This window comes from Mytilus galloprovincialis, chromosome 12 (assembly GCF_965363235.1).
Source record: "Mytilus galloprovincialis chromosome 12, xbMytGall1.hap1.1, whole genome shotgun sequence".
Lineage (NCBI taxonomy): Eukaryota > Metazoa > Mollusca > Bivalvia > Mytilida > Mytilidae > Mytilus > Mytilus galloprovincialis.
In genome coordinates this window covers 75,936,663-76,008,751 of record NC_134849.1, presented here as the reverse complement: position 1 = coordinate 76,008,751, position 72,089 = coordinate 75,936,663, and the positions used below count along the sequence as shown (strand labels likewise).

Below are 72,089 nucleotides of genomic sequence, written 5' to 3'. Positions count from 1 at the left end.
TTAATTGCTTGATAAACGAATTAGGTATAGACAATTCACTTGGAAACTCAACATATACCCTCACGACACTTACCAAAGAGGAAATCCTGGATAATCATAGGTCTGTTCTTTGTTCCTTTGGTATTTCAACCAAAGATGAAGAACTGGATCTTCCATCACTGTATTGGATACCTAAACTACATAAGTGTCCTTACAAACAGCGGTATATTGCTGGGTCTTCCAAATGCTCCACAAAACCTCTTTCTAAATTATTAACATCCATTTTATCAGCAATCAAAGACGGGCTTCAAAGTTATTGTGAAACTGCCTATTCTAGAGGTGGCGTGAATCAGATGTGGATACTTAAAAATTCCAAAGATCTTTTAGAGTACATACAATCTAACTCTCTTTCATCTTGTAACAGTATTAAAACATTTGACTTCTCTACTCTTTACACAAGTATTCCACATTCCAAACTTAAAGACAAATTAAAAGAGTTGGTATTACTTTGCTTCATAAAAAAGAATGGCCAACGTAGATACAAGTATCTTGTCTTAGGGAGGGATAAATCCTACTTTGTAAAGAATCACTCTGATTCAAACAAAAAATTCTCTGAAATCGATATTATCAAGATGCTTGATTTCTTGATTGACAACATATTTGTTACGTTCGGAGGACGTGTTTTTCAACAGACTGTCGGCATACCAATGGGAACAAACTGTGCCCCTCTACTTGCTGACTTGTTTCTTTATTATTATGAGGCTGACTTCATGCAGGAACTTCTTAGGAAGAAAGATAAGAAGTTAGCAATATCCTTTAACTCTACTTTCCGCTATATAGATGACGTTCTTTCACTAAACAATTCAAAATTTGGTGACTATGTGGAACGCATCTATCCCATCGAATTGGAGATAAAGGATACTACAGATACAGTTAAGTCAGCTTCATATCTTGACTTACATCTAGAAATTGACAATGAGGGTCGGTTGAAGACAAAACTTTACGACAAAAGAGATGATTTCAGCTTTCCAATTGTGAACTTTCCATTTCTAAGTAGCAACATTCCAGCAGCACCTGCATACGGGGTATATATCTCTCAATTGATACGATATTCCCGTGCTTGCATTTCCTATCATGATTTTCTTGATAGAGGGTTACTTCTCACAAGGAAGCTATTAAATCAAGAGTTCCAAATGGTGAAGTTGAAATCATCCCTTCGTAAATTTTACGGACGCCATCACGAGTTGGTTGACCGTTATGGAATAACCATTTCACAAATGATATCGGATATGTTCCTCACGTCGTAACTACAATCCCCTTCCCTTTCATGAATTTGACCTACCTAATTAGACTATTTACCGGATTTGTAATCACATAAGCAACACGACGGGTGCCGCATGTGGAGCAGGATCTGCTTACCCTTCCGGAGCACCTGAGATCACCCCTAGTTTTTGGTGGGGTTCGTGTTGTTTATTCTTTAGTTTTCTATGTTGTGTCATGTGTACTATTGTTTTTCTGTTTGTCTTTTTCATTTTTAGCAATGGCGTTGTCAGTTTGTTTTAGATTTATGAGTTTGACTGTCCCTTTGGTATCTTTCGTCCCTCTTTTACAATTATTTGACCAAAACATTACGTCTGCTCTACGACGAAAATTATTTTGTTAACTGTTAAATTACAGAATCAAAAACAAAATGCAAATTAACCAGATGAATAGTGTAGAGTACCTTAATATACATATAGGTCTGTTCGATGAAAAGTTCTGAATCAAGCTGTTTAAAAAGGTAATAATTGGAAGAGTTAACTTTCTGTTTTCTAAAGTCTGGTCTTTATGAATCTACTTCATGATTACTGACAGAATAAAAACATCAAAAATATATAACAAGAAGTTGTTGTTGAGACTATTCAGTTGTAAATAAAGTCTGTATATGTATAGGGTTTTGATTAGAAATCGTTTTTTAAAAAGATTCATTCAAAAATATAAATTTACCCCTTAATTTTGTAAAACTATCATTTGATGTTATTTTTTTATGCTAAACGAATTATTACAAATACATTATTAAATGATGTACTGTCATTTAATCGGTCCGTTTCTATTACAACCTTGAAACTTTTAATTTTTATATCAGTCTAAATACTGTTTGACCATGTTGACTGTCATTCAATTTGTACTTGTCTAATTTAGTGGAATAAGGTTTCTGCAAATGCTTTTTGTGTACTTTTCTCAAGTTTTTGGTGGTTTGTAAGTCAGTAAAAGTTCAATAATTAAGTTAATACTGATATTAAATAATCTCCTGATATCCTGTTTTGATGGAGGTCTTTTACTATTAATAGTAAATATTAAAATCACAAAAGTACTGAACTCCGAGAAAATATACAAAACGAAAAGTCTCTAATCAAATGGCAAAATCAAAAGATAAAACAAATCAAACGAATGGACAACAACAGCGCTTGACCTCTCACTTCTACGACAGCCGCATAAAATTCCATAATATTGACAATCATGCATGAAAAAATGTCACAAATAAATGTACAGAAACAACACGGACCTCACCAAAAAGTAGGGATGATTCTTGGTGTTCCGGAAGGGGAAGAAGATCCTGCTTCACAAGAGGCACTCGTCGTGTTAACAATAAAGTTAAACTAAATGTTAAAGTTCAGATTAATTTTACTGTTTGTTAGTAATTTTATGGACAAAACAATTACTCTAAATATACAACGAGCTAATTTTGTCGTCCTATTTTTTTTTATTCACAAGCGTATTCTTTGTTATTATTTTAAATTTGGTACTATAAATTTTGCAAGAGTGCCAAAAACAAAACAACCTCCATGCGAGTTTCATGACAATAAACGTATCATCAACTTAAAATTGAGAATGGAAATGGGGTATGTGTCAAAGAGACAACAACCCGATCATATAACAGACAACGGAAGAAGGTCACCAATAGGTCTTCAATGTAGCGAGAAATTCCCGCACCCGGAGGCGTCCTTCAGCTGGCCACAAATAAATATATATTCTAGGTTAGTGATAATGAACGCCATACTCAACAACTCCAAATTATACACAAGAAACTAAAGTTAAAAATAATACAAGACGAACAAAGGTCAAAAACTCCTGACTTGGAGCAGACACAAAAATGCCGCGGGATTAAACATGTTTATAAGATCCTAACCCTCTCCCTAAACCTCTAGCCAATTTAGATGAGTTAGTCTTCTCTCTCTCTCTATTGGTTAAAAGTCACAATTTTTAATAAACAACATTATTGGATTGTCCACTAATTTTATGGTTTATTTTTTTGAAACATCCCAAGCTGAAGTATATTAGACACATTGACATATATATATATATATTATTAGTTACATGGTGTGTTGGTGACCTAATACGATATATATTGGGTCAGTAAATGACAAATGGGTGAGAGCGAATATTGTTTTTTTTTTGTATAAATATTGATTCTTTAATCAGTAAACTAGTATGTTTTATACATATATACATTCATGGATCTATAATCTGTCGATACCTTTATCTTGCCATTGCACAAGGTCATGTTTTTCTCTGAATATTTATGACGTCTTTACACTATATCCATTGGGTGTTGGATGTGTACGCATTGTTAATTTAGTCTCAGATGCATGATTTTTTGTTAGTTGTTAGTGGCTTTAAACTAGCTGTCAATTAATTGGCAGTACTCTCAGATCTGTACCTAGTGTCTTGTTTGTTGTTGGGATGTACAAGTAACTGTCCACACCCACTTGTATTTTTGTTCATCTTATGAGTTAAGCTTTTTCAACTGATTTTTTATAGCTCTTACTTATGTTGTACTGTTATAACATTGTCCAAGGTTAGGGGATGGGATCCCGCGTCGTCTTTAACCCTTCCACATTATGTATGTTTGTTCCTGTCCCAAGTCAGGACTCTGTCATTTAGTAGTTGTCGATTGTTTATGTGTTACATATATGTTTTTTATTCATTTTTAGTACACAAATAAGGCCGCTAGTTCTCTAATTTGAATTTGTGTTCATTATCGGGCCTTTGATAGCTGACTATGCGATATGAACTTTGTTCATTGTTGAAGACCGTACGGTGATTTTCAAAATGTATATTTGCTAATTTCTGTGTCACTTTGGTCTCTTGTTGAGAGTTTTCTCATTGGCAATCATATGACATCTTCTTTTTAAAAGATCTTCTAAATAACTTAGAAAATTGATGTGGAAAGACATTACATATTTCTCTGAACAATGGCATTTTAATTGTTTATTATTTACCTGAATTACTATCCAACGGTATCAACTCATAACAATTTATGCAATATATTCATCATGTTTATAACTGCATCTTATATATCTTGAAATTGATATACATGTACTAGTCAACAGAAGAAACGATACATAAGTTTGAACTACATGTAATGAATAGAAAACGAAAAACAAAGCAAAGTGATATCATTAAAAGAATCTGACAAAATAGGAAAATATCGAGTAAAAATTAAAAACACAAAAATACTGAACTCCGAGGAAAATTCAAAAGGAAAATCCAAAATCAAATCTCCAAACACATCAAACGAATGGATAACAACTGTCATATTCCTGACTTGGTACATCCCGCGTCGTGTTTAACTGTATAACTGTGCTTTAATTAACATGTTTAATTGTGCAAAAGTGTCAAATTTATTGTGTGGAAAATAATGATCAACGTCGGCACTTAATTTCGGAGATTAGAATTACACATTCAAATATCGACCAAGGCATTTCAAATTTTAAGCAGACCAGAATTAAGTTTAACAGTGTTTTTGGGTGAAAAAAACGATTTTTGAAATCACAAAAAATTCCTAAAATTTTATTAACCTTTTTACCTTTAATCAATGGTTTTGATAAGAATAAACACTCTGTAAAGATAAGACCAATAGTGCAATAATTTGATTCGGTACAATGTATCCAATTTTAGTATATTATATGGAAAATACATTGCCTTGTATCGTTTATGTGTTGACTAGTATATTAGATCTACACATTTCGTGAATATATAGTAAATTATTAAAACAATTGTAACAAATGGTGATAGCACTAAAACTATTAAAATAGATGCTGCAACTTTTGATTTCTCTCTTTGTTTGTCGATTAATTTTATCAGGTCATAAGAATTCCTTCCCAGCATAATAATATTTATAATTATATCCAAGCAACCCAGTACAGTTGTAGCAATTGTAAACTCTGTCATCTCCCAGTTTGATAAAACCAGACTATAGAAATACACCAACACATCAAACTGTACTTCATATATTCTGTAGATTAACATACAATATATAATTTGATCATAGATAGTGCTGGCATCAACATAAATACATGCTGCTATATATATAACAGTATATGATATCACAGTAAACGATACAATAGTTATAAATAATCCCAGAGCAGCTTTTCCTTCTATAAATAGTTCTCCACACCACACATACAGTTTTAAAAACAGCAATATTGAATAGTAATCCCAATGTAATTCGAATAATTAAAATCTGTCTTTTCCATTTGATTTTATTTTCCTTCTTTTTGATAATCACTGAGGTGGGGATCGACGGAGTATTTACTTCTACCACAACAAGACACGTGTTCAAAAACTTTTAACAGAAATGAACATCCAAGGTCTAAGTAAAAGACAATAGTCATTTCATTTTCGTATTATTTTGAAACAGATAATTGTTATAACATCCCGTATCTGTGCGGTATACAAACTTGTCAACAAATTTGATAAACGAAAGAGGAATTTCCGGAGCTGGATATGAGTAGAGTCTAGCAATATATTTTCTAAACTGCCTATATATATATACATATATTCAAAAGAAGATTTACACATTGAATTTGTCTATTTATATCTTTATGACAAATTGGTATTTTTAAACGAAGATCATATACTTACCGTTTAGAATATTGTATTAGGTTATGTGATAAAAAAAAGTTCTCTAAATTTATCAGAAAATGATTTGCTAATATAAATCAGCAGAGATATCAGGAAGTCTTGCATGTCCTCTTAAAGTTACATTATATGATTATAAGGAAATAAGTTCATCCTACTTTTGCATTCAAATTCAATACCAGAACTTACTAGAAAAAAAGAAATTATCATTTAGGTATCTATATCACTAGGCTCAAGTGAGCAGCCACTCAAAAGCGGACAGAATTTAGATTTATATGACTTTAACCGACAATGGTTCATACCATTTAAACTTACTTAAGGTATGATAGGAGTCTAAATTAAAACTGATATAATTTGTTCATACTTTGCCAAAACGTATTATATATTGATATATTATGTTAAAAAAATGTAATAAAATGATAGGACACCTCGCATTTTTGCAAACTTCAGGTTGTGACAAAATGACAAAGAGGGATTTGACAATTTTAGAAATGCTGCACTTATTTTTTTGTAGATGTCTAACAAATAAACCCTTGTCGGACAATACACACCGATTATAATGGATATACATGCCTTTGGGGTTAAAGATCTACCATGTTTTTGGTTGAAATTATTTTAAATAACAACTGCATTCATTCCAGATGACGTTTGTCATTTAACGGAATGAAATATAATTCCAAAAATACACTACTGTCCTACCTTTTATTGTGTTTGCATTGCACAATCCTGACCTCCACATAATCCAAGATTATTTTGAATGTTGGTATCTGATCTTGTTATTACCGGAAGTGTTGCTGTGGATTTCAACGTGCTGTCTGTGTTCTCGTGTCTCTCTGAACTTTTCGTTATCTTTTTACAAAATACGCTGGGAAATTGTATAGTCGAGCTTTCGTCAAAAAAATGGAGGCTCGACAAAAACCATGGTACCTATCAATAGCTATTCGAAGAAATAACAATAGAATTGTACAGTGATTAATTATTTTACATTTGACACTAGTGTTCAATATGTAAAAGACAGGTCAATGACAATGATATTACCTGAGAGTAACGAATATTATGTTTTTACCACATTTAAAGTGTGTAAGATCTTGTCACAATTTCTTTCAGATGTGCTCAAACATCTTTGTCTACGAAAATCTGTGGGTTTTGTTTCTTATTAAAATTAATAATTATTTTCTGTCTGAACTAAAATTTATAAAAACAAGAGTACACACACTGAAATGTCTCACGCCTTCTTTACTTATCATTGATATTATCTTGATAGTCCTAAGTATGAAGCTTTATTAAAAACTGTCACATAAACTTAACATTAACCAAGATAACTAAACAAAGACTAATGAACCATGAAAATGAGGTCAAGGTCAGATGAACCATGCCAAGCAGACATGTACAGCTTACAATACTTCTAAATATAGTTGACCTATTACTTATAGTTTAAGAAAAAATAGACAAAAGCCGAAAAATTTAACACTGAGCAATGAACCGTGAAAATGAGGTTGAGGTCAAATAAAACCTGTGCGACTGACATATAGATCATAAAATATTTCCATACACCAAATATAGTTGACCTATAGCATATAGTATTAGATAAAAAGACCAAAACTCAAAAACTTAACTTTGACCATTCAACCATGAAAATCCGGTCAAGGTCAGATGACATCTGCCCGCTAGATATGTACATCTTACAATCATTCCATAAAACAAATATAGTAGATCTATCGCATAAAGTATGAAAACAACAGACCAAAACACAAAAACTTAACTATAACCACTGAACCATGAAAATGAAGTCAAGATCAGATGACATCTGCCAGTTGGACATGTACATCTTACTGTCCTTCCATACACCGAATATACTAGCCCTATTGTTTATAGTATCTGAGATATGGACCTACATTGTGTAACCACCAAAACTTAACCTTGTTCACTGAACCATAAAAATGAGGTCAAGGACATTTGACATGTAACTGACGGAAACTTCGAAACATGAGGCATCTATATACAAAGTATGAAGCATCCAGGTCTTCCAACTTCTAAAATATAAAGCTTTTAAAAAGTAGCCGCCGCCGCCGGATCACTATCCCTATGTCGATCTTTCGGCAAAAAAAAATGGAGGCTGGACAAAAAACATGGTACCTATCAATAGCTATTCAAAGAAATAACAATAGAATTGTACAGTGATTATTTTTTTTACACTTGACACTAGTGTTCTTTATTTGAGTTGCACAACAAAATTCACCAAGTTATGTAAAAGATAGGTCAATAATTTTTTTTCTGTTGCAGATGCTGTTGTTACAATGTTCGAATGTACAATGGAGACCACAATATGGAACAACTGTTCAAGCTGCCTAGAATATGCCCCCGAAAAATCTTGGAATGTAGAAAAAAATTAAGTATTCATATTGTGTTTGTTTGAAACTTTGAGATACATATGTGGGCAACTTGCAAATTTACACATAAACAGACTACCTGGGAAAAACGCCACCTATATAATTTAAACATACTCTGACCACAGTTCATCCAACATTCGACACGTAATCAGCATGCACTGACCAAAATTCGACATGTTATCAACATACACCGACCACAGTTCAACCAAAATAGAACATGCTATCAACATGCACTGAGCACAGTTCAACCAAAAGTAGACAAGCTATCAGCATGCACTGACCACAGTTCAACCAAAATTAGACAAACTATCAGCATGCACTGACCACAGTTCAATAAGAATTCGGCATGTTATCAGCATGCACTGACCACAGTTCAATAAACATTCGACATGTTATCAGCAAGCACTGACCAAAGTTCAACCAACATTCGACATGTTATTAGCAAACACTGACACAGTTCAATAAGCATTCGACATGTTGTCAGTATGCACTGACCACAGTTCAATAAGCATTCGGCATGTTATCAGCAAGCACTGACCACAGTTCAGTAAACATTCGACATGTTATCAGCAAGCACTGACCAAAGTTCAACCAACATTCGACATGTTATCAGCAAACACTGACACAGTTCAATAAGCATTCGACATGTTGTCAGTATGCACTGACCAAAGTTCAATAAGCATTCATCATGTTATCAGCATGCACTGACCATAGTTCAATCAGAATTCGACATGATATCAGCATGCACTGACCATAGTTCAACCAACATTCGACATGTTATCAGCAAGCACTGACCAAAGTTCAACCAACATTCGACATGTTATCAGCATATACTGACTATAGTTGAACCACAATTTGACATGTTATCAGCATGCACTGATCATAGTTGAACCAACATTCGACATGTTATCATAATTCACTGACCACAGTTCAATCAGCATTCGACCTGATTTTAACATGCAACAACCACAAGTCAACCAACATTCGACTCGTTTTCAACTTGCATTCACTACAATTCAATCAGTAATCCACTTGTTTTCAACATACATCGACCAAATCCGAAATCAAGACCGAAACTCAACCTTTTTTCAATTTTAGAAGCTGACGTTATGTTTCAACGTCATATCAATTTTCAATCCAACACTCCTCTTTAACATTGATTATATGTTGGAATCTGACGTGTATTCAATGTTGATTCAACGTTGTTGTGCCTGCTGGGACTTTTCATGAAAGTATTGTATTATTCATTGTATGAATAATGATAGTTCAAATACTTGATATGAAAGACATATGTGATGATACACTATAAGCAAGAAACAATAAATCATTAGGGATATACTTCAGACGTCAAAAGTGAAATAAAAATAGAACCGTAAAATACAATATGGCTTCTGAGTCGTTATTTTCCAATATGTTTAAACACATATCAAAGAGAATAACACAGTTATCAATTTATTGCGTTCGAAAAATCAACACTTCAATTACCTATACTTGACCTTAACATTTTCTAAAAATAAAATATCTTTCTGAAAATTTCCAACTTGATAAAGTCAGTTTACCTTTAATAAGTTCAAGAACATGACATTACGTGGAACGCATGCAATTATTCTGTTATATCTATGCACTAGTAATATATCATGATGGGAGTAAATTTCGATTGCTACTTAGTGTTGCAGATATCTTTGCAATCAGAACAATAGGATTGTTTGTTTAATTGTAGGAAATGTTAAGGTTAATTAAATTTTTGCAATGCATATTTATCATCTTTTTTTAAAAATATGATTATTGCAACGATACACAAACGTTAACTTTATTTTAGTGACCAGTTTATTTTATATACGCATTAGGTTGTTTAATGTTTTTATTTATGTTATTATTTAGAAGCCAAAAAACAACCAAAACCACCAAAACGAAAGTAGAATATTTCCTTGATTCAGTGTGTTCTAAATATACCTTGTTACGTTCAACATTATCAATACGTATCTTTAAATGGAATATTAACAATACCACAATACAATTATATGCTCCTAAAATAGTGTATTCACGTTTTGATAACTATACATTGATATTTATAGAATATATGAAGCTAACGTAAATATTTAAATGCGTTATACATTTGTAATTACAACAAAAAAGCTAGCAGTCTGGATCGTTTCTTCGTCCAAGATGCTGTACATACTCAGTGAGAGTATGCAATTATGTTAAACATATTAACCCTTCATAGTTACAAGGAAATGTTATATATATTTGCGGCAGACGCGCGTTTCGTCTACAAAAGACTCATCAGTATGGCTCGAATAAAGAAATGTTTAAAATGTTAAATATTTTCGAAGTTGAAGAGCATTGAGGATCCAAAATTCCTAAACGTTTTGCCAAAGACAGCTAACGTAATCTATTTCTTAGGTAAACTAGTTCTAGTATTTTTTTTAAATCGAAGTTGTGTGAAAAGTTAATCTATAATTATGAACATTTCAAACATAACTCAAGTCAACACAAAGTGCTGACTACTTGGCTGACGATACCCCCGGGGAAATAAAACTCCAGCGACAGTCGCTTCGACTCAGTGGTTGTAAATAAACTCAACATATAGATACCAGGACTGATATTTTACATTTGAACAATAATTGTGTTTTGTCTGAAAAAAGTCTGACGCTCGAATCAAAATAAGTAACTATAATTTTTTAAGATATAATTAAACAATTTTCTAAATCTGTAGAGTAGCTTTATTTGTGACATCAAGAAGATTGTTTTCTGGATCCATTTGTGAAAATTTCTATTGTCACTTGAAGGAAAATTGATTACATATTATTTATTTATTTGAGTAATATAAACATTATTGAACAACCATGTTTCAAATGGTATGAAATATTTCAGAATAAATGAAAACAAAAATAGATGTTATATATTTTTTTCTTTTGTTTGGTCCGTGTCAAGTTTGATTTTCTCTCATCTCTCAACAGAGTCAGTTCCCAAATGACTTAAATATGCCAATCTCAAACAGAAAATTACATGTTAAGAAAAAAAAACACCAGATTTTTAGAAATAGAAAAGAACAAAAAGCCAGTGTAAAAATCGTACCTCAAAATGCAGAGAGGGAGAAAAGACAAAAACATTAACAAGTTAAGATTCTCCTTTATTTAAACCATTTCATTATAGCCACAAGTGCAAAGTAATTAAGAAACACTCAATAATTGTGTACTTCTTCTCCGTTGTAAAATTTTGATAAACTAGTATACATTATTGTTGTGTCGTCACAATTTCAAAAGTTTTGCAGCCTTTGGTCTCACATTTCGAAATGCGACAGTGTTGTCCTGAGTCATCAATATCCAAAATGTCTTTAAGGAGAACTGAACATGGCTGTATATGTGTAATATTGCCATTTTCACTAGTACGATGATCTAAATTAGTCATGATTGAGATATGTATCATGCCTGGTGATGAAGGGACACCTGCCATATCAGTCGACACCGTGTCCATGGTGACGTCTGTTTCGGACCTTTTTATACTGGGCGACGTCCGAGTCAGTTTCCTGTTGGATCTTCGTAAGTTCATGCAATGTAAGGGAGTTTGCTTCTCAGTAATTGACTTTTCGAAACACTAGATTATATTGGCAGTGGATTTATAAAGGAATTCAAAGAGCCAAAACAATATATAGGTCACCGTGCTCGTTTTCGATATATTAGCCATTGAAATTTTAGCGGGAAAATGTTCTCTCTTGACTTTTCATAGCATTATCATTGAAAAGTTAAAGTCCTCAAAAACTATTAAAAAGTAATTAAAATTTCAAAAGACTTTAACAGACAGCATATCATTATACTTGTGAAAGAATTATAAAAAGAAAAATGGGGGTCACCCGGCAAAATTTGTTAATGCATTCTTATAGATAAAGCCAAAGGATTCCGACAATCTTATGAAAATTCCAAAACATGACAAGCCAGCTTTCTTAAGTTTGAAAGATGGACAAACATACCAGAGTGCCAGTCTAATTGTATTGTTTAGGGATTTTTTTTACATCATAAGCTTTCGATGTAGTAGCTATCTTTTGAAAATTAGCATTCGAATCATAGCTTCTTTGTGGTAGCGGTTGCATTTAGGTATATATAGTTTCGTTTTGTTGTCTGTCAATTGTTTCTCTAAGTGCATTTACTGTCAATTGGAGCCGATCTATTATCATTCTTACCTTTGATGATATAAAGATGGTGTTCAAATTTCAGCTTGAAAGTCGTTCTGAGTTTCACTGAGTTTGAATTGAATATTTTGATTATCTTGGCTGAGATAAGCTATTTCAGATTTTGACATTTCTGACGACTTCGTCGTCTGATCTTAAATGTTGTATGCTGTTGTTCAAGGTTTCTATCTTGAATTTTGAAGCATCAATCCTACTTTTCAGTTTACCATTTTTTCTTTTCAATTTTTTTTTTACCTTTTTGTCTTATGTAACATTAACCTTTTTGTTTTCAATTTGAGTCAAAAATTGTTTAAGCATGATAGTTTGATCTTCTAATGCTGTTGTGTGAGTTTTTATAACTTCAGAAAGGATTCATTTACATTCTTTATAAATACTGTTTCAATTTTGATTTTTTTTTATTAACGCAAGACGTGCGTTTGTCTTCAAAAGACTCATCAGTAACGTTTGAATGACAAATGCTTAACAAACAAATAAAGTACAGAAAGAAGTGTTTCAATGAAAGTTTTCGAGTTTTTCTAGGCAGAAATGACATGGTACCGGTTTAAAAGAGCTCAAATGATTTTCTGACAGTGGTCACTTCATTAGATATTTCACTGTTTCATGTCGTGAAATTAATGCAGGTTCAATTCATAAAAATGCACAAAACCGGTTCAACAACTTTTGCAAGGCGAAAAAGAAAGTCGAATCGTGAAGCCAGTAAACAATATTTTTTTAATCTGAGCATGCAAATGGAAGATCACTTTATATATTTTACATTTAATATATTTGCAGAATAAAAACATTGGTAATGAGGGTCCCAGACAATAAATTAGTTGACTGTTGTCCCACTTATTCCACGTGTTTTAAGTAATAGTTTACTCGTAGTGGCCCACAATGCATTGTTGTTCATTGAGTCGATTGGTCAGTTTTTCAAGGCCATATTGGCCTTGTGTCTTGGAAATTACTATGCAAATATATTCTGACATCAGACCTGTTAAATGAAGAACAATAGGTGTAATTCATCTATTAGATGCAAAGTAAACATTCTCATCGCGGTATTGTAAGCTCTTGTATTTTGCATCTGATTTTAAAACGCTGCGACGAAACAGACCATTAATAAGAGTTTTATTTCTTGGTGTTGTGTACACCCTTAAAAATAATTATACAGAACAAGTTTAAAAAAAAAACTGAAGAAAGCTTCCGAAAACGTGACATGAGAAACGCAGACAATGACAGGATAAAATGAAATTGGTTTTTATTTCTCAAAGTGTCTTTCAGATTTGAAATATATTATGATTATATCATTATAAGATAACAGCTGCCATATTTCTGACTTGGTAAAATATACAGGACACCTAATGAAACCTTGGTGGGTTGAACCTGGTTATTTAACATGCAGTATACATCGTATAAATTGTTTTAAGATCTTTTCATACAATATCATTTTAGGTAAGTCTTTTGTAGACGAAGCAGAAGTCTGGCGAAATTAGAAAAATCAATCCTGGTATCTATTATGAGTTATTTACAACCACAGGGTCAATGCCACTTCGGGATGAGTTTTAATTTCCAGAGGGTCCCCCCCCCAGCCCAGTAGTCAGCACTTTTGTGATGACTTGAGTTGTCATTGAATAATTTAAAATTGACTTAACAAAACTTTGAATCTTTGAAATACTATGACTTTTATACCACAGGAAATAATACCATAGCTATATGGGCAAAATTCTTAGAATTATTTAGCCCTCAATGTTCTTCAACTTACTTTATTTGTTTGTTAAGCATTTGTCATTCAAACGTTACTGATGAGTCTTTTGAAGACGAAACGCACGTCTTGCGTTAATAAAAAAAATCAATACCGGTATCTATAATTATTTCATTTACGCTTGTATCTGGAATGAACCCAAGAGATATGGTAGATCAAGCATATACTGTTTCTCGTATAGTTACCGGCATTGTTGTGATCCAAAATACAAATTTCAGTGGTAGGAAGCAACTAAAAAATTTATAATCTTTCAGTAAAATAGTTTCCTTTGCTTATGCATAACAGTGCATCCATGATAGTTCGTTGAAAAAATAACTGCTACCACTGGAACATGTTGAATATGTTATCTTAATGAACCATTTTTATTTGTAAATGGGTCAAATACACACGAAATTCTGACATTGTTATCGAGTCAATGTATGGCTTATTAATTAATGCAGACTTTTGTAATTTGAGTATACGTTTAATTAAGTATTTTATAAATCAAATAATAGAATTCGATTTAAATCATTGAACAAGAATTTGACAGGTTAGTGCTCCTTTGAAAAAAGATTTATGAACTTTTTCAAAAAAGCAATTGTTATTAAGGTATGGTAAGTAATTCAATACTTTAAAATCTTAAGTCATGAAGATATATTTGACTACAAGAAAAAACAAAATCGTCAAGCTCAAATAAATAAGAAAATTTCCACTTCCATTCTTATTACGTTGGAATTACGAGTATCATAACATGTATGTGCTTCATAATTTAATTTGAAAATGACTATTGACTTTTACTTAGACCTTGGATGTTCATTTCTGTTAAAATTTTTTGAACATGTGTCTTTGTGTGGTAAAAGTAAATACTCCGTCGACCCCGACCCCAGTGATGATGAAAAAGAGAAAAATGAAATGAAATGGAAAAGACGGATTTTAATAATTCGTATTACATTGGGATCATTGTTTAACATTGCTGCTTTTATAACTGTGTGTGTTGTCAACAAAGACATATTTATAGACGGATATGATCCTCTTGCATTGTTTATAGCTATCGTTTGGTTAACTTTGGTAGGAAACATTGCTATTGCAGCAGCATCGTGTTATCGTATTACATATCTAGGCAAGTTAAATAATTACATTCATCTGGTGTACTGTATGACAATATACAGACTATTTGAAATAGTATTTGATATATACGTGTTGATCTACAGTATGGTTTTATCAAACTGGGAAATGACAGAGTTTACGACAGCTACAACTGTAGTTGCTTGTTTAGATATATTTCTAAATCTCATTTTTTTTGGAAGGAATTGTTATGAATTGACTCCCTGTAGTATTTAATGTTTGTGTCATTTTGGTCTTTTGTGGATAGTTGTCTCATTGGCAATCATACCACATCTTCTTTTTTATATTAGTTTGAAGACGATCCAGAGATAACTTTTTCTATTGCATTTCTTGTTATATACGGTTTCTTGCTATCACCAGTTATAGCAACTCCTTTAATGATTGATGATCGTGTTTATCAACGAATCAAATAGTGAATTATAGCAATATCTTTCAAATAAGTTTTGACGTGAATATATATATCAATGTGTTTATAACATATTATTTTTGTATTGCCATAGTCGACCTGTAATGGCATTGCATATCGATATGCTGTGATTTTCTACTTATTGTGTGTATTGAAGTAAGTTATAAATATATTGATCGTACCACGGCTAAATTATCACGCTGTGATTGGTTCAACGCCGTCACGTGGTGACCCCCTAAGGTTCCGTGTACTTACACCTGTATGTATTTCGAATAGAAAAAGCTGGCTCATTATGATAAAAAAAGAACAAAATATAAAAGAGAAAGGGTCAAACTCATAGAACTAAAATAAACTGAAAACGCCATGGCTAAAAAAAAAAGGCAAACAGACAATTAATAATACAGAAGACAAAACATACAAACTAAAGACTAAGCAACACGAACCCCCTCAAAAACTGGAGGGGATCGCAAGTGCTACGGAAGGGTAAGCAAATCATGCTGCACATGTGGCATCTGTCGTGTCGCTTATGTTATTATATTCCGTTGAATAGTCTTATTATGTAGTTCACATTCGCGAAAAGGGAAGGGCATTGTAGTTACAACTAAATCAACATATTCGATATCAACAATAGAATAAAAGGTTACGTAAGTGCGTGCATGATAATTCAGGGTATTCATAAGGGTGGAGACCACCTAACAAGTTAAACGTATTTGTGAATAGGAAGATTAGTCCTCAGTATAACAATTCGTGAAATATATATGTAGTGTTCATATTTAAATTATGCGCTCCTTTTTGTTTATTGTATGTTATTTGAAAGAGCTGATGCCTTTTGTGATGCATACTATTCAGAACATTTGTCTAGTTGCGTTTTATATATGCATCATGAATTTTGAAGATGATCACCGCACCTAGCAGTCTATATAATGGTGTTTATCTTAATCATGTTTCTTGTACATAAATGATTTATTCATTTTAGACACTCGTATGTACTATTAATAGTTGGTATTAGAGTTCAATAAGTAAATTGAAAGTCAAGAGTACATAGATAATTCATTTTCGGTTTAACAGAGATAATTAAAAAAAAAATGTTAACATTTGAACGTTTGCACATACTAACTATGGACAAGGACCCATTATGTTTTGTTTATTTTATAGCTAAGCGGAGATTTATTTCAACTTGTGTGAATCGGATTTAAAGTTCATAATTTAAAGTTTACTTTCAGTTGTTAGATTAACACAGTTATTGTCAAGGTAATGTTTTACCTTCCTAATCCTCTGCATATCTGTTATTTTGTCAACTTGTAAATATTAAGAAATTTGTCTCATTATGAAAATGTTATTAATAATTTTGTACATAGTATGATAAGGTGATTTTCATTGCAATGTATCATATTCTGTAAATATATCATATTACGTTTTGGTATATATGAACTGTATATTTATATGTGATATTCAGTCACTGACCGTATATCACCTTGTTTATGACGTTATGAAACATCAGACAAAATTTGCCAGGTTTTGGTCAAATCAAAAGCACATTGTCAGTTTAAGATTTACTTTACACAGCTAAACTTAAAGTTATCAATAGTAAATTATATCTTAAAATGACAATGTGCTTTTGATTTGACCAAAACCTGGCAAATTTTGTCTGTATGTGTTGTTTGCATTATTAATTATTAAACTACATAAATGCTATGCTGTTATCAGAGTTACTTGATTATATCTTTTACGCACAATTCGATCTTCCAGTAACTTTTGCACAAATGATTAAATCTACTTAAATCTCTGGCACGCATAATTCAACCTGCCAAAATCTCCTGGACACATAATTCAATCTGCTGGAATCTTTGATCATTTTCGAAAAAATATATAATATAATGCATACCGTTATATTTCATTATAAAGAAAACGTGTTATTAAAGTTGAGTTTCATGACGAGTTATCAATAAAAGCTTTGAATGCATTGAAGGGAATCAGTTATAAATAATCAGACATTTAAAAAAACGCATTTATCGACTGAGCAAATAATGACCTCCCGTTACTGCCAATGATGAATAACACAGTGTTTGATATTTGTTCAAAACATTATCAGCAACACCTACATAGCTCCATAAAACTTTGATTTTTCAACGGTTTACCTAGATATCATTCACAACTTTTACAACCTTTACAACAAACATCCCATGTAGAGAATTTTTTCTTTAATTTAATGGAAGCTATCAAGATATGTTTGACCGATATAGGACGTTTGACAGATGATAACGTATAACACCACGATGAGAATACCTGAGATACCCCCATTTTGTGTAAGGTTAGTGTTATCCAGTCTTGTCTTTACCTTGTTATGTGTGCAAACACCTTTTACCTTATGCGAAAACACATATGACGTTTTATGCAAATGCCTTTAATATTATCTGGAAACACCTTTTACGTTATGCGAAAACACATTTGACGTTATATGCAAGTGCCTATTACATTGTGTACAAACACCTTTTACGTTATGCGAAAACACTGATTACATTAATGACACATGTTAATTTTATTAGATGCAAACACCTATTAGAGATTTCCAATAAAATGACTTTACTCAACATATCCGACCTAACTCAACGTATTTCGTCCTATTGCATTGAAGCATGATGGAGGGGAGCATGCATGTTTTGCTCCTTGAACACGCATTGTTTGCTAGAAAATACCTTCAGTAAAAATCGACCCCTATTATTTTATTATTCTTTAAATATTTTGTCATTAATCTTTGAATGATGTTTTTGACAAAAATAATATAATGGAACAAGTAAATTATCAATTTGTAATCAAACACATCCATCATTTCTTGTCATCTCACTTGACCCATAATTTAATTCTTCTCAAATTATGAATTTTAAAAACTACTAAGACAAAATTTAGCATGCAAATATTAAAATAATGAATTCTGAAGCGGGAAGGTTGCCTTTTGGTTGTTTTTAAAAGATTTAACGTTTGCAGAAGTTTCCAACACACCCGAATGTAAATGAGCACTCGACTTTAAAACAAAATAATTTTTTTTCTATAATTTAATTGAAGATAATTTGATGTGGGCAGAAATTCATATAATTGATATATTTTTCAAAGGTACGTTTTCGTCGTTACCTATACAAAATTTTAGGGCGAGGTATTTGTTCATGTATACCTCAACGTGCATTGGAGGATACAGGAGTAGAGGGCGTACTTCCCCCTTTCGATCGCTAGATAATTTTTAAAATCTCATGTTTTCCACAATATCATTTTAGCGTATAATTGTAAAATTATTATTTGCATAGCTCCGTTCTTAAATGATTTTCGTTTGACTTTGATAAATACTTTTTAAAAACAACAATATCTGAACAAAAAGCATCTCGGATGAGATTTAAAAGTTTAAGACTACATACTGAATTATTTTTTTCCCGTGATGTAGAAGCTCACTGAACACAGAAATGTTATTCTGTCACGTAATCTAATGAACACATGGGCACTACTTATAATCTGCTATACAGCTTTGACCACTAGTGGTGGTACATACACTTTGTCCTTAAAGTATGATGTAATCCCAGTTATCAACTTTAACAGAGACACGTTCTGATTAACATTTTAATTCATTTTTTTTCCGAAATTACGAAAAAAATCATATAAATTAATACCCACGGAAATTAAATATTATAAAACATTAAAAATCGAAAAGAAAAATCTATCTGACAACGACAAACACAATCAATTCAAATATCAAATAATTAAAGGCTCATTAAAAGTATATCGGGAAATCAAAGTCATTGCCAAAACCATGAAAGACAACTCAAATGAATCGTATGATAGTTAGGTAAAGATAAGCATATATACTTGGTCTTATGACAGTGAAGTTTAGGCGGGAATCTTGATAATCAAGTGATAATATCAAAATCATGATTTCTTTTGTTTCACATCATCTTAGAAATATTTGATATTGATCAAATTTATTATGAATAGGTTTCATAGTTTAGGAATACTTAAAACTTGAGTAACGCATTTATCAAAATTAATTGGCAAGCAACAACCGGTACCGTTACGTGCGTACGTCGAGTTAGGTACGTATGTCATTTTATTGGAAATCTCTATTTAAGAAATAATTCCTTCATGTCATGCTCTATGCTCATTTTAACATGGGTAGGCATTATATTTGTCAATATTTTACACTGAGCGTTAGCGAGGAATAAAATGTGGTCAAATATAATGCCTACCCATGTTAAAATGAGCATAGAGCATGACATGAAGGAATTATTTCGATTCTAATAGGACAAATATAGTATTTTTGTAGATCGAAGCGTACGAAATTAACGTAAAAATGTTTTGCTGTTCCCGTTTTCTCCTCGAGAAATCTGTTCATTGCATTTCATAATTGATAAGTTTAAAAACTACTAGCAGGATAAATATATGTTTTTTCATAAAAGTTCATAATAAAGTTTTATGTTAGCTGCCTTAATGTATATATTTTAAAGGATAACGAGGGAAATAACGTTAATATAAACAGTAAGTCCTTGCGCAAGTGTCAAGCATATTTTTTGTGCTCATTAGAACACGGCTTTGTTTACAAAGCGTAATAAGGACGTCATATTAGAATAGAGCTTCTTTACATTTAAATGAAAGGTACGATCGAACGCAAAGATAGCACTTATCATGTTACCACAACATCAGTTACGAGTCTTTGTTTTATCCGGTAAAACGGCATTCTTTTCAAAATCAAATTTATCTTTTCAAAAATTTAATATTTGAATGGCATTATTGAAGTACGTTAATTGTTGAACGACAAGGTTCACACTTTTTATTCTATAATTACTGTTTTAGCTAAATTTCAAAATGGATTATCGAGATTTGCAAAACAAGGATGCTATAATTTATATGTAAATATACAGCTGATTTTTACACTTTGTCTTTCATATAATACAGTTTCTACAGGACACTATCATTGTCTGTACATCTTCGTCTGCACAAGGGTAAACGAATTTAGATTTTCTCAGAAACAATGTACCATCCCTGACCTGGTGTCCAATATCATCATGCAAACAGTGCAAGACGATATCAGTGAGTACTGGGGTTAAACCAAGTTTCATTTCCTACCTTTTCAATGTAAAAATTGGTGTCGACATACTATTCAGGAGCCTCAGTAGTTGTCGTTTGTTTATGTGTTACATATTTGTTTTTCGTTCATTTTTTTTTACATAAATAAGGCCGTTAGTTATCTCGTTTGAATTGTTTTACATTGTCTTATCGGGGCCTTTTATAGCTGACAATATGCGATATGGGCTTTGCTCATTGTTGAAGGCCGTACGGTGACCTATAATTGTTAATGTTTGTGTCATTTTGGTCTTTTGTGGATAGTTGTGTCATTGGCAATCATACCACATCTTTTATAAATTCGGCCCTTCGATATAAGCTTATCCCAGTAAAATACTTACAAACAACCTCATATCTTAGTACTATATTTCCTTATGGGGTTTAATGTTTGCACTGTTAGATCTGTTTACGAACCAAATCAACAACTTTACAAACACCAGTTGAAAGACTTTATATACACCTTATCCTGCTTATGTAAATGCTCAGCATCGGCATTCTGAGTTAATAAAATGATCTCGATAAATCGGCTGATTGAAAAAAAAAACAAGACGTGCATTCCACTTTTATATCACTGTTAAATTATCTTTTTAGTCGCTGGCTATATCATAGATAGCGCATGCATAGCGCATTGCCGTCTGCATTGGACTTACCGGTTCTTCTCGTCAATTTGAAGTCATATTTAAAAAATAGAGAGAACCATATATGTCCAAAGGCTCCTATCTAACCTCAAACAAACACAGAAGTTAACGGAATAGTATTCGTTTTGACTTTAAATTTACTCAAATACAAATACTCGTGACATTACACTACAAACTGCTCAGAGTCTGAATTGACCAGTTTTTGTGCTCGACCAGTAAAATCGAGCACACATTTTACTCGACTAGTCTCTACATTGTCTCGACTGGACTTAACTGTACTTAAGTGTACTCGACTAGGTCTCGACTTTACTTAATTAGTCTGAAATGGTCTTGACCAAGGCTCGACCTGTCTCGACCTGTCTTGACTAGTCTCGACTCAGTCTGAACCAGTCTCGACCTGTCTTGACTAGTCTCGACTCAGTCTGAACCAGTCTCGACCTGTCTCGACTAGTCTTGACCTTCAAATTTAGTTTTGACTGGTATAAAGAAGCCCATCTAACTAAATTAAATATTGATCTTACAAAATTCAAGCTTATTAGGTAGTTTGATTACTGGCTGTGAAATAAAAAAAAAAATTTTTTACAATAGGTAAAACTAAAAATTATTATTTAAATTCAGATAGGCATCTTTAAATTTTCTAATAACTTTTTCAAATCAACTTGGATTTTCATCAAACTATGCACCCATCTAAAATATATATCAAGCTTATTGAATCCCATTTCATTTACTTTTTTGTTGTATAGCTATGAAATTTAAGAATTAAAGTCATCTCGGTAAAAAATGCTAGGATTTGCAATTTGGACAAAATAGAGATAGGCATCTTTAATTTTTTTAATAACTTTTTCAAAATCACTTGGATTTTCATCAAACTATGTAGCTTTCTTAGATATATATCAAGCTTTCTGAATCCCATTTCATTTACTTTTTTGTTGTATTGCTGTAAAATTTAAGAATTAAAGTCGTCTCGGTAAAAAAAGCTAGGATTTGCAATTTGGACAAAATAGAGATAGGCATCTTTAATTTTTTTAATATCTTTTTCAAATCAACTTGGATTTTCATCAAACTATGTAGCTATCTTAGATATATATCAAGCTTTCTGAATCCCATTTCATTTACTTTTTTGTTGTATTGCTGTAAAGTCATCTCAGTAAAAAAAGCTAGGATTTGCAATTTGGACAAAATAGAGATAGGCATCTTTAATTTTTTTAATAACTTTTTCAAATCAACTTGGATTGTCTTCAAACTATGCAGCTATCTTAGATATATATCAAGCTTACTGAATCCCATTTCATTTACTTTTTTATTGTATTGCTGTAAAATTTAATAATTAAAGAAATGTTGGTAAAAAAAGCTAGGATTTGCAATTTCAGACAAAATAGAGATAGTACACTTTAAATTTTCTAATAACTTTTTCAAAATCACTTGGATTGTCATCAAACTATGCAGCTATCTTAGATATATATCAAGCTTATAGCATCCCATTTCATTTACTTTTTTGTTGTATTGCTGTAAAATTTAAGAATTAAAGTCATCTCGGTAAAAAAAGCTAGGATTTGCAATTCAGACAAAATAGAGATAGGCATCTTTAATTTTTTTAATAACTTTTTCAAATCAACTTGGATTGTCATCAAACTATGCAGCTATCTTAGATATATATCAAGCTTACTGAATCCCATTTCATTTACTTTTGTTTTGTATAGCTGTAAAATTTAAGAATTAAAGTCATCTCAGTAAAAAAAGCTAGGATTTGCAATTTGGACAAAATAGAGATAGGCATCTTTAATTTTTTTAATAACTTTTTCAAATCAACTTGGATTTTGATCAAACTGGGCAGCTATCTTAGATACATATCAAGCTTCTTGAATCCCAGGTTATTTAGATTTTAGTTGTATTGCTGTAAAATTTAAGAATCAACGTATTCTAGGTAAAAAAAGCTAGGATTTGCAGTTTTGACAAAATAGAGATAGTACACTTTAATTTTTTCATAACTTTTTGAAATCAACTTAGATTTTCATCAAACTCTATAACTATCTTTGCAATATTCTTGCTTAATATCTTACTAAACCATAAGTTGTTATTTAGTTTGGTGTATTTCTGTCAAATTTAATAATTTAATTAATCTACATGTAGGTCAAAAAGCTTTGATATTAGAAATATATCTTTCTTTAAATAAAAATATTAAATTTTTGTTTTAACAAAAAAAAGGTGTCTTTTTAAGATTTCATATCTTTTTCAAATCAGCTTAAACAAAATAAATCCCTTTTTTTGTAGTAAAACAAAAAATTAATAGCATGAACTTTCATAACAATCCTTGAAAACCTTTTAAAAAAAGAAATGTGTTCCAAAGTTACAGTAAAAATTTATTTTAATTAAATCTTAAAATATTTTTTTGTCAAATTTAATGACATGGCACTATACATGGTTTAATTACATCAGTACACCTGAGTTTTACAGGTAAAAAGAAAGCCCTACTTTTCTTAAACTCGTGTATTACTTATCAAGAGAATTAAAAAAAGCCTTGCGATTTAGATTTAACAGGATGTTGCAACTTTGAATAAATGTTATTTATATTTAAAACTCTCTGGTAGATGTGATCTTTTTAATAAGTTTGCCCCAAGCAGAAGGTCAGTCAGAGCTCAGACATAAATAAGTCTGAATCTGCTTTAACTCATAGAGGTCTAAATTTGTAAGTTTTAGGATTTTTCTCCCTTAAATGCAAGACAAAATACGACTTTAATAAGTCAAATATTGTTGAGCAAGAAATAATTGACCAGAATCAAAAAGTTGCAAATATCGACTCCTACAAGTCGATAAGTTATCAAAATTGGTTAACTTCAAGACCCACGCATATTTATAAAAAGGTCATGCATCTAAATCAAATAATGACAACATTGAAAGACAATGCTTTGTCTTCTAAGGAAAAATATAAATGAGAGTCTAAAAAATCGGAGATAATGTTAATTAACTTTACAATGCAACCACCTGGAACCACACTTAATGAGGTAAAACATCTGTGTTTAGTAAGGATGTTCAATTAGATAATTAAATATAGATGGCTCAAGTCCTTGTGAACTCTCAAACAGGTGTTTGCTGTCATAGGTGGTGTACTTTGGCCACCAAGTAAAATTTAGTTTTTTCATCAAGATAAATAGACCTAAACAAGTCTGTCATTTTCTGACTTAGATAAGTCTAAAATTGAAAACACATTTTTATAATAAATACATGTTTTGACTTCTTTAAGTCAAAAACAAAAATCGACTTGTTTATGTCTGAGCTCTGACTGAAGGTATTGCCTTATAAATCACCACAAATCAGAAGAACTATTTGAATAATTTCTTTAATTTTTCTTTGCTTTTTGATATATTTATAGGATATATATATCAAAAGGAATAAAACATTAAAGGAATTATATAACTAATTTATATATACTTTTCCCAAAATTATGAGGAAAGATATTGATCTAATATTGTAGCTTTTTTACCTACATGTAGACTAATTAAATTCTTAAATTTGACAGAAATACACCAAACTAAATAACAACCTATGTTTCAGTAAGACTGATACATCACCAATGTAGCTATATAGTTTGAATAAAATCCAAGTTGATTTGAATTAGTTATTAACAAGTTTAAAGTGTACAATCTCTATTTTGTCAAAACTGCAAATCCTAGTTTTTTTTACCCAGATTAAATTAATTCTTAAATTTGACAGCAATACACCAAACTAAATAACAACCTGGGATTCAGTAAGATTAATACATCAACAAGGTAGCTCTATAGTTTGAATAAATCCAAGTTGACTTGAAAAAAATATTAAAAAAATTAAAGTGTACTATATATCTTTATTTTGTTTGAACTGCAAATTCTAGCTTTCTTGACCTAGATTAATTAAATTCTTAAATTTGACAGCAATTCAACAAAAACAAAATAACCTGGGATTCAGTAAGCTTGGTATAAATCTAAGAGAGCTGCCTAGTTTGATGAAAATCCAAGTTGATTTGAAAAAAGTTATTAGAAAATTTAAAGTGTACTATCTCTATTTTGTCCGAATTGCAAATCCTAGCTTTTTTTTACCAACATTTCTTTAATTCTTAAATTTTACAGCAATACAATAAAAAGTAAATGAAATTGGATTCAGTAAGCTTGATATATATCTAAGATAGCTGCATAGTTTGATGACAATCCAAGTTGATTTGAAAAAGTTATTAAAAAAATTAAAGATGCCTATCTCTATTTTGTCCGAATTGCAAATCCTAGCTTTTTTTACCGAGATGACTTTAATTCTTAAATTTTACAGCAATACAACAAAAAAGTAAATGAAATGGGATTCTATAAGCTTGATATATATCTAAGATAGCTGCATAGTTTGATGACAATCGAAGTGATTTTGAAAAAGTTATTAGAAAATTTAAAGTGTACTATCTCTATTTTGTCTGAAATTGCAAATCCTAGCTTTTTTTACCAACATTTCTTTAATTCTTAAATTTTACAGCAATACAATAAAAAAGTAAATGAAATGGGATTCAGTAAGCTTGATATATATCTAAGATAGCTGCATAGTTTGAAGACAATCCAAGTTGATTTGAAAAAGTTATTAAAAAAATTAAAGATGCCTATCTCTATTTTGTCCAAATTGCAAATCCTAGCTTTTTTTACTGAGATGACTTTACAGCAATACAACAAAAAAGTAAATGAAATGGGATTCAGAAAGCTTGATATATATCTAAGATAGCTACATAGTTTGATGAAAATCCAAGTTGATTTGAAAAAGATATAAAAAAATTTAAGATGCCTATCTCTATTTTGTCCAAATTGCAAATCCTAGCTTTTTTTACCGAGATGACTTTAATTCTTAAATTTTACAGCAATACAATAAAAAAGTAAATGAAATGGGATTCAGTAAGCTTGATATATATCTAAGATAGCTGCATAGTTTGAAGACAATCCAAGTTGATTTGAAAAAGTTATTAAAAAAATTAAAGATGCCTATCTCTATTTTGTCCAAATTGCAAATCCTAGCTTTTTTTACTGAGATGACTTTACAGCAATACAACAAAAAAGTAAATGAAATGGGATTCAGAAAGCTTGATATATATCTAAGATAGCTACATAGTTTGATGAAAATCCAAGTTGATTTGAAAAAGATATAAAAAAATTTAAGATGCCTATCTCTATTTTGTCCAAATTGCAAATCCTAGCTTTTTTTACCGAGATGACTTTAATTCTTAAATTTTACAGCAATACAACAAAAAAGTAAATGAAATGGGATTCAGAAAGCTTAAAATGTATCTAAGATAGCTACATAGTTTGATGAAAATCCAAGTGATTTTGAAAAAGTTATTAAAAAAATTAAAGATGCCTATCTCTATTTTGTCCAAATTGCAAATCCTAGCATTTTTTACCGAGATGACTTTAATTCTTAAATTTCATAGCTATACAACAAAAAAGTAAATGAAATGGGATTCAATAAGCTTGATATATATTTTAGATGGGTGCATAGTTTGATGAAAATCCAAGTTGATTTGAAAAAGTTATTAGAAAATTTAAAGATGCCTATCTGAATTTATATAATAATTTTTATTTTTACCTATTGTAAAAAACTTTTTTTTATTTCACAGCCAGTAATCAAACTACCTAATAAGCTTGAATTTTGTAAGATCAATATTTAATTTAGTTAGATGGGCTTCTTTATACCAGTCAAAACTAAATTTGAAGGTCAAGACTAGTCGAGACAGGTCGAGACTGGTTCAGACTGAGTCGAGACTAGTCAAGACAGGTCGAGACTGGTTCAGACTGAGTCGAGACTAGTCAAGACAGGTCGAGACAGGTCGAGCCTTGGTCAAGACCATTTCAGACTAATTAAGTAAAGTCGAGACCTAGTCGAGTACACTTAAGTACCGTTAAGTCCAGTCGAGACAATGTCGAGACTAGTCGAGTAAAATGTGTGCTCGATTTTACTGGTCGAGCACAAAAACTGGTCAATTCAGACTCTGAGCAGTTTGTAGTGTTAGTTTGTCACCGCCCATCTAAGAGCTAAAAAAAATCTTTGACAGTCTTTCCGATCCTTTTAATCTACGGCTTAGATGGACGATGATTGTTATTATGCACTCCAATCAACTTGAACTAAGTTTAAATGTTACCTATGGTGTGACCGGTCTTATCTCAATGCCAAATTAGAGATTTCTCCCATTTTTTAGGGTCCACTTAACATTGGAAATTATAGTGCGGATTGGCATCAGTGTACTGGGGATACATTGTTGTTTTTGTGCGGATCAGTATGAGCAAAATATGTTTCCTCATTAGTGAACAATCTGTTCTCGGAAAACGATTGATTGAAATTTAACTGTGACATTCAATTTTCTTGTTTGCATATGCATTTTCTTATTGTGACGTCACGATAAAAGGCGACCATGCCTCATGACAACACACAAAAGTAAACAATTTTTTTTCAAATCTTTGAAAAGGAAGGATTAAAATCATTAGAGAAACAGATTCCACATTTCAAACTAAAAGACAAATTAAAAGAGTTTGTATTACTTTGCTTCATAAAAAAGAATGGCCGACGAAGATACAAGTATCTTGTCTTAGGGAGGGATAAATCCTACTTTGTAAAGAATCACTCTGATTCAAACAACAAATTCTCTGAAACCGATATTATCAAGATGCTTGATTTCTTGATTGACAACATATTTGTTACGTTCGGAGGACGTGTTTTTCAACAGACTGTCGGCATCCCAATGGGAACAAACTATGCCCTTCTACTTGCTGACTTGTTTCTTTATTATTATGAGGCTGACTTCATGCAGGAACTTCTTAGGAAAAAAGATAAGAAGTTAGCAAATCGAAGAGTCGATGAAACGGAATTTAAATGTTTTTGTGTAATTTCGGTAACCAGTACATGGTAGGGGCTTTCAAATGTTCGGGAGATGCTTTAAGCTGGGTAGTGGCAGTGGTATGCTAGTTAACGATTTGACTCTCTGTGGTGCGCACTGACCTGAATGTAGAGGAATTGATAGTTTCGTTTTGAAGAACTTCTGTGTAGTATATGCGTCACACCATTACATTATTGGCTGCCTTGTCTGCCGGTACGAACACAAACCGCTCTGCGAGTAGCTTGAGTTTGTTTTTTTATTCTAGAAATGAGAATATCATGGTTCCTATTTTTAATTTCAGAATTGTTTTCTAAATGAGATATTCGAATATTATTTCCGAATCCTATTATTATTGTGTGTTTTGTATGGGGTAGTTTCTCCATAAGCATGATAAGCGGTAATGGTATTGTTTTTTGTCTGTAGCTCAGCCCATATCGTAAACTTGTAATTGTAGTATGGCTTGTTTCGAAGCTGAGACATTTTCAAATATGTGGTAAAATTTTCGGGGTACCAAGTGTGATTCATTTTTCCGTAAATTGGCATACCCCGAAAATCCTTTCGTGATGCAGCTCTTCAAGGTAAAAAGTCCCTTTTTTCACACAAACATTTCTTTGAAAATTTAATGCTTTGAATTCATGTAATAGCTACATATTTTTTACACGTTTATTCTAAGGTTCTCTACTTTCCAGATCAACACAAAAAGATAAGCTCAAACACTTGTTTAAATTTAAACATGTTCAATATCACTACACAGATATGTTTTGTTAACACACAACTTTTGTGTTCCTCAATCAGAGGCGCATTAGGGATACTGTCCCATATATCTGTATTGATGATGAATAAATATGTTTAAACTAAAGTGACATGTAGTATGTAAGAGGGACGAAAGATACCAGAGGAACAGTCAAACGCATAAATAGAAAATAAACTGACAACGCCATGGCTAAAAATGAAAAGGACAAACAGACAAACAATAGTACACATGACAAAACATAGAAAACTAAAGAATAAACAACACGTTTCTCACCAAAAACTAGGGGTCATCTCAGGTGCTCCGGAAGAGTAAGCAGATCCGGCTCCACATGTGGCACCCGTAATGCGTATTTAAAATGAAATACACAATCAAGGCATCGTATAATTAACTGAAAAACGAAACATCAAGAAATTAAAAATGACTAAATACATTTCTACGGAGAAGGAACTCGCCTTTTTATCACTACATTTAAGGAATCCTGCTTTCCAAAACTGATTGTTTTCTATGTTTCTATTTTTAAAAATATTTACAATACATAATCTACGTTCTTTTTTTAAAAAGAGATCAACAAAACAGTTAATTATAAATTCATTGAGTTTATCAATTACATATCCTTATACTGTACTATGGTTTGCATCTTTATTTTTTCTAAACAAAGCATCTGTATTAAAAAGAAGATGTGTTATGATAACCAATGAGACAATTCTGGTTGGTTACATGTTCTGAACTTACTCAGAATTTCCCGGATTATTAAACTAACTATATCATTAAAAGAACCACACTATATCCTATGTCGAATACCTAAAACTTCGGAAAGAATATGAATAGTGAACAGTGACAGTTTGTAACACAGCCCCATTTACTAAAAAAAGTCGAGCAATATCTTTAATATGTAATTTGGTAACTTGTGTAGTTAAGTACGGTTTCATTTCATGTACAACGATTTTCAAGTCCATTAAGTAAAAGAAAAGGCTAGATGAGCAACTTGGGCAAAAAAGGCAGGATGACGATTTATGTAAAACACAATTCAAAATAAACCAATAAAAAAGGCAGGGCTGAATAGACGGAAATTCAAAAAGACGCGATAGAGATTACAACAACAAAAAACGGTTTCATCGTAGTCCCCCCCCCCAACGAAAAAAAGATAAAATGGTAGCTCCTTTAAGGACGACGGGCGACATCAAAAGATCGATGTAGAAAAAAACAAATGTACCCATATTTTGACTATTTTATTTATTGTGTCTGTTTAGTTAACGCATCAATGTAAATATAACGGAATTGGATGAGACCGTCATCAAAGTGAGAGGGTTAGCGCTATAAAACCAGGTTTAATCCACCGTTTTCTACATTTGAAAATGCCTGTACCAAGTCAGGAATATGACAGTTCTTGCCCATTCGTTTTTGATGCGTTTTGATGTATGCCTTTTTGTGATTCTTCGTTACATTTGTTGTTTTTAGAGTGATATTAAGATGATAACACAATATTGACTGCTGTACCCCTATTTTTGACATTTTTACTCTTTGAGTATGTTTGTTTTGTTCATACATCGTTGACAATGTATTGGAATTTGATGCGACTGTCATACAAGTGAGAGGTTTAGCTAGCTATAAAACCAGGTTCAATCCACCATTTTCTACATTAGAAAATGCCTGTACCAAGTCAGGAATATGACAGTTGTTATCCATTCGTTTGATGTGTTTGGACTTTTGATTTTGCCTTTTGATTTTTGATTTTCCTTTTTGAATTTTCCTCGGAGTTCGGTATTTTTGTGTTTTTACTTTTTGTTATTTGATTTTGCCATGTGATTATGGACTTTCCAAATTAATTTTCCTCTAAGTTCAGTACTTTTGTGATTTTACTTTTTATAAAACTTATTCAAATAGTTTGGGGATGGGGTAAAAATTGCTACATTTTTTGTTTATTTCGCATCGATTTTATATATATATCCATATTGGTCAATCAATTGTTCAAAAATTAATTAAAGAGGAAGTCTTTGAAAACAACTAAGGTTGCAGCTCCCGGGGGAGTTGGATTTCAATGAATTTGGTTATTATTTTAAGCACCATTTGGTCGCAAAGTTAGGGTCCTATGCATCATATGGTTTCAAACAATTGAGTTTAAGTTTCCTGATGAAGACAGATTTTGGACGCAGCAAACTTTTAAATTGCTGCTTTCATTTCTCTAAAATTGGTTCGATGCCGTTCTAGTTGACAGATATTTCATGACAGTGTCATCAAACACTATACAAAAAAAAAACATAAAACTGATTGTGTGATAATAAACTTACATTTTTTTGTTTTTCTTTCGTCTAATGTTTCTCTACTGTCTATTACTGTTTTTGTCTCACGTTCGATTTCAAATACCCATTCCACTATATAAACTAAATACACCGTGTACGGCATATTCGTTTTTATATTTTCGAAACGTGATTTTTCTTCTTCATCTTTTGAATGTGGCCAATAGTTATTATGTAATTTAAAGATCCATTTATTGTATTCATAGCTCCGTTAATTGTATATTATTTATGACTTTTTCTCTGTGACATATCTACGGAGAAACGGAGTTGTTTTGTGTATACAATGAATATATTTGTAATTTGAAAGTTAGAGTAAAACAAAATGTATACAGTTGACCGTTGGTGTTCCCGTTTGAATGGTTTTACACCAGTAATTTTGGGCCCTTTATAGCTTGTTGTTCGGTGGGAACCAAGGCTCCGTGTTGAAGGCCGTACGTTGACCTATAATAGTTTACTTTTTTAAATTGTTCTATTTGTTGACTAGACAGCGCAGCAATTCAACAAACGCATGAATGGTCTTCGGAGCGACTACATTTGCAAGCCCGATCTACCCGTAAGTTGCGATATTATACACATGGAAAAAAGTTTGAAAACTTGAAAAATCAGCCTCTTTTTTTTTATGAAATATAATACAATATGTGTATAATATTATTGAAACATAGTGTATGATTACATTGGCATTGAAACGAACAAAAAATGTTTAAATGATTTATAAAACCACAATTTTAATACCAAAATGGAGTGTTTTTTGTACAAAAAAATGCATTTTACAACTTTTACTGTAGTCGAACTTTACAATGTCAGACATTTCAAAATTAATCCTTTGATGATTGTTCATATCATGGTTGATCGTTATACGCCAAGGAATTAGTACTTTGTGCGCAGCCTCCTTTCAAACGGATAACCACACCTAAACGTCTTCTTATTTCTGCCATAAAAACTAATTTGTTGCTAAGGTAGCAGCAACCATTCTGGTGAAGGGCATTGTTTATTTCATGATGTGTTTGAACTGGGGTGTCCTTTCGCACACTTTCCGCCCAATAGTGTCCGAAATATGCTCGATATGGTTGAAATCCGGGCTACGATCGTGCCAAGGAAGATGAACCAAATTCCATTTGAACATTGGATCTTTCTCCGCGATGCTAATTTCCATCATTGGCGAACTCTGCACTACATTGTATACGGAAAACTGTGTGTCTTTTCGTTAGCAAAGGTCTCCGAAATGGTCTTATCGCACCATAACCAGTAGCGATGAGTCGATCTCGAACAGTTCTTGTTAAAAGACTCCTGTATGGCCACCACTCTCATTTTAGGATTGTCTTTATGCAATGGGTTTCGTTCTGACCAACCTTCATTATGTTTGATTTTGCTTAGCAAATGGTATAGTTGGTCTTCATTATCTCGGAAATTCTTTAATAGTGTTTATTGACTGATTTATTCTCAAAACGACTGATAGTAAAATGGTGATGGCCAACACTACGTGCAGTTTTTACAGCGACATCACTGCTTCCCTTATGCTGATAATCTGCCATCTTGCTGCAGTTAAGAGTTGTCAATGACCCATTATAAGGTGTCAATCACATACCTTTAAAAAGTTGGTTATTTAAAGGGTTGAAAACAATGAGGATAAAAACAACTGTTTTGCTGTTTACGGGTACAGTAGCTGCATGTGCAGATAAAAAATTATCGAGTCGATATTTATTGATTAAACTCAGATGATACTTAAATAATATTAAACTAGTTCTATTTTACCAAATTATATCCCAAAAAATGAAGAGTGTACGATTTCAATTTAGTGTTGCAATACTTTTTCCATGTGTATAGATCTACTTGGCACGCCCAAGCTGATCTCAAAAACCTTAGTATCACAATCATAGACCACAACGAGGGTTGGTCAAAGGTCGACAGAGTCGCTCGGGAAATATTTTGGATAAGAAATTTTCCCAAGAGGGCATAAGTGAAAAAACATAGAATGAGTCACTCATTTTCCTGTCATCACTTGTTTCCATTAACTCTGGCTTCCGTACTGGCTTTACAGTTTGAAGATTTTTTTTAAAATACCATTTTTGATTACAGGGCTCCATTCATTTTAGAGGGATCTTCCATCACGTAGCAACGTTCAATTATTTTACCTTATTAAATAAAACTTATTGTTCTAATCATTATTAAACTGCTATTCGTTTGGGAGGCTTAAATATGTAGTTTTTTTGCAATTGCCCTACCGTCAAATTTGAAATATTATACCAACTTGGATCGGTTAGGGCATTTTTGATTTTTGTATTTGGGACTGCTCTCCATGCAGTTATAACATCTCAACTGTCACAACCTTTGGAAATTAAGAGTTGTGCCAGTTCATATCGCCAATAACTATTTTATTTGGCATATCTTTGTAATCTTTGCGCCGTGTTTGGAAATTTTAAAATTGTATCAGCGTCTGTGATGTCACTGAAAATGTATAAAATTTCAAGATTTTGATAGTGTCTCATTTTGAATAATGTGACATGATTCATTTGACATCGTGCTATCACTAAAAGTTATTTAATGGTGATGTTGTACCCTTTTTGACTTGTTATTTATTATATTTGTAAGTGTACACAATTATATAACATGATCCATCGCCAAGTAAGATTAATCGTTGACTATTTATTCAGTCATTTTATATATATATAAATGTCTAAGAATATAACTAAAACACACTAATTGATACATAAAAAAGTTCTATTAGATGTTAAATAGAAATACGCAATATTTCGCTAAACAAATTAGCTTCATCAGGCGTGTGCATCTCTCAAGGTGAAATCGGATGCATGACAGAAAAATATTTTTGTAGCTTAATCTATACAAGATTTGAGGGATGGGTGTAACATATTAATTCGGTCATAAAATATGTTTGTAGCTACAACTACATGAAGTTGGAATAAAAGTTTAACACATTTATAGATGTAATTGGGATACACAAGGAAGACAAAAAAGAGAGAGATTTTGGATGCACCAGTTACGAACTCTTGAACCTGATGGACTCAATGAGAGAGACGAAAAAAGATTTCAAAGCAAATCAAAACCATAGTTATCTTGAAATCATACAAATTAATTTATAAAAATTCATACAATTAATTGAACATCTATAAATGTGTTAAACTTTTATTCCAACTTCATGTAGTTGTAGCTACAAACATATTTTATGACCGAATTAATATGTTACACCCATCCCTCAAATCTTGTATAGATTAAGCTACAAAAATATTTTTCTGTCATGCATCCGATTTCACCTTGAGAGATGCACACGCCTGATGAAGCTAATTTGTTTAGCGAAATATTGCGTATTTCTATTTAACATCTAATAGAACTTTTTTATGTATCAATTAGTGTGTTTTAGTTATATTCTTAGACATTTATATAATTTTAATTCAGTAACTGTATCAGTTTATTTTCACAAACTGATCCACGCTTAATTAGATTGAATGTTGATTGTTGCTATTTTTAGACATTATATATATATATATATATATATATATATATATAACTGTGCAAAGATTTATTGAAAATAGACTTTATATGTTTCTTAATTATATTTTCAGAATGGAGTTACAATTACATGTGTGTGACAATGAATATAAAAATTTTCATAATGATCAGTTATGGCCGGCTGTTGGGGCGTAATGTGGACGAATGTGGGAAACCACCATTTTTTCCGGTCATTTAACAAATACAATTCGCAGTTTGGGAGTATATAAAGAGAAAAACTGACCTTATATACCTGTGATATATGTGACTTGTCTAGAAGAAAATTACAGACACTGAAGAACATTCTTGTACAGGACCAAAATTGCTCTCAAGATCGAAATAGGTGCATGGAGATCTAGGTAACAAATCAAAATTTCGTCGATCCGAAGGATCTTTTGCAATATAGAGTCGGAGATGTAAATGAAAGAAAAGAAGCTCAACAAACGTGGGAAAAAGTTGATGAAAGAAAAAAAGCTAAGGAAGATGCTCTGGAAACGCGAAGACGATATCTGGAGTCGGGAAAGAAACCAAAAGTAGAGGACAAGTACTATAATTCTAGGGACGAAGGTTTAATGTTTAATTTTGACAATTATACTTTAAAAAGCACCGTTTTGAAAGCAAAGAAACATTGACATTTAGGGACTATTTTTTGTTTACATTCCTGATAAACATTTCTGCAATATTTTGATACATATTTTTCTAATATTTTGATACATATTTATTGAATATTTTGATACATATTTATTGAATATTTTGATACATATTTATTGAATATTTTGATACATATTTATTGAAAATTTTGATATATTTGTTATATACATGTACTATTATGTTTACAGACTTCTTCATTATTTTTGTTAGATAAAATGATGACATATGATCTTTATGTGGGGTGAAATATGGCAATATTGGAATTAAGAGTTATTTTGTTAACTCCCTTGTGAGCTTGAGCATATTTACATTTTTATATAATTAAAATTGTTTACATGAAAACTTTCACCTGTGTTTATGTACAAAACAAATTGACTCCTTTTCTAAACCAGTTATTTATATTTAATGGTAAGACGGTGTTGGAAATTAGTTTAATTGCAAATTTTATTTCAAGAAAGTACCATTTATTAAGCCATTTAGTTATTAATTACATACTGTATTCACATTTTATACATTGTTCAGAATTCATATTTTCATCGAAAGAAACTATTAGTATGCATTACAGCCATGCTGTTTACTATTAATGTTTTGGACTAATTCTTCTCTAAAATGTTTTGGCATTATTTAGGGTTCAAACACTAGGACTTGAGAATAAAATGGTTTAGATAATACAGTTTAAAAGCCCCTACTTACAGTAAGACATTTCCCCACTTTATTTTACTTCTGTATTTTTGTACAACGTACTGTCATAATATTATAATATTTATTGTGTATTTTGGTATGAAATAAATATGATAATTTAGATATTATTTCTTTAGGACTTCCCTTCCTAGAATGCTGGCTTATATTTTTCCAAATCATTGTCCGGTCAAGTATTAGCTTTGTCCTCCCAGAGACATGTCCGTTATGTCGGTTGTTGTAGACACTTGTCTCCTTGTGCGACAATGTGTGCAGGGCAGAACTGGTCGTCATAGTTTATGTTAAGAACCTGGGTTAATTTGGTTATTTCGTGGCTGCGCTAGCATTAAGTAAAAAGGTATCCGGAAAACCTTTCTTTTACTTGAATGTTAGATCCGTCCGCTCCAATTATTAACATAAGATATGAAGTTGTTTTAGATGTACATGTAGTGAAAACAACGGAAAATAAAAAATATACAAATACTTAGTAGAAAACATTTCTTATCAAGATTGTGTTAGGTACTTCTTGATACATTGCTTAAAAGTAAAAGTGTTTTGAGCTTTACGATTTTTTTGATTGCAGTTTATTCCATTACATTGATCCAGAATAAAACAAAGGATTTCTTAAATACACACGTAGCTCAGTTTTTGGCTTTTGAACTAATAGATTACATTGAGTGACACCTCTGAAGAATTACGGATTATTATCTGATTTCAGTTTAAACTTTTTGAACTAGGTACATTGGTGCTTTCATACACTGCATTTATATATATAGTAAATATTTGTGGTATCTTGTTCTTTTGTAAACTGTCATCCACCCATTTTTTTTTAATAAGGGGACTGAGGGGGATAAAGAATCATCATCTAGAATTGATCTTACTGCCCTTTTTTGAGTTTTAAAATTATTGTAATCCCTTCATTTTTACATTTACCCGAAATAGCATAGCGGTAGTCAATTAAAGGCAAAACATACCCATCGTAATATGCTTTCCTTGCATAAATATTTTTTAAAATCTTTATTTTAGAAAGAAGGTATATTCTGGATTTAGATTTCTAATAAAATTGCTATATTTCCATCTTTCATTTCTTGCAACCATTTGTCAATGATATTGATAAATGCAGTTTGACAAGAATGCCAGAAACCAGAGTGCGTAGTTTGTAAAAGTTTAAGTTTAGATAAATATTTGTACATTTTATTAGAAACGTGTCTTTCTATTAATTTTGATAGAGTTGGAGGAACCGATATAGGTCTGTACTTTGTTGGTTAAAGCTTGTCTCCATCCTTGAAACTGGTGTAACGTTAGCATTCGTCAGTAATGAAGGATATATACCAGTAAATATCATTCTGTAAAATACATAATATGTGATAGGTGATAGGTGATGCAACAAAAAGGGCACTTTATATTAGAATTTTTGGTCCAATACTATCCATACCAGATGCTTTGTTTATATGAAGTTTTATTAACTCATTAAATAGCTCATTCATGATCTGGTTGGGTAGACAACGGAGCTTTCATCTTAAAAGTTATAATTTTAAATTATAATTGTGTTAATTATAACCATGAATTATAACTCAATTAAATCAATCATATGATAGGTAAGGGATACGTTGTACATACGTGATGTAATGTCAGTTAAAATAAGGGCGGAAAACTGGATAATTACACACTCATGATATCTATCATTTTTCATCATTTCAAACCTATTTCATATTAACGGAAATTCCAGTTGATAGTCGGTTGAAGACAAAACTTTACGACAAAAGAGATGATTTCAGCTTTCCAATCGTGAACTTTCCATTTCTAAGTAGCAACATTCCAGCAGCACCTGCATATATCTCCCAATTGATACGATATTCCTGTGCTCGCATTTCCTATCATGATTTTCTTGATAGAGGGTTACTGCTCACAAGGAAGCTATTAAACCAAGAGTTCCAAATGGTGAAGTTGAAATCATCCCTTCGTAAATTTTACGGACGCCATCACGAGTTGGTTGACCGTTATGGAATAACCGTTTCACAAATGATATCGGATATGTTCCTTAAGTCGTAACTACAATCCCCTTCCCTTTCATGAATTTGACCTACCGAATTAGACTATTTACCAGATTTGTAATCACATAAGCAACACGACGGGTGCCGCATGTGGAGCAGGATCTGCTAACCCTTCCGGAGCACTTGAGATCACCCCTAGTTTTTGGTGGGGTTCCTGTTGTTTATTCTTTAGTTTTCTATGTTGTGTCATGTGTACTATTGTTTTTCTGTTTGTCTTTTTCATTTTTAGCCATGGCGTTGTCAGTTTGTTTTAGATTTACGAGTTTGACTGTCCCTTTGGTATCTTTCGTCCCTCTTTTAAACAGTCTTGGAATACTCTGTTTTAACTTGAGCTACGCATTTATAAAGATCTATCTTGTCATCACAAAAATTGTTTTTAAAGCAGCAATGTTAATTTGTAGACTAAATGTAATACGACTCATTAAAATCCATTGTTATTTTTATTATAACAGGACACAAAAAATTGTAATAGAAACGAACACTCAATGTCTAGATAAAGGTCATTTTTAGATTTATTTACAATATTATCTTAATATTTCTAAATAACGTTGACGTTCCGGACAGAATGTGACTTGCAGCGAATGAATAATTAACACCCTACAAAAATAATGAAATTTTCTACAGCACATGACGAAGAAGAAAGAAATCTTTGTAACGCTCAATCAATTCCTTTAGTATACAGTTTATTCGAAAAAGTAATATTAGCCAAGGAGTTGTCACTCAATGATATCTAATTAAAAAACAAGTCATTCCAGTTTGAAATCCTTTATTGAAAATTTGTAATATATAAGACAGAAACAAAAACATTCAACCTTTTTCAATGCAGAGCTTTGAAGGGTGACATTTTGTTAAATTGCAAACCACAATCGATTGTAATTTGGTATAAAATGAAAGCATAAGTGACGGTGACCAAGTTTTGTGAAATATCTTTTTTTACATAACTTAAATCCGATTCTAATGTGACGTGCTTCTTTCGCTTTGTGAATAAACCCATGCTGTAAATCAAATAAAATGTGTTTGCGCCTGCGTATATTTACTACTGCAGAATACTGAATCTTATCAAATTGGCATGCATTTAATATATACTGGTCAACAAAAGAAACGATACAAGACTTTTTTTCAAATTAAAGATAAAATTTTCCATTCAATGGACCAATATTGAAGGTAGTAATACTTAATCATTATGGAAATATAAATCCGTTAAAAAAAATCCTTTCGTGACGTTTTTTTCGCGATTTTTTGTTTTTTTACAAAATTTACATAAAACGACAATTTAAAAAAAAGAAGTTCCAAATAATGATGCCAACCTCTTATTTAAAGGTAAAGACAGTGTTTGCCATCAAGTTGATTTAAAAATCATACAGTTTCTTCGTGTATTTGTTAAACATAGTTTGTCCCCACGAGAAATCGTTAAAATGTACTGATTTACCATAGACAGTATGTGTAAAGGGATATTCAAAAAGCGGTAACAGTCTTAAAACTGATCCGAAAGGTTCCAAATTTACTGTGTGTTGTTTTCATATCTAAAGCATTGATTTGAGACGAAAGTAAAAAAAATATTTTTGCATTTTTTAAGATTTCAAAAAAACATTTTTTTTCACAAAAATTTGAAAAAACAATATTTCAACCCATTACTTACAACATGAACATTACTTGATTAGCATATTGAATATTTTTAAACAAATTTGAAATTTTATTCAGAACTTAGAAAATTATGTGTCGATTTTTTATTCAACTTTCCGCAAAACTAATTTGCAACCTACAATCGTTTACACTGAATTTAGATGCTTTCCGACAAGTTTTGATTTTCAATATCATTTTAATACATTGCAAATGAAAGCTTTTTAAAATAGTGTATCTTATTTTTTTTTTTAAATTTAATACTTTTTGATAAATTCTATTTCAAAGTCGTGTATCGTTTCTTTTGTTGACTAGTTTATTTCATTAACTGTAAACACTTCCACAAAAAGTATTTCATATCCCAAACTAAGAGACGAATTGAAAGAGTTGATATTTCTTTGTTCCATAAAAGAGTTATCAACGTAGATGCAATTATCTTGTCTTAGGGAGGGATACATCCATTTGGTAAAGGATCCAACTGATTCAAACAAAAACTTCTCTGAACTGACAATATGAGGATGCTTGATTTTTTTATTGACAACATCTTTGTTAGGTTCAGAGGACGTGTTTTTCAACATACTGTCAGCATTCAAATTGGAACCAATTGTGCCCCTCTTCTTGCCAAATTGTTTCTTTATTATTATGAGACTGACTTCATTAAGGAACTTCTTAGGAAGAAAGATAAGAAGTTAGCAATATCCTTTAACTCTACTTTCCGTTATAAAGATGACGTTCTTTCACTAACTAATTCAAAATTTGGTGACTATGTTGAACGCATCTATACAATCATACTAGAGATAAAGGATGCAACGGATTCAGTTCAGTCGGCCTCATATCTTGACTTACATCTATAAATTGACAATGGCATGTTCAAATGAGGTTCAGTTGAAAATAAAACTTTTACGATAAAAGAGATGATTTTAGATTTCCAATTTTGAACTTTCCATTTCTAAGAAGTAATATTCCAGCAGCACTTGCATACGGGGTATATATCTCCAAATTGATACGATATTTTCGTGCTTGTATTTCCTATCATGATTTTTTTTGATAGAAGGTTGTGGCTCACACAGGAGTTCCAAATGGTGAAGTTGAAATCAAGTTTTATTTTCAACTGAACCTTTTTTTTTTCTGTTTGTCTTTTTCATTTTTAGCCATGGCGTTGTCAGTTTGGTTTGGATTTATGAGTTTGACTGTCCCTTTGGTATCTTTCGTCCTTCTTTAATTTGAAAATCTATATACCCGCATAATAAATCAGCCATATTCTTTATGTGAGGATTCAATGTATAACAAAATGGACAGATATATTGCAATTCAATAACAACGAATTTTTGTTCGCATAAATTTAGGGCTGTAGGCTGCCAGCATGTCCTCCTTTCATTCAAAATATTGATACGTAACAAAATATCTGTAGTTTTGAAACCTTTAATTTGTAAATCCATATACCCGCATAGTAAATCAGCCATATTTTCGTATGACAGGATTCAATGTATAATACAATGGACAGCATTATTACAATACAATAATAACACATTTGTGTTCGCCTAATTTAGGGTGCGAGCGTCCTTTTATTCAAGATATCGATATGTAACAAAATTTCAGTAGTTTATATACGTTAGGCTGACTCTTTTAAAAACAGCATTTTACCGTATCGATCAACACTGACCATACTTGCACTTTAGTATGTAATTCTATATGGCAGCATTATAAAGCAGAGTTTTTTGTTAAATGTTGCGATGGATTGTACCTGGCGCTTTTGTGTCTTCTCCTGGCGCTCCTGTGCACATTTTAGAAAGACCGCAAATGTAAGCAATAATATTGGAAAACAATTAACATGATTAATGCAAACAGATTTTTCACATAAATTGAGAGTGTCAGCATTTCATCTTTGTATTCTTAATATTGAACAGTCACTACAGAAAGTATTTCAGGATGGTGTGTATAACAAAATTATTAGGCCGTATCATCCAAGTACAATCACTGACAATCTGAATTCATTTGTATTTGTTAATAAAAAAGTATATGAGGTTCTCTTCTGGGAATATTATACTGCTAATCTATAATGTCGGTTGATTTATTTTGTTTGCAGCTAAACGTCAAGTGACAACTATTTCATTAAAGAACACACTGAGTATAATTTTGGGACGTCCCATACATCCGTTTCTCCGAAAAGACAAATCACTCGACAAATCTGACGAATTTGACGAGATTGTTGATAGTTTTACCACATCGTATGTATCCGGAAACTGTACAAGTTTCGTTAGAATATTCTGCGGAATAGAGAATAATAAATCCAATGCAAACAAGTAGAAAATCAAAGATACATCTATACATGTATAAATGCATAAAGTAAAATTTACGAAGAGACGGTGAAAAAACGGGGAAGGAAGCAACATCGACAATGTTGTTGATATCCCTTGATACAAGAATATTGTTCCAATGCGTTGGATAACCTTTCTATCCGCCTTCTAACAACAAAAGAACTATCATTACCTTTATGATAGCTCTATGTTATAGTATACATTTTAGCTATTGTTTTAAATATATAAAAGGAATTTTGTTGATAAGTAAAATATCTAGTAGAGTCTAGCGAGTAAAAAACTGCGATCTGGTGAAAAACAACGCAGATGTTGTTTACATATTTTAATTAAAGGTCAATTCTGATGTGAAAACTCTTAAACACTATAATCTGTTATAAGTAGACCTGTTCTTATGTCTTGTCAATAGCAGGCTTTTCCACATGTCTGGTCAGAAGCAGACCTTTCCACGAGTCTGGTCAGGAGCAGACCTCTCCACAGGTCTTGTCTGGAACAGACCTGTCCTCAGGACCGGTCAAAAATAGACTTTTCCACCGGTCTGGTCAAGAACAGACCTGTACTTAGGACTGGCCAAAAGCAGACTTTTTCACAGGTCTGGCCTGGAGCAGACCTATCGATAGGTCTTCAGCAGTCCCCAAAAAAGCAGACCGTATTTCTTGTCCTCCAACAACGAAGTTAACTTTTGTCAAGGTTAGGACCGCATCCATCTGTAATACTTTTAACAAAAAAAAAGTAAATCGTTTATTGGCATTAGCATTGACAACATAATGTTTTCATTTTAAACTTATATAAATTGACCTTATAATATGATCGAAAATAAGAAAAGTCATATTTTTTTTTCCTCGAAGAACAACTTCTAGATGTTTGCACTAGAATTTATAATAACGTTTTCAATTTATCTTTGTTATTGTAAATATGATAAACTGCTTGTTCTTATACATTACAAGTGAATTCACAAAAAGGGCTAGGGTCAAAGGATAATTCATCACAAGCATGCAATGACACATTTTATGAATATGGGACAACAAGCATGACATTATTAAACATGAATTGCATATAATTTAGTTGAAGTTTAGAATGCTACTACAGTACTATACATTTGTATTCAAAAATACATGAACGAATAATAAAATGTAGAAACGAAAGTCATATTTGTTATAAGTATACAAGTTATTATGATAATGAGTTGTTTTCTTTTCAACTTCGTTGGAGACAATAGTGGTTATACCCCATGTTTATTTTGACACGAAGCGTCTAAGAGAGACAACTTGATTTTGATCCAATATATTAATCAAGTTATAAAATGTGCTTATATTCTGGTATGTCCTATTTACCTCGACTTATTCACTCTGAATAGTCGGAAAAAAAACCTCATATTGGCATTACAAAAACCAAAATGATAAATTATGCACAATATAAAAAAAATCAACAAAGAACTGAACATTCAACACAAACTTATCCAAAACCGTGGTATGATCCTTATACAAAAACAGCTCTAACAACAGACTAATGGGGAAGACATTCAAGTTCATAATCATTAAATTGCAATTTTCCAAATATGAATAGACCAGTGACATGAGGTATTTATATACTATTCAAAAACGTTTGCATGCTATTATTGATGAATCATATCAGATGTATAACAGTTTGAAGTTCATCACAATTACTGTTTTATTGGCTGTTATGTTAGTAGAGATTTGTCAAAATTTTCGATTAAAATATACTGATAAATCATTAATAACACCCAGAGGGTTGACTGGGTTTAGGACATATGGTAGTCTCTTGACAAAAAATATCCCTTGCTAATTACTGTTCGATCATGATGTTAGTAGAGATTTATCAAATAGATAAATATTCATTAATTATTAATAACACCCAGAGGGTTGACTGGATTTAAGACATATGGTAGTCTCTTCAAAAAAACCTTTCTAAAGGATAAGCCAAATGTGATGCAGAATAAATAAATACGCAGATACGTTCAGTCGAAATAGGAAAATTCAATATAATGTCTCTTGTCAAGAGACTTACACATTATTTTTACATTCAGTTACACGTGAAACAACTCTTTTAGGAGTCCGTAGGTAGTATGACGACATCCTTATCCAGTGGCAATCACAATTTTCATAATCATCTCAGTCGTCTTCCACCTCGCAGTATCTATCTTTTGTAATAATTGTTGATTTGACTTTATCCTAAACATGCATGACATATTTCCACTGGACGTTTAGCTAACAAATAACTATCAATCAACCAATCAATCTTTTAGAACTCCTAGACCAATCGCATTAGTGACAATTCAAACCTCTTGCACGAACTTATTAGGCCCACTCCTTTTGATATTCACTTTTGTGTACGTGAAAGCTCATGGCTCTTAGTAAATTATTGTTTCAGTATTTTTTATTTGGCTGTCATCTGTTATTGAAAGTAAATAGTTATCAAAGTTACCAGGATTATAATTAAGTACGCCAGACGCACGTTTCGTCTACATAAGACTCATCAGTGACGCTCATATCAAAATATTTATAAAGCCACACAAGTAGAAAGTTGAAGAGCATTGAGGATCCAAAATTCCAAAAAGTTGTGCCAAATACGGCTAAGGTAATCGATGCCTGGGATAAGAAAATCCTTAGTGTTTCGAAAAATTCAAAGTTAAAGTGCACATTTTAGTGATTTGCGTTGATATTAAGAAAAATGAAATATTTCAAAAATTAATCTTTAAATAAGGCACTGATAGAAATGACTACAAAGGGTTGGAATTTTAACAATAATATAAGTATGTATTTATTTCACGGGTTATAAACTGTTGCATTGTTCTACTCATATTTTGAAAACAAACATCACATTTTTTTATGTAAACTTAACGCACGTCTGGCGTCTTAAATTATAATCCTGGTACCTTTGATATAAACTATTTTTGTCAACAGATTTTTGGTCAATATACTGTATTTTTAGATAACCATGTAGATAATAAGGAATTTCCACATGAATTACCTGGCATTATACCTGTCATACCATAACGCTGATTGAGTGTTTTGTTATTAAAAATTGAGAATGGAAATGGGGAATGTGCCAAAGAGACAACAACCCGACCATAGAAAAAAAAACAACAGCAGAAGGTCACCAACAGGTCTTCAATGTAGCGAGAAATTCCCGCACCCGGAGGCGTCTTCAACTGGCCCCTAAACAAATATATACTAGTTCAGTGATAATGAACGCCATACTAATTTCCAAATTGTACACAAGAAACTAAAATTAAAATAATACAAGACTAACAAAGGCCAGAGGCTCCTGACTTGGGACAGGCGCAAAAATGCGGCGGGGTTAAACATGTTTGTGAGATCTCAACCCTCCCCCTATATCTTTAGCCAATGTAGAAAAGTAAACGCATAACAATACGCACATTAAAATTCAGTTCAAGAGAAGTCCGAGTCTGATGTCAGAAGATGTAACCAAAGAAAATAAACAAAATGACAATAATACATAAATAACAACAGACTACTAGCAGTTAACTGACATGCCAGCTCCAGACTTCAATTAAACTGACTGAAAGATTATGATTTCATCATATGAACATCAGACACAATCCTTCACGTTAGGGGTTTAGTATCATACCATCATAACATATATGAGAAGAACATAACCCGTGTCATGCCTCATTAGATATGTAGAGTACGTTTTCTCTTGATTTCCACATATGACTTCATTGTACCGTAGCTCGCTTTTAAATGCTTTGTTAGTTTACAAAAACATCTTTGCACACTTCAGACGATTTGAAATTAAAGCATAACATTTATTCAAAGAACTCAGAAATCACTTTAAGTTTGTTTTTTATAATAATTTGATTAATGTTTTATCGCCAACACTCAGTCTATGGAAGAAGCGAATCGATAAAAACTTTTCTTATATCACATAGCGATATTGTCTAATATTAATTGTAAATATGCAGACATTCCATGCGGGAAATGTTGTTTTCGGTAACGAAAAAGAAAGAAAATACTAACTTTAAAACGTGTTAATCAAATATAAACAACAATTGAGTCTAAATATACATTCAGAAGTTAGTTAGAAGCAAACGTTAATGCCCGTGTAAAATTTGAAGTGCTGTGTTTTTCTTATATACATATATATACAAATGCTATTTTTTCTAATAGCAATGCGATACTTTTAAAATATCATAGCGGTGTTTTTCTTATATCAATATTAGTACTTATTAGTACTAATATTTGACTGCTGTACCAATATTTTGACAATTTTACCTAGTACGTCTGTTTTGTTCACGCATCGTTGTAAATATGACAGAATTTGATGAGACTGCCATAAACGTGAGTGGTTTAGCACTATAAAACCAGGTTCAATCTACCATTTTCAAAATTTGAAAATGCCAGTACCAAAGGGGTTTAATAAACAATATCGTAATCAAATAGCTAAGTATCACATATATAACATTTAGCAAATTTTATAATGAACGCACCAAAATAATACATATTTGATATGCTCGCAACGCACGCATGGAAGACTTTCTTTATTGATAACAATGAAACTAACTTGTGACAAAGATGAATCATACCGTCCTCGTTCAGATTGATTCGTCAAAATCTGACCTGCACTTTTGAATATCTTTTTTTTATACAAATTAGACCGTTGGTTTTCCTGTTTGAATGGTTTAACACTAGTGATTTTTTTGTTCCTATATAGCGTGGTGTTCACTGTGAGCTTATATCTATAAATCTTTAAAATTTCCCCTTATAAATAACTGCTTTTCAGTCCTCCAAAACGTCATTTGGGTGCTGAATCTTAGTACATTTTAATTTGTTTGGAATATTTTTTTTACCATTTGAATATTCATTGTTATTTGGAGCTGTATTGGATTGGATTGTTTGAATGAATTTTTTTTTTCTTTTAAGAAATGATATCGTTTGTCTATTTTGATATACCCTAACCAAAAACTGATATGGTTAATGAATAATGAAGATGAGAATTTATTATCAGAATTATGCATGTTTATTTAGAAATATGAAAAGTTTTAATGGGATTTATCTCCCTCTACTACTTGTAATTTGAACTTTATATTTTCTCTATAGTGAGTTCTAGAGCACCGTCCCTTGATGAATACTGCCCAGTAGCAATGTCAACCCTTGCTGCTGTGCATTAGTCATGCGGAGAATCACTATTGGAGTAATCTCATGTATCTGTAGCTAGTTCTGAAGGATCTCCCCTTGATGACCTTTGCATTGTTGTGATGTAAAAGTCTCTCACTGCTGTGTACTGGTCATGAGGAGAACTACTGCAGAATGAGATACTATATTATCGGTTCTATTTTTACTTTTTTTGTTTCCGTATTAATAAACTTTATATCATATTCTTTTAATATTAAATCGGCCTCATTACACTCAATGCCTCTTACCATAATTATATCCTACATTGCTCATATTATCAATTTATTATTTGTGTATTACTTATTGTGTATTTCACTAATGTTTATATAATCATTGTGTTATGATGTTTTTGTATCTTGCCCGACAAGGGCCCATGATTGGTATAATAAAATAATGTCTAATGTCTAATGTCTAATTACCCATGTAGATAGGCTATAGCAGTGTGACCTCAAGGGTGCATCCAGCCGTTTTCAAAAGGGAGTTCCTAACCCAGGATAAAGGAGGGTTCAACCTTATGTCCCCATTCAAATGCATTGAACGGCCAAAAAAGGGGAGTTTCCAACCCCTAGGTCGGAAGATTATTTACAAGCGCATTTAAATTCCGCCATTGCATCATCACTTCAAATAGAATTAGTCGGTTAAACAATGTGATTGAAAACAGTTGACTGATCATGTTGTTAACACTTTCAACTATCAATAGGGTCAATCAACATTTTCGAAATGATAAGTTCATGTAAGCGTTAATTTTGTTACAGATACGAAATTTTAGTAATATTAATCCTCAAACCGGTCATGACCTAAGTTTGTGAATTATGTTTGCGGTTTTCTTGACATGCATTGTGACGTGTCATCGTATTCATTTTATATTCATAAATTTTTGATATTAAAAAAAACAAGGCTATGATAAATTACATCCCAGCTCCTTTGTTCTAACAGGGGTGATCTGAGCCGGATCACCCCTGCCAGATCACCCTAGTTTGAGTTTCTTTGTTATGCATGCTTTCCTTTGTTCTGTAACATTTTGGCGGGAATGTCAAATCCACTATAAAACTTATAATTAATTTTACGGAAAAGACTATCTATCAAAATTCACGTAGAAAAAATCCAGTGGATATGCTGGGATTCGAACTCAAGACCTTTAGCATATCAAGCAACGACACATACCACTACACCAGGACGACTGGATACGAAATAATAGTAATTTGACATACTTAAAGGAAGCAAGATATTTTTATAAGTGGGGCGAGTTGTCAAACCTTTATTCAGTGGGATTTTAACCTTTTACGTTAATTTGTGAGTTTTCAGACTGATTGTTCAATTTGATTTTACACTTTTTCAAAGTGGGGCAAGTCGGTAAACAAGATTGGGACGATATTTTCATAAAGTGGCGATATAGTGTGGGCCAATTGGCAAGTGGGGCGAGTTGACATTGTTTGATATCTACTCATCGTGTTTGGGGGTCAAAAAGGGTATACATCATATAGTAATATATAAAGTATATTGTTATGGTTGTGTGGCGTTCTAAACTAGATTTTATGAATTGTAAATGGTTTTTCGTCTAATCTAAAACAGCTGGGATGTAAAATAGTTATCCCAGTCGGACTTGGTGTGTCAGTGTTAGATCACCCTCTGGCCTCCGGCCATCGGGGTGATCTTACACTGACACACCGCGTCCTTATGGGATAACTATTAAAGACAAACATTGCATTGATATTATAAAATATAGCTGTATCTTTGACTTATAGGTGATTTTGGCTTAGCAAATAATTGAATTCATCTCAATTGCATTCCATTGAATTTCCTACTTGATATTTATTGAATGTGTACATCTACAAATGACAAATCGTGCATTTATGATGCATTTATTCAACAATTTAATTTTCTCGTTTAAATACACCTTGCTTGTTATTACATAAATAATTCATGGAAATTATACACCAGACGTATGTCGTGTTAAATGTCACCCTGTTTTAAGAAAAGAATCATTACTTTATACCTAGAAATCTGCCTTTCTTCGTAAAAATGCTGACATTCGTCTGAAATTTCCCACAATGCAACTCGTTGATATAAGACAATATCGCTCGTTGATATAAGAAAAGTTTTTATCGAATCGCTTCTTCCATAGACTGACACTAATTTCGTAGTGCTTATTATTCTCAGCATCATGTCTTAGCATCTATAAAACTATTTGTAAGAAGTTCTATCTTCAAATTATTAAAATCACTGTAAATTTTCTCGTAAGCGTGTTAACTTTCTTATTTTTGAAATGGTTATTTTGACAACTGTATGATGTGATCTGACGAAATATATCTGTATGCTTATATAACATGTATAAGAATCATCGACGTGATGCACGTCATTGATAGTAGCATGTTTGTACATTATTATTCAAATTTGTTCATTGCCAGTTTTTCGGCAGTGTGAACTAAATAAAACAGATATTGGGTTTATGTCTTAAGTTAAATTAGTATAAACAACTATATTTAGATCCAACGTCACAGATATTTTCCAACAGTTTTATTTCAAGGTTGTTAGAAAATATCTTGTCTAAACATTACATCAATTTTAGATAAGTTGTCAAATAAAACTTCAGTAAAAAAACGTTTATTGTTAAATTTTTTTAATACAGTAACTATTAAAGGGGAAACAATACGTCTTTTAAATTGAGAAGTAATATGTAAAACGGTCTGAACAAAAAGGGTTGGCTTGGTTTCATTCACTCCCATCTGGTGGTAAAAACCTTACTAAATATGAGCACCTCATTCACTGTGCTGGATGTATTGATACAAATCCACCTGTAGTGGGAACGGATACCCATGCGTTGTGAAGGGTGATTACCACTCTCTCTGATGTTAAAGGACCATTGTAAGAAGTTTCTGCTGCTTTTGCAGTGGCCTGTTATAAGTCAAACTGTCAAATGCACTTTAATCTAAGGTGCTGATCAAATTTCCCAGCCGTCATCCATGTGGATAATTAACTTAATATTCATGATATTTGTTGAATTGTTTTCGTTCAAAATATTTATGAACTATTTGTTATAAAATATGGTCGAGCAAGCAAAAAACGACCCTTCATTTAAGTAAATCAACTATCAAAGAAATTAATTGATATAAAAAAGAATATTGAAAAGAAAAAACACGTTAAAATTAAAAAAAAGATGTATCGAGTTAAAAACTGTAATTAATGTATTCAATTGTCATTAGCTTACATATTTAAACTTAAGTGTAACATTCACATTATTTCTTATTATATGCAATGATTATTCATCCACAAACCACTAAGTTAATCTATACGTGACATTTACGTTATGCTAAAAATAAATAAACTGGAAATTTCCAACTTAACATTGATCGTTAGTTTTCAGAAAAGAAGTTCAATATGAGGATCACATGAATTAAACATTTTAAGATTGTATAATAGTGGGTGCACATTTCGATTCGTTATACGACTGTCTGCATACTGAGCAAAACGTTTATTTGCTTAACAATTTCACCTTGGAAAATACATTTGTAGGACATGCTAAGGTAAATAACTCCGAGGCAGGTAACTATTTTAGCATAACAATGATTATTGCATTGTTTGAAAACGTGCTATGCACTATTTTGTTTGCAGGCATATTCACATAAATAATGTTCCTTTTGAAAAAAGTAAAAAACAAAAAGGACTTCATTTATATTTTTTTGTTTAGATGCAGTTAATGTCGGTTTCAATTTTTCTAATATAAGTATAATGCGCCCTAACCAGTTAAATGCGTATTATGTTTATTATTACATAACATCATAACCTACGTACATGTGTCGTTTTCTTCTGTGGGGGCATTCAATTCAAATTTGTAATTTGATATGTTTAATATTGAGATTTAGTGTAGTTTCATTAACTGTAAATTATCAGTTTTGACTTGATCATTTTAAGGTTCAAATTGAAGACATTTCTAGAATCAACAGTCTTTCTTCTAAATTAAAAAAATCACGCAGTAATTTGCAAAATTATCAAATTATTGCACAATAGTTATCAAAAGTACCAGGATTATAATTTAGTACGCCATACCCGCGTTTCGTCTACATAAGACTCACCAGTGACGCTCATATCAAAATATTTATAACGCCAAACAAGTACAAAGTTGAAGAGAGTTGGTTGAGGATCCAAAATTCCAAAATAACCGTGCTGCTTAAAATTTGCAAATTGATACAAATTAATTTAATACAAGGACGAATGTTTGAATCGGCTAATTTCCAAAGAGCCATTATTTTCTCAAACAGATTTGTTTTAATAATGAAACATGAACAAGTAATTTAGGAAAGACTGACTGAACATTTTCAGAAACCAGACATAACTATAGATTTGAATATTAGGATTTTTTTAGGTGCAACTTTTCTTTATGCAATTCATTTTCATGAAAAAATGCAGTAATATACATTACAAAAAAATGAACCCAGGTAGAACTATATACAAAAATTAGGAAATAGGGTATGATCCGACCAGTGACCACATACTCAAAGGGTTTGAGCTATTGTTTAAGCTATGCAAAACGTAAATGAGAAAGCCGAACATCTCTTATGTTCAATGATGACCGAAACGTACTTTTAGAGGATAATCACGAACAGGGTAATCATTTTGCGGCAGTGCAAATAAATCTATGTAGTTCTTAAGGGTTTTGTTTGAACAAGAACAAACATTTGAATAGCGATATGACCAAAAAGAACATAAAAATAACCAAATCTATCTAAAGTTGATATAATCTGAGGTGATTGCAGCCTTAGTGTCTTAATGATTTAGAAAGTTAAAAACTGAAAATTAAAAAAAAAAATAATTTATAAATCAGTTACTATGCCCTCTTTTGCACACAAATGGAACGTGCTTATTTCGACTATGCATATTGATTTACGTTAGTTGACTTTAACGTCGAAACGTGGTTTAAACCATGCGCTGAACATTATTACAAAACGTGTTATAACTAGATAGAACAGTTTGGGAACTCTAATAAATTCCTCTTACAAAAGATATATAAATATTAAAATGGATATGCTAAACACTAGGAATATGAACTACTTCAAGCTCTGATTCGACACGAGACAACCGACATACGTTCCCTCTACGTTTGCATTTAAAAAAAATATTTTTTTTAATTATTTGTATATTGTATTCTTATCTTTGATTGCAGGATTCCATCAAACTAAAATGGAGACTCAATGCAGATATCGCACTCACAGACATTGTTACAGTGATACTTCTGTTTTGTGTTTATCAGAGAGGTCAACATGGGAGATATGTAAACGATCAAATAGTGATAGTGGACAATTAGAACTATATAGTAATAACCTTTATTTTGACAGAAAAGTTCAAACAGAAAAGAAAACTCAAATGATGAAACAGACTGAAATTATAGCAAGGTGTTGCAAGTTATTCCAAGTTAATAGCTGTTGTCTTGAAGTACAGAACAGGTTTCGTAAGAAGTGAAAGCTAATGCTTGCATTACTGTATTTATGTTTCATAGTCGGGCAGAATGTTTACAATGTAAAATTCGAAAAGGATCGGAAACATTTTGAACAAGACAAGACTGGTGAAACGTTTGTGTTGGATGATCTGTTGAGGTTCTATACGTTTTCATTGTCTGTTGGGATTGTGATGCCTTCAAATATGGACAAGTACTTCAATAACATGGCAAACGGCCAAAGTCAAAGAACTAATGACTCGATTTCAGTTGAAATGTTACGAATATATTCACTACGTAATTTTCCGCGAAACATAAACATAAGTATGCTTCGTCTTGCACGAGCTGGATTTTATTCCACCGGAAATTCCACTGAAACTAGATGTTTTCGATGTGGAGTAATTTACCGCGATTGGATTTCTGGAGATAATCCTATGCATATTCATAGACATCTCTCTCCTACCTGTGACCTCGATTCAAATAGTGATGGGCGTCACAATATTGAAGAGGAATTGCAAAATACTAGAAGACAGGAGCGCAGAGAAGGACAATCATCTAATTCGAATGATATATTAATAGAAAATGTATCGTTGCCTTCAAATGAAAACATTGCTTTGTTAAATAATGTAACCAGCAGACAGTATCATCATGATGTTAGTCATATTAATCCGTCTGCTAGAAATTTTGACCATCATGATACTGGGAGAGATGAACCCACTGAAATTTCAATGCCAAGGATACAAAGCCATGAATGTAACACTTATACTCATAGTAACAAAAATTTCAATAGTAAATGTAATATCAATTCACAGAATATGTCTACAAACAATGATTCTCCAGTGTCTGATTGTGAAAGGAATTGCACTTATAATCAGGCAGGCATCGATATTCAGAATCAAAGTCCAAGATACGTAAATTATTCTCCTCTTCAAATACGAATAAGTTCATATGAAGGTTGGCCAGGATATTTGAACCAAACACCACGTGAGATGGCGCTAGCTGGTTTCCTTTTTGCTGGGTACCATGACTATACAAGATGTTTCCACTGTGGCGGAGGACTGAGCATCTGGGAAGCAGGGGATGACCCATGGGTTGAGCATGCACGCTGGTTCCCGCAATGTGGCTTCCTACAACTAAACAAGGGAGAGAACTTCATACAAGCTGTATTGAAAAAGCATAACATGGTATTCTAAGTTTTAAATGATAGATTCAAGTTCAGCTAACGGCAATGTCTGTTTCAACTGAAAAGAATAAAATTTAGTTGATCACTCAGACTGATTTAAATCGAAACGTGTTTATGGCGTCTTTTTTTTTTTTAAATACGTTTTGTTTTATTTTGTAGATGACATGTATTTGTACCAATTTGTATGATAAAGTGACGGTTAAATCTTTTTTTAATTTAGACAAAAAATGCCGTTATTCTTTCAAAGTCATTAAACTTTCATACAAATAATAAATTGTTTCCAAAGAAATCTTTCACAAATTTACAGCAAATTAATGTTAGGAATATTTTCCAAGGTTACCTTTGTGGATAGTTTCCTATGGCGCAATTTTAATTGTTTCAGAAGTTATACCTTCTAAATATTCTTTCCTATTCTTGCGATTTCACAAAATGGATATCCAATATCATTTTGTTGCTTTTGTTTATGAATATTGTTGCCAAAAATTGTCTTAAAAAGGGCACGAAATATACAATTTGCACTACTTGTGATGCATTTTGATTTAATTTTAATTGCGATTCAATCAGTTTTGTCGGTACATCCAGCTGCAGTAATGATGACATGATTTGTGTATGCAGATTTGTTTTACATAGCTACTTTATTCGAGGCGAAATGTTTTGCCAGTAATATCAATATCTTCATTATTATAACTAAACGATTGTGAATGGAAGCTTTGCGATTTATAGCAAGAGTTATTAAACTTCTGTATTTGAGTTAATTGTCACAATTACAATTTGGAAATACGATGTGTGCTTAAGGTTTGTCATTCGAGAAAAAAAATAATGTTATTTGAATATATTTCAATGTACATTGACCAGTATTTTTCAAGAGCAGCTTCTGTAATCGACAAAAAGATTTGCTAAAATACTTATGCGAATCAATCTTTCATTCCTCAAACAGTATTTCAAATTGTTTTATAAATCAAATATATTTCATGCGATTACCTGTTTTATTGATTTGTATGCAATCAGCACTGACGACTTTGTATGTAGATATATGCAGACCTATATTAGTCGATGTTTTATTGCTTTTTAGGATCAACGAGCTAAAGGAAACAGCACCATCAGTCATAAAGTAGATCGAACTGTAACATCTAATAAGAATGCAACCATGGCTCCCGATTCTGCGTCCGGTTTGGACCAGAGTAGTATGTGCACACCAAGTGTCCATGTAAACGAACAAGCCATAAATACCTCATCGGGCATGCAAACAGTTTCTTATAATGATAGAACCACTTCTACTGCTTCTAGGGTGATTAATACTTATAATTCTGAATCTACAACAAATATAGAACATACAGAGAGGATATTACAAACTATTGCAGCTAGAACTGTTTTAGAGATGGGATTTACCAGCCATCAAGTAGTTGATGCTGTATGTGAAATTCAGAGACTAAACTCAGGTAAATGATAATTAAAATGTCGTCATTCACCTCATAAAATCATATTTCAGAAGTGACATAGTAACTATACTAATAAAGTTGTAAGGCCATTAATTATTTTAGAATTAATATTTATTTACTCAGAAATTAACAAATCTATTCTAAAACCAGTTGTTGGGTTATGTTCTTTTTATATCTCTTATGATGGTATGATACTTAAGACCTAACGTGAGGGAATATGCATGATTTTCATATGATGGAAACATAATCATGTTGATTTGTGTTGTTCTATTCTACATTAGCAAGAGGTATATGGGGAGGGTTGAGATCTAACAATTAAATTGAGAATTGAAATGGGGAATGTGTCAAAGCGACAACAACACGACCATAGAGCAGACAACAACCGATATGTTTAGCTCCGCCGCACAGTATGAAAGAGGGACGAAAGATACAAAAGGGACAGTCAAACTCATAAATCTAAAACAACTGACAACGCCATGGCTAAAAATGAAAAGGACAAACAAACAACAGCACACACGACACAACATAGAAAACTAAGGAATAAACAACACGAACCCCACCAAAAAACTAGGGGTAATCTCAGGTGCTCTGGAAGGGTAAGAAGTCAGGAGCCTCTGGCCTATGTCAGTCTTGTGTGTTTATTAAATTTGAGTTCAATTTTATGTTTTGGCGTTGAGTGTAACGTCCTTTTTCACTGAGCTAGAACACAATTTTGTTTATGGGGGAAGCTGTAGCCCGCCTCCGGATGCAGGATTACTTGCTCTGTTCAATCCCATAGTCGGTTTTGGACTTTTTGCTGCTCTTTGTTCGGGTGGTTGTTTCTATGAAACATTATGCATATCCATTCTCAATTTTGATTGAAATGTTCGGCTACAGTGATGACCAGAGGAAGTTCAATTGATAGGTGTAATTTAGTGAGTTGTATTAATGTTATGTAAAAAGTCGCTTGTGTGTATGTCCGTATGACGAAGTGGTTTTTAAAAACGGTAATTACCAGTAGAACTAATACTAACATGAATGTGACTGACTTAAATAAATCGAGTAAAGGATCCCCAATAATGTTTTTTTTAAAACGAAAAAAAAAAATGTCCTCAATGCTCTTCAACTTCGTATTTTTTTTGGCCTTGTTAACATGTTTGGATTCGAGCGTCACTGATTAGTCTTTTGTAGACGAAACGCGCGTCTGGCGTATATACAAAACATCGTCCTGGTATCTATGATGAGTTTATCTGCAGACTTGAATGGAACAGTGTCTTTGTTTTTGCTTTTTTCAAAAAGAGAAGAATGATTTTCTCAGGACATAGAATTACATAAATACATTCATGAAAAAATATCACAGATTATAACAACATGTAAAAAAAAGAATAACAACGGTCACCTTCCATTACTTTTTCCAGGTGAAGGATGCTTTGATACTATTTATGCACTTGAATTTTTACTTGATAACATTTTTGTTCGCTTTGGAGATTCCGTATATCGTCAAGTTATTGGAATTCCAATGGGGACTAACTGTGCACCACTTATTGCGGACCTGTTTTTGTATTGTTATGAGTTACAATTTATTACTAAAATTAGCAAAGACCCATCAAAACAACATTTGATACAAAAATTTAACAATACTTTTAGATATTTGGATGATATATTGGCTCTAAATAATGACGACTTCAGTATGTATACTAAAGAAATTTATCCTGTAGAACTTACTTTAAATAAAGCTAATGATAACAATGACCACTGCCCTTTCCTCGATCTTGATATCTATATCATAAACGGGAAGCTTAATACAAAAATTTATGATAAAAGAGATGATTTTTCATTTCCTATTGTTAATTATCCATTTTTAGATGGTGACGTTCCCTTGTCACCATCTTATGGTGTTTATATATCTCAACTTGTACGATTCGCTCGTGTATGTAACAATGTATTAGATTTTAGCGAGAGAAATTTATGTATTACTGAAAAATTATTACACCAGGATTTTCGATATCACAAACTGGTCAAAACATTTACTAAATTTTATCACCGGTATAAGGAAATAATTCGTAAATATAACTCAACATGCAGACATCTTATACGTTCAGGTATTTCACATCCAAAATTTTATGGAAATATTCTTTATAAAGCACAAAAATGTCAGTATTCTCCTCAGAAACTAACAAAACCTTTAAATAGACTTATTAAAAGGGGATATAGTTACGATACTGTTGTCAGGTCATTAAAGATTGCATATTTTGGCTTTAACATTGATTCACTGATAGGGTCTTTGCATCGGAACTAAACACATTTATTTCTAAAAAAAACAGTTGTTGGCATGACACGGGTTATGTTCTTCTCATATATTTTATGATAGTATGATACTAAACCCCTAACGGGAGGGATTGTACCTGATATTCATATGATGAAGACATAATCTTTCAATCAGTTTAATTGAAGTCTGGAGCTGGCATGTCAGTTAACTGCTAGTAGTCTGTTGTTATTTATGTATTATTGTCATTTTATTTATTTTCTTTTGTTACATCTTTTGACATCAGACTCGGACTTCTCTTGAACTGAATTTTAATGTGCGTATTGTTATTCTTTTACTTTTCTTCATTGGCTAGAGGTATAGGGGGAGGGTTGAGATCTCATAAACATGTTTAACCCCGCCGCAATTTTGCGCCTGTCCCAAGTCAGGAGCCTCTGGCCTTTGTTAGTCTTGTATGATTTTAAATTTTAGTTTCTTGTGTATAATTCGGAGTTTAGTATGACATCCATTATCACTGTACTATTATGCATATTTTAGGGGCCGGCTGAAGGACACCTACGGGTGCGGGAATTCTCGCTACATTGAAGACCCATTGGTTGCCTTCGGCTGTTGTTTGCTCTATGGTCGGGTGGTTGTCGCTTTGACATATTCACCATTTCCTTTCTCAATTTTACACATATTTCAGCAACAGATATCATGAATGTTCTCCTCAGAGAGGACCACCAGCAAACAACAGAAGTTTTAAATGTACCAGAAACTAGCGCAGCAGAAGAAATGGTTGGCGCTCCTTTTGATGGTAAGGTTGTGACATTATTGCAAGCAGTAAACGTAAAACAAATATCGACCACACAGTGATAACTATTAACAACTAATGTGTTAAAAACCATAAATGCGTGATTGTTTTACTGTAATCATATTTTATGTCGTTTTATGAACTCATTGTTCAGCTCACAATCGGAATTCATTGGAAAAACAAATATGCTTTTCGACATAACTATTTATTTAGTTTTTTTTTAATAATTAAATTTCCTTAATTGATGAAGAACACAAATCAATGTAACAAAAAACACACCAGGTAACCACATGAAATCAGAAAGAGCGAGACCCGTCGCGCCGACAGGATATGCATCAGCTGTAATGTATACATTACACCGTTTGTGACTCTTTGTTCACGCATCAATGTAAATATAACGTAATTTGATGTGACTGTCGTACAAGTGAGAGGTCTAGTGCTATAAAACCAGGTTCAATCCACTATTCTCTACATTTGTAAATGCCTGTACCAAATCAGGAATATGACAGTTGTTGTCAATTCGTTTGATGTGTTTTATCATTGATTTTGCTATTTGTTTGGGACTTTCCGTTTTGAATTTTCCTCGGAGTTCAGTATTTTTGTGAGTTTACTTTTTCCTGGGATCCGAGTCCCTACTAAGATAAAATTTCACAAACGAAAATATGAATCAATCGGTACAGAATGGATGACATATATGATCTTAAGGGCTTAGACTTCAAAATCGAAACGTCGTTAGTTAGTTGTGAAACAGACATATAATATCGTGATGGTATCCGTAAAATATATTAATTGTCTATTTCATTTGTTCTTCGTTATAGTTATGTTAGATCAGTTCTAAGTGTAAGGAACACATCCCTACTAATCTAGTATATATAAATAGGACGATGAGGTATGATTGTCAATGAAGCAACTCTCCATCCAAGTCTCAATGTGTAACAGTAACCCATTTTATGTATGTTAAGGATGATCATGCACGATCAGAACGTATATATCATTTTGTATATATAAAGCTGAAAGTTCCTTATCCTGAGGGGAAGAGGGTATGCTACTGCCAAGAGATGAGAAGTGTATTGATGCAAACATGTCTTTCCTTTTTTTGTAGACACTGATTTGATCTTAGAAGAAAACAGACAGCTTCAAGAACAAAGACAGTGTAACGTTTGTAGAGAGTTTGAATCTACTGTTGCTTTCTTACCATGCGGACATATCGTATGTTGTACAGATTGTGCTCCAGCAATGCGTAAATGTCCCGTATGTAAAACGTATGTTAAAGGTACTGTAAAGACTTTCTTTGCATGAGTCGAATTAAAGGATTTCCACCAGTAAAATGATCGTTGATTAAAAACGCACTAAATATCTCGTCGATGTATTTGCAACATGAACTTGAACAGACGTTTGCATTCTTTTATACGTACATGTACAAATTGTCCATCTATTCCACCCTTTCATCCATCATATGAAATTGTAACGATGAAATAAACAAGAAGAAGGAAATAGTCATCAGATGATCAGATTATAGTAACTGGGAATATTTCACTCAGACTAAATTACAGTTGCCTTACGGTCTATATTGTCCATCTTTCCACCCTTTCAGCCATCATACGAAACATGTAACGATGAAATGAACTTGAAGAAGGGAATAGTCATCAAAATATAGTAACTGTGAACAATTCTTTTTATAATGAATTTCACTCCGACAAAATCGCAGTAATCTTGTGGTCTATTTAAAGGAAAGGCATGTGTTTTGATTTTACAGCGACTAATTTAGTCAGTAGCCAGTACTTCGGTACTGGCATGAAAATACGGATTTTTTGTGTTATTAAAATTTGCTGTTACAAAATAGGAGAAATTATTATAAATTAAGGAATGTATCTCCCTCATGCAAAGCTCTGATTCCTTTCACGGATTTGGCTATACTTTTTGGACCTTTTGGATTAAAGCTCTTCATCTTTTATATAAGCTTTGGATTTTAAATATTTTGGCCACGAGCATTACTGAAGAGACATGTGTTGTCGAAATGCGCATCTGGTGCAAGAAAATTGGTACCGTTAATTTTATTAGTTATTGAGAACTCACAGTTTTTCTACAGTAACCGTCGAAATGACTGATCTGATTGTACATAATTAGGTTGTCCTTGCTTCTTTTACTTAATGAAAGGTGTTTTTGAGAAACCCTAATTTAAATGTTTTCGTTTGTTAAAGCGATTTTAAAAGATGTAAACATTTGAATTAAAGCGATTTAAACGAAATTATAGGATCTAATTGTTTTAATTGTAGGTAAGACATCGGATCTTTAAGCTGATTGAGGTTTCTTTTTAAATACATTTTTGGTATGTTTCCTTTCGATTTTCGATACTGATTGTTTGCATTTAAGCAATACACTACGTTGGAACCTTTTACTTTTGATCACAAAACAAACGTAAAAACAGGATTGTGATTGAAAACAGATGGTTCTTAATCCAGTCATGACTAATTATATATAAGTGTTACTTATATTATTAAGTCCAATAGATTAACACATTTATAAGTACCGTATTCCTGTCACGTAACGTGGTTATTTTAGTTGTAATATCAATGTTACCATATCAGTGGGAGCTTCGGCTAGCCATAAAAACAGTTTCAACCACTATTTTTTTAAATGTCAGTTTCTATGTATGTTGTCTTCTTTTATTTGCATATGAATGTTTCTATTGTTTTGTCATTTTTCCTCTTAAGTTTCTCTCAGGGTTTTATTGTGACCGGGATTTGTTTTCGCTTAATCTATTTCTGACTATAGAACGCCGGTATCCTACTGTTGCCTTTTTTTACTTAATAGTTACTTAATCCATTGGTTACTGTGTTTTATCACATTAAGTGTTGATTTTATTTTTCAAACATTCGGTCAATACCATTGCTGGTGTACAAAAAGTACATGAGGGTACCTTCAAGTCAGTATTCGACACTTACAGGATATATGTCTACCCTTCCTTTCTGAAATTGTCAATTTAGAAATCTAGAAATAACAAGGAATCTTGTTTCAACTCCTTCATGTTAAGTTTACCTAAAATTAATTTGGCTATTATATTTTTTAGTTTAATTTTTGTCATACAGCTCATCAACTGTTTCGGATTTTGAATAGATGGTTTTGACCCTTGGGTACCATATGTTCTCCTCTTTGTGTTGACATGTTTCTGTTTCTTTATTCCTATGGAGTATTCTTGTCGTTTACCTATGTTTATTATTCTATTTTCTGGCATTTTTTTTCGAGATTATGGTTGACTTTTCGAAATTATTGAACATCGCACTGCGGAATACTACTGTTGCCATTATTTATTCACCCCTTATTTTATTGATTTTGTATTTATATTGAATCATGGATCAAATTTATACGTTCAGTGTATGTCCATTTGTTCACTTATGACAATATGCATTTTTATTGAGTCGTCAACCTATTTTAATTGATATTTTATGGTGTGTCTTTCTATTCACGTTTGTTTCGGGTAAGGGCGAAGATTTGTATCTATTAAAACGTTTAAACCCGCAGTATTTGTTTGCACTTGTCCTAAGTCAGGAGCCTGCAGGTTAGTAGTTGTCTTTTTATAATGTAGTTCTAAAGAGTTTCTTGTTTCTCCTTTTTTATATAGATTAAACCGTTGATTTTCCCGTTTGAATGGTTTTACACTTTACAGCTTGCTGTTCGGCGTGAACCAATGCTCCGTGTTGAAGACTATGACCTTTAATGCTTTTACTTTTACAAATTGTAACTTGGATAGAGTGTTGTCTCATTGGCAGTCATACCACCTGTTCTTATATCTATAGATGTCATACAGATTTTCAGGAATAATAAAAAGCTAGCAATATCTATTGATTTTACGTTCCGTCATTTAAATGACGTTCTCTTTCTGAATAATTCAAGGTTTGGAAAAAGGAGCGACAGATACCAGAGGGAGAGTAAAACTCATAGATTGACAATAAACTGACAACGTCATGGCTAAAAATAATAAAGACAAATAGACAAATAATAGTATAGAAGACACAACATATAAAACTAAAGACTAAGCAACACGAACCCCACCCATAACTGGGGGTGATCTCAGGTGCTCCGGGAGGATAAACACCATATGTGCAATAACACTGTTTTAACAATTTTACTTTGAACATTTTTTGGAAAACAGAATCGTAAATCCAACACATAGCTCCAAAGGTGAATTACGATGAATATTTATGAAGAGCCTGTCAAAAATAGGGAAACGAAGTAACGTTAAAAATGATGTTAATTACCCATGATATAAAAATATTGTTCCGATGCGTGGATAACCTTTATATAAGCTAGGAAATGTGTTTGGTCCTCGTGCTATTCTTTCCTTTCATGTATTCTATGAATGTGACACTGTGTCAGCATTTGGTGGGAAAATAAAGATGTGAACTTGGCAGCATTGGGAAGTATTTTCAGATGTAACGGATGCTTTTGCTCGTTTTAATTTTTAAGGAAGACATAGACATAGACATTATAGAAGCATTTGCTTGCATTATGTTCGGCAACATCAACATTTGCTGTTAACAACGCACGATTTGAATCATTTGTCAGGAAGCAGCGCCCTTATGATGCTATTCCGCCTACCAGAGGTTCTCTCCCGAAGCACACCAAAAGAGAAGCATATCAAGGTTGACTCAACCGAATGTTTGCATTCGACAGGTACACGTACGAAAACACTGGGTTTGAAAGAAAGAAAAAAACCAATGACATTTGAAAACCTAATGGACTTCTTTTGCTGTCGTTGCACTCTCATATCAGAAACTTTTGAAATGCTGATGCAAAAAATCCAGCGATATTGATAACTGTAAACGCTACCATTCTGGCCTTCTTTGTACGGGTTTGTGTATTCGCAACTATCAGATGATTTAAGAAACGCAACCTGTCTTTTCTAACCAAACCAGGTATTTGATCTTAACAAAGTAAGTGATAAAAAGTAAATAAATGAAAGGAAAATAGGAAGTTTTAAACGTTTTTGCCGCCATTTTGAAACAGGAAGTCACTTTTTCGTCATGATGTATGGTTTCATCGTACTTTAGGAACAGAAATGTACGTTTCACGAAAATTTAAAATGTATTATACCTACAACACAGCTTTCAAAGGATTTACGAAATGTAGCCATTTTCAACGTTTTGGCACCTTTTTGGAACCGGAAGTCACTTAATGTATTGTTTCATCGTACTTTAGGAACTGTTATTTACGTTTTATCAAAACTACTTTTGGATTATACCTAAAACACTGTTTTCAAATGATTTACTCTTTGTAACCATTTTCAACATTTGTGTCGCCATTTCGGAACCGGAAGTAAATTTTTTGTCATTTATGTATTATTTTATTGTATTTTAGGAACTTTAATTTACGTTTTATCAAACCTTACTTCGGAATGTACTTTTAACATACCTTTCAAAGGATTTACGAAATGTAGCCAATTTGATATGACGCCATTTGCAAAATTAGCGGTGGCCATCTTGAAAAAATGAAATTTGTTTATGGCCAGCAGATTATTTTTTAAATTATCGTTAAGTCAACCTTTATACCAAATTGCATGCTTGCATCACGATTTGCACAATTATTTCCATAATATCTCCCACTATTAGTCCCATTTAATACATTTAGTTTTCAGACCCGTTCCATACATTTATGTTTCAGACCCGTTCCAAACATTTAGGTTTCAGAGCAGTTCCAAACTTTTAAGTTTCAGACAATAGTCCCAAACCGTCAGACCAGTTTCATACATTTAGGTTTCAGACCCGTTCCATACATTTAGGTTACAGACCAGTTTCATACATTTATGTTTCAAACTAGTTCCATACAATTAGGGTTCAGACTATAGTTTCAAATAGTTCATTCAAACAGTATCGGACTGAAAGGGTTTTAATTTATCAGGTTCGGATTAGGTTGATAGGTGTTGAAATTTGGTTTTATATAGTATAGTATTTGTTTTATATTTGAAAGTGATAGTGTAAACTTTTATTGATTTTAGAACTTTTAAATTGCTTTTCAAATCTCAGGAAACTGGTCCGAACCCGAGGAGAAAATTATAAGATTATCTAAACGTCCCCGCCCGGTTACATGTTACAAAAGGAAATGTAGTTGAGACTTCTAAGGAATTTAAATGTCATTTAGTTTTCACAGGTTTTAATTTATGCTTTTGATATATACTTTAAAATAATATCATTATGAAGTTGTTAATAGTTAAATGTGTTGAACAAAAAACACTCAGTTTTATTGTTGAAAATAGTAATCTTTTACGATTAATTGACAGTCAATGGCATCTATTCAAAGTTTTGTGCACACAACCACTTTTAATTCTATGTAGTACCTATAGTAAAGAAGACAACAATCAACCAAAGAACATTATTAATATATCTTTGGGTCACAATACAACTATCAATGTTGTGTGCCTGCTGAGATTAGTCGATTAAGTTTTTAGAAAATTTCCCGTTCATTCTTTTTACAATTATTTCCAATTATAAGCATATAGAAAATTTGAATGGTTACTCTTCACGAAATTGTTCTTCATCAACTTGCATGTTTGTTATAACAATGCAAGATTTCTTTATTAACCATGCACAATGTCTTTTTTTTTATAAAAATGAACAAAGATCATTGCAGATTAAATTATGTGTAAAAATACTATAACCAACTTTAAATACAGGCTGGCAAATCTGCTGTATGTTGATAAATTAAATGAACAACCCAAACATAATTATTGTAAAATTTGTAATCTTTTGAAATGTTTTTTTATGGATGTATAAGTACACATTCATGTTCATTGTCTATATAGATATTACTCTATCTATGTATTATACAATACTTATTTATACAAAGGTAAACTCTGACAATATATCCTACAGCATAGCAATGGTTTTTTTTTGCATTGCACAACTCATGTCTTCTTGGACTGTCCATGATGTTAAAATACTTAGTCCTTGGAATCTATTTTAGTTTATTATAGTTTCTCTTGCATGATTTTTAATTGTAAATTGTTTTAACTACCTTACAGTACCTGTGAGTACTCTCACATCGTAATTTCGAGTTGATTTGATCTATTGGTACAATTTGTAATGTTTGTTTGCTATTAAATGTTTACGTTTTTAGTGTTATATCTCGTCTCTGTATTTTTTATTTTATACCAGCTTTGATAAGTGTTTCGTATGACTATAAATTTCCACTTTTGTTTTTATACTTTGTAAATATAGTTCCGTATTCCTTGCTGTATTCCTTACAAGAACATTGTTATCATTTACCTGTGTATACGTATATTATTTTATTTGACGGCATTTAGTCTAAGGCATGGTTGTCTTTCTGAAATAGTTTAACATAGCAACTCTTATTTTATTGATTTTGTATTAATATTGTGTCATATTTATTCGTTCAGTGTTTCTTAACTTGTTGCGTTACTGTGTTTCTGGTTTAGATTTCAATTGAAGTTTTATAGTTTGTCCTTCTATGTTATTATGTCACATTATTGTTTCAGGTAATGGTGCCGGTTGATACCTATTTAAACCCATTGCATTTGTTTGCACCTGTCCTACGTCACGAACCTGCATAATGTTCAGTGGTTGTGGTGTGCGTCATAATTGTTTTTAGCTTCTCCTTTTTTATATTGATTAAACCGTTTGTGTTCCTGTTTGAATTGTTTTATACTAGTAATTTTCGGGCCCTTTATAGCTCGTTGTTTGATGTGAGTCCAATGCTCAGTGTTGCAGACCCTATTTTGACCTACAATGGTTTACTTTTACAATTGTGACTTGGATTGAGATCTGTCTCGTTGGCATATCTTATATCTATGTACAATTATATTAAAAATAAAAATAATATTTTCATATTTAATTTCCAAAGCTCAAAACTTTTTTCAATAACATAATCTTTACAATAATAACTGTTTTATTTCAACAAGGTAAACATTTATTTTAGGAACTTCAAATCTTATTATCACCTGTCGAAATAAGTTTCCACTCATGTTTAAAATCCACAAAACATAATAGTTTTTCTACGGTAGTATATTATGTGTAAAATTTGATAATATCGAAAGAGAATGATTATGATCTGAAAACTCATTATGATATACAATATGATTTTAATATCAACTATAACAAAAACATATATGTAACACTCCCAAACGTGTCCTGTCCCCCAAACGTTTCCGATTCCCTCAAACGTGTCTATTCTCCCTAAACGTGTCCGTAATATCCAATATTCCCCAAACGTGTCTGATTTTATAACCCCTAAACGTGTCCGAAAATTGTTATTCGCCAAAACGTGTCCACTATTTAACGCCAGAACGTCTCAAGTCTTTTAGCGCTAATACATGAATAAAATCAATAACTTTTACGGCAATTCTATAATGGGGGACACAGTTGATGAAGTGGTCATTTATTAGTATTAGTTGGTTCAATGCCGGTTGTTATTGCAAATTTAATCTGTAACATATAAATCGACTTTTGACTGAAATTGCTTAATGTCCAGTTGCAAGTATTATGCTCGTTTAGAGCGCACAAACATGTACAAACAATTCTAGTTCAGTTTAATTAAGCGTTTACCATAGGATAACACCCAATTACATTCAAATACAATATATTCAGGTTAAACTATGCCTAATAATTGTCCATATATATTGTTTAAAGATGTCAATCTTATTTACAAAGCTTTTATTAACAATTACACAAACAAAGCAAGCAAGCCAAACAAAGTTTTACTTTGCAAGCATTAGGAAATCAGCTGTAATCCGCGAATACTGCACGGTAGGATTTTAAAAGAATTGACTTCCCTTTTTTCCACAGTTCTGATATTTTAAAAGATATTCAAATCATAAACTGGTTATCAGGTATTTTAATAAATTTTAGATTTCCAGCCTCACTACTAAAGTGAAGATATCATATTAACAATAAATACTTTACATAAGTTTTATTATCATACAGGGGATTTCGGAACGGGCCTAAATTTGTTTACGATTATTCGTGATAAACATTCGTTAAACTTAAAAATAAAGACCGATTTTTTTAATAACTTCACTAAGAAACTATTTGATTCTCTCAAAAAAATGGAAAAAAAAGCTCTAAAAATTATAAACTGTTAGTAAGGTTTTATATTATGAACTTTTAGTTTCGAGCATCACTTAAATACACGCAAACAAGAGAAACTACGTCCAGTGACAAATATTTCATGCATGGACAGGACGACAACATACTTTGGATAAGTTATATAATAAGATGCGGAAGAATATTTGCCGGAACTCTTGAATTGTACCTTAATTATTCCGGGAATTTGGGATTAGGCCTAAATGAATTGTGTACAGTTATTAAAAATTTACACGTTACGGTTATTAGGAATCTACACTAATCGTAACTCGAAATTAAATTATATTTTTTTGGAGCGGAAAAGGACAGTTTTATTTTTACGGAATATCAGTGTTTTATCTTTTAGTTCCCTTTATATTATAGGACAAGTTTGGGGGATTGGGCACGTTTGAATGTTTATTAAAAAATGGACACGTTTAGGCGTTTAAACAATACAAATGACACGCCGCGTTTGACGCCCTTTGTACAACTAGACATGTTTTGCAGTTCAGTGACGTCGATGTGGACACGTTTGGGAGTATCGGACACGTTTGGGGGGAAGGACACGTTTCTGAGTGTTACATATATGTTATAAATTCATTCCTAAATATTCATTGAACAACTTATTAATAAATAATTCAGATACTGTCCTTATTATTTTCTAATACATATATTCAAAATCAATAAGTCAATTGTTACAAACGGCGATAGCAAAACAAAAAGGAATGAAACAATAAATGCAATACATATTTTTGCATTTGGATTGTTATCAAACTTTGTCAAGTCATAACAATTCCTTACAAATATGATAACATTTATAACTGTATCTAAACAACCAAGTACGGTTACGTTTACGGACACGTATCTGTAGTTTTATCATTTATGGACATGTGGGTCAATATGCGCAATTGTTTCTACATAGGCGGTAATGGTAACGTTTTCTTCTGTTGCTCAGCCCATATCATAAATTGTATATGTATGATGGCTTGTTTCGAAGCTGAGACATTTTTACAAATGTGGTTAAATTTTCGGGGTACGAAGTGTGATTCATTTTTCCGTAAATTAGCAAACCCCGAGTATCCTTTTTCGATGTGGCTCCTCATGGTAAAAAATCCCATTTTTGACACAATAAGTTCTTTAAAAAATTAATACTTTGAACACATTTAATGGATCCATAGTTTTTACACATTTATTCTGTGTTCCCTTACTTTCTAAATTAACAAAAATGGTTCAGCTCAGTCATTTGTTTATCATAGAAATGTGTCAAATATCACTACACAGAGATTTTTGTTTACACGTGACTTTTGAGTTCCTCATTTCAAGGCGCATTAGGGATATTGTCCCATGTGTCTGTAGTTTTTTTTCATTTATGGACATGTGTGTAGTTTTATCATTTACGGACATGTGTTGTAGTTCTATCTTTTACGGACATGTCTCTGTAGTTTTATCATTTATGGACATGTCTGTAGTTTTATCATTTATGGACATGTGTTGTAGTTTTATCATTTATGGACATGTGTTGTAGTTTTATCTTTTACGGGCATGTGTCTGTAGTTTTATCATTTATGGACATGTGTTGTAGTTTTATCATTTATGGACATGTGTTGTAGTTTTATCTTTTGAGGGCATGTGTCTGTAGTTTTATCATTTATGGACATGTGTCTGTAGTTTTATCATTTAAGGACATGTGTTGTAGTTTTATCATTTATGGACATGTGTTGTAGTTTTATCATTTATGGACATGTGTTGTAGTTTTATCTTTTACGGGCATGTGTCTGTAGTTTTTTTCATTTATGAACATGTGTCTGTAGTTTTATCATTTATGGACGTGTGTTGTTGTTTTATCTTTTATGGACATGTGTCGTAGTTTTATCATTTATGGACATGTGTCTGTAGTTTTATCATTTATGGACATGTGTTGTAGTTTTATCATTTATGGACATGTGTTGTAGTTTTATCTTTTACGGGCATGTGTCTGTAGTTTTATCATTTATGGACATGTGTCTGTAGTTTTATCATTTATGGACGTGTGTTGTTGTTTTATCTTTTATAGACATGTGTTTGTAGTTTTATCTTTTACGGGCATGTGTCTGTAGTTTCATCATTTATGGACATGTGTTGTAGTTTTATCTTTTGAGGGCATGTGTCTGTAGTTTTATCATTTATGGACATGTGTCTGTAGTTTTATCATTTAAGGACATGTGTTGTAGTTTTATCATTTATGGACATGTGTTGTAGTTTTATCATTTATGGACATGTGTTGTAGTTTTATCTTTTACGGGCATGTGTCTGTAGTTTTTTCATTTATGAACATGTGTCTGTAGTTTTATCATTTATGGACGTGTGTTGTTGTTTTATCTTTTATTGACATGTGTCGTAGTTTTATCATTTATGGACATGTGTCTGTAGTTTTATCATTTATGGACATGTGTTGTAGTTTTATCATTGATGGACATGTGTTGTAGTTTTATCTTTTACGGGCATGTGTCTGTAGTTTTATCATTTATGGACATGTGTCTGTAGTTTTATCATTTATGGACGTGTGTTGTTGTTTTATCTTTTATAGACATGTGTTTGTAGTTTCATGATTTATGGACATGTGTTGTAGTTTTATCTTTTACGGGCATGTGTCTGTAGTTTTATCATTGATGGACATGTATCTGTAGTTTTATCTTTCACGGACATGTGTTGTAGTTTTATATTTTACGGACATGTGTCTGTAGTTTTATCATTTATTGACATGTGTCTGTAGTTTTATCATTTATGGACATGTATTGTAGTTTAATCTTTTATGGACATGTGTTGTAGTTTTATCATTGATGGACATGTATCTGTAGGTTTATCTTTTACAGACATGTGTTGTAGTTTTATCGTTTTACGGACATGTGTCTGTAGTTTTATTGTTGTTGAACATGTGTTGTAGTTTTATCTTTTACGGACATGTATCTGTAGTTTTATCATTTATGGACATGTTTCTGTAGTTTTATCTTTTACGGACATGTATCTGTAGTTTTATCATTGATGGACATGTATCTGTAGTTTTATCTTTCACGGACATGTGTTGTAGTTTTATATTTTACGGACATGTGTCTGTAGTTTTATCATTTATGGACATGTGTCTGTAGTTTTATCATTTATGGACGTGTGTTGTTGTTTTATCTTTTATAGACATGTGTTTGTAGTTTTATCTTTTACGGGCATGTGTCTGTAGTTTCATCATTTATGGACATGTGTTGTAGTTTTATCTTTTGAGGGCATGTGTCTGTAGTTTTATCATTTATGGACATGTGTCTGTAGTTTTATCATTTAAGGACATGTGTTGTAGTTTTATCATTTATGGACATGTGTTGTAGTTTTATCATTTATGGACATGTGTTGTAGTTTTATCTTTTACGGGCATGTGTCTGTAGTTTTTTCATTTATGAACATGTGTCTGTAGTTTTATCATTTATGGACGTGTGTTGTTGTTTTATCTTTTATGGACATGTGTCGTAGTTTTATCATTTATGGACATGTGTCTGTAGTTTTATCATTGATGGACATGTATCTGTAGGTTTATCTTTTACAGACATGTGTTGTAGTTTTATCGTTTTACGGACATGTGTCTGTAGTTTTATTGTTGTTGAACATGTGTTGTAGTTTTATCTTTTACGGACATGTATCTGTAGTTTTATCATTTATGGACATGTTTCTGTAGTTTTATCTTTTACGGACATGTATCTGTAGTTTTATCATTGATGGACATGTATCTGTAGTTTTATCTTTCACGGACATGTGTTGTAGTTTTATATTTTACGGACATGTGTCTGTAGTTTTATCATTTATTGACATGTGTCTGTAGTTTTATCATTTATGGACATGTATTGTAGTTTAATCTTTTATGGACATGTGTTGTAGTTTTATCATTGATGGACATGTATCTGTAGGTTTATCTTTTACGGACATGTGTTGTAGTTTTATCGTTTTACGGACATGTGTCTGTAGTTTTATTGTTGTTGAACATGTGTTGTAGTTTTATCGTTTTACGGACATGTGTCTGTAGTTTTATTGTTGTTGAACATGTGTTGTAGTTTTATCTTTTACGGACATGTATCTGTAGTTTTATCATTTATGGACATGTTTCTGTAGTTTTATCTTTTACGGACATGTATCCGTAGTGTTAATATTTATGGACATGTGTCTGTAATTTTATCATTTACGGACATGTGTCTGTAGTTTGTTTTATCTTTTACGGACATGTGTCAAGTTTTATCTTTTACGGACATGTGTATAGTTTTTATCTTTTACGGACATGTGTCTGTAGTTTTATCAATTATGGACATGTATTTGTAGTTTTTTTTTCATTTATGGACACATATTTTTTAGTTTCTGCCACAAAATCTTCCACACATAATATATTCTGCCAAAATATCTTCCACACATAACTCATTCTGCCACAAAATCTAGTACTCATAACTCATTTTGCAAAAAAATCTTCCATATAATCTTGTTTTTTCTTAAAATCTTCCACATACATTTCATTCTGCTAAAAAACCTGTACATTGAATCTGTATCTGTCGTTTTATCATTAACA

General features: G+C 32.1%; 1 protein-coding gene across 1 annotated transcript; it reads left to right on the top strand.

The window, feature by feature from the left end:
- The first annotated feature begins 50,794 nt into the window (after positions 1–50,794).
- On the top strand, positions 50,795–60,521 carry LOC143053766 (baculoviral IAP repeat-containing protein 3-like). Its single transcript, XM_076226545.1, has 6 exons — positions 50,795–50,875; positions 52,513–53,966; positions 55,038–55,410; positions 55,686–55,691; positions 58,326–58,445; positions 59,545–60,521. Exons 2-6 carry the CDS (start codon positions 52,815–52,817, stop codon positions 59,739–59,741), a joined length of 1,848 nt encoding a protein of 615 aa, XP_076082660.1. The 5' UTR covers positions 50,795–50,875; positions 52,513–52,814; the 3' UTR covers positions 59,742–60,521.
- The last annotated feature ends 11,568 nt before the right edge of the window (positions 60,522–72,089 follow it).

Bases quoted from the DNA above. Each gene is read 5' to 3' on its own strand.
- LOC143053766 (XM_076226545.1), top strand. From the start codon at position 52,815: ATGCTTGCATTACTGTATTTATGTTTCATAGTCGGGCAGAATGTTTAC. The intron at 53,967-55,037 runs GTATTCTAAGTT...ATTGCTTTTTAG, and splicing joins TATTGAAAAAGCATAACATG to GATCAACGAGCTAAAGGAAA. The intron at 58,446-59,544 runs GTAAGGTTGTGA...CTTTTTTTGTAG, and splicing joins GGTTGGCGCTCCTTTTGATG to ACACTGATTTGATCTTAGAA.